General features: G+C 40.0%; 1 protein-coding gene across 4 annotated transcripts; it reads left to right on the top strand.

The window, feature by feature from the left end:
- Positions 1 to 4,488: 4,488 nt before the first annotated feature.
- adcyap1b (adenylate cyclase activating polypeptide 1b) lies at positions 4,489 to 28,731 on the top strand. 4 transcript variants are annotated; one of them, XM_072570389.1, is made up of 7 exons: positions 4,517 to 4,906; positions 5,142 to 5,249; positions 7,596 to 7,730; positions 8,162 to 8,269; positions 8,673 to 8,804; positions 9,234 to 9,354; positions 10,390 to 28,731. In XM_072570389.1, the coding sequence occupies exons 2-7, from the start codon at positions 5,149 to 5,151 to the stop codon at positions 10,396 to 10,398; spliced, it is 606 nt and encodes a 201-aa protein (XP_072426490.1). In that variant the 5' UTR covers positions 4,517 to 4,906; positions 5,142 to 5,148; the 3' UTR covers positions 10,399 to 28,731. The 4 variants fall into 4 exon arrangements, with proteins under 4 accessions (XP_072426488.1, XP_072426490.1, XP_072426491.1 ...); XM_072570387.1 differs by having other exon boundaries at positions 4,489 to 4,906; positions 9,234 to 28,731; XM_072570390.1 differs by lacking the exons at positions 9,234 to 9,354; positions 10,390 to 28,731 and having other exon boundaries at positions 4,575 to 4,906; positions 8,673 to 8,993.
- The last annotated feature ends 34,115 nt before the right edge of the window (positions 28,732 to 62,846 follow it).

The following is a 62,846-nucleotide window of genomic DNA, read 5'->3' as shown; positions in this document are numbered from 1 at the left end:
CACACACTCACGGTTCCGACCTAAAAGGCCTTGGGACAAACATCAGATATTCTATACTTAAAAGAATGATGTCTTGTTGAGCATCAGAGATATGTGCAGAAATAGAAGATGGTAACCAAGAAATTGAATTTCTACCCAACACAGATCAGTAAAGTTCTGAAGAAGAGTCATGGTGGACTTGAAATGTTAGTTCTGTACCTCTTTCCCTGTATTCTCTGTATTTGTTTCAGGTCAGTAAAGTGAATGGTTTGTGTCTCTGTTATCTCAACCTTCACACTTGGGCCTGATATTTTCTTTGGTGATTCAACCATTGTTTCTGGCTTTCAGCTACCCTAACCTTGTTGGGGTAGTGGTGAATAATATGTTTACATAGACTGCTATTGTTATGAGAGCTGAACTAAAATTCCCAAAACCACCCTTGATCAAGTATTTTATCATATCAGAAAAAGGTCAAGAATAACTACAGCACCTATTTCAGGACTGTTACGCACTTTAGTTATAATCTGTGGGTCTTTTATTAGAGCCAGAACCCCTCAAAACATTTCAAAAAGGTAGCCCAGACCCTAACATTTTTAGTTATTTTAAGCAGGTTTAAATGGATATTCCAGAAGTGATGCAGTTGGCCCAACCATTTGGTTTTAAACAAAACAGTATTTACTTGCACATGAACAAAAGAAAACTGGATTTAGAATAACATAACTATTTAAAAACCCAATTGACTCTATCACAAATTAATGCTGCTGTTCAAAATACTTGGAGCATCCCCATAAACACCCTCTTGGCAAAAATGGTAAAATCAAGCATAGGTTCTTACAGGAGAGATGTCAGAAAGAAAAAGGAATCAGCCTGGAGCTGTTTCTTTGACCAACAGCCTTACTACTTGCTAAAACCAAACCAAACTAAATCCTGAATTGGGACAGCAGGCCACTCCCCTTTCAGTATACAAATTTGTTTTAAATTTGAAAGCCCTTTGCCTGAGGCAGTATCTGTTAGCTATAAGCAAATTGGCCCTAAAACCCATACAACCTAGACACATTGGAATCCATGCATTTACGTCCCCTCTGAAAGAAAACCAAGGACAACTTAACTTCGTTAAAGGAACAGCATCATCAAATTACATACAGAATATGAAATGTAGCAATTCAAGAAGGCAGCTTACACCACCTACTGAAGGGAAAGTATAGACACGTAATAAATGCTGGCTCAGCCGCAACACTTAAAACCCACAAAAGGATAAAAAAACTTAAAACATTAAAGCCCTTGTCCTTGCTACAGAAGTTGATGCCAAACTAACCTTAGAAATTATTGCAGTTCACCATGAAATTTGTAAATTCAAACTTTGCTTTGAAAGAGTATGGGAACAAAAGCCTTGGAGTGAGGTTCATCTTGGGCGGGAAAACAAACTGAATGATCAGCAGATCATGGCCATGAAGTCAACTGAACGGAAGTCCAAGTAGCTGTAAACTGGTGTGTTGATTCATGATGATCCATTTTATGTTGCTACTGAAGATCAGTGAAGGGCAAATCTTTGCAGTGAAACCCAACTGAAACTACCCTCCCATCCTTACCCAATACATGAATAGTCACATACCAGTGATATTAGCTTGTAATGTCCTTTAGGTGTATCTCAGTATACCACACAAACAAATGAATCCCTATCAAAGAACACAAAGACCCTAATCAGTCAGATCATTCAGGCAGAGGCATTGAATCAGAATATGACAAAAACCAAGCCAGCCCATTCAACCCTGCACAATCATGTTCACTAACTCTCGAAACTGTGAGGTATGTCCCTCCTATTAGTCAACTAAGTTGTACATTGCCCTGCTCATAGAACCACCGCTTCATTACATTTGATGGTAGTACAATTGTCTTGATCCCCAACATCAACATCATGGGAGTCACCATTAATTCAAACATCAACTGGGACTGCAACTTCCTGGATAAACAGTTTAATTACCAAGACATATTATAGTCTAGATATTATGTGCAGAGTGGTTCCGTTCCTTATACCCCAAAGCCTTTTTCAGGCATTTGTCCCCTGTTTAATTAAGTGCAGCTGCGACAGCAATCAAGAAGCTCAATGAGGAAGCAGTCTACATGATTCGCATTTCAATCCAACCTGAACACCCTCCATCAGCGGCCTATGTAGATAACGCATCAACTTAAGGTGGTTTCTGCACGCACACTGCCAAATTGGTGATGTCGAAACCGAGGCAGATAACGGGCAGCCAGGAACTCCCTCCCTAACATCATCACAGGACAGTATCACCCCAGGGAAAGTAACAGTTCACTGAATGTGGACCATTACTAGTTGCTCAGGCAGTTGGAGATGGACGATAAACGCAGCCTTGCCACCAGCGGAATGAATAATCGAAAAAAAACTGCTACAGTACTAGAAACAAAAAAAAGTAAAACGCGCACAGGATTCTCATACACACGTCATCGTCCTTCAGAAACGAAGATTCTTTTCACCAAAATATCAAACAGTCAAAAAATCATACAAGAAATCCTTCTGTATAGTTCAACATATAAACAGAATAGGATGATGCATGATACCATATCTAGAAATGAATTTTACTGGAGACAAGTTGTGCTTTGTTATTTCAGTAAGAATGACTAATACGTCAGTACAAACCCATAAATACACGAGGCGATTCATAGACTTTTTCTTTGGACACACGGGGGAGCTCTGATCACGTCTTTTAATTTTTGAGATCCCTGGACGTGGGGGTGCGAACACTGTAGCAAATTTAAAACTAATCATCTCGTAATTGCTTTAGGGATGTGTACAGGAAATGCTAAATGATCATTCGTTGCCCCTCAAGACGCTGACAACGTACAGTAAATGTGCAAAAGGATTTATGAGAATCCTGACGTGCAGTTTGTGACTAAACCGTGCAATGTTGTATGTTGTAGATCGGCATGGGTTTGTTCATTCGGTTACATGACAGCGAACACAAGAGCACGTGCTTGACTTTTTAACTTGATTTTTGGTTGAAAAAGGGAAAACGAATGTGCTGGTTAAAATTACCTATCGGGTCCCGTGTGGGCGTCATGTTCCATTTATGGAGGCAGTATACAAAACATCTACACTTTAGCTCATTTATTATACATAAAATCAAGTTGCTGGTCTAAAGAAGTTGAAGAAATGTGAACACCTTCTGTGCCTGGTTTCAGTCATGTTGTGATTACTTTTTGTTCTTCCTCTATGCATTGGCAACATGAGATCAGTTGATACAAAGAACCAAACTGAATGACATCGCCTCCATCAGATTCTCATAAATGCAAGGTCAAATCACTAAAAGCATGTTTTATTTTAAAAGTGGTTTTCCTGGCGATCTGAAATAAATTAAAAAGCGACCTGTGGTTGAGGAAGTAACACTACAGCCGTGAGAGGTTGCCTTCAGAGAACTCTCCCGCAATGTACTTTGTGTGAAAAGTCAGCTTGGAAGAATAAAGAGCAGCATTTGTAAGGCTCCTGGTGATATGCACTTAGTCTGGAGGAATCTGGATCTGGAGGGCTGCTTTCATGTAATTCTGTCATTCCCATTGAGAGGCAAGACTTTCAGATTTGCATACATTCTGTGGAAATAAGATTTCAGGGCTTTGAAAAAACTAACCCCTCTTAGTGCACTCAACGCAAAATAAAAAGAGCCGGGGTTGTGATAACCCTGGGATTTACTGTTGAAATATGAACTATTGCAGTGCCATTATCTGGGTCCAAAAAGCTTCAGCTTTTGTTGAAGCGCTACACAGTAGTTGAAAAGGAAAGAAAAAGACTTTAAAGGTGGGATTGCAAATGTTCACTATTAAATATTTGGGCACATGGAAAGGTTGTCATCTTTGAACTAAAATGCTTCGGATGTCATCGTCCTGCAAGAGGGACGGCATGCCAATGGTTTTGCCTTTGGATAGCACCGAGGTGCTTGCTCCATGACCGTGTTGAAACTAGTTAGGCGCTAAACGCTACCTAACACTTGGAGTGCACTAACGAACAAGACCAGTCTCACAGAGAGGGAAATGGTGAACTGCAATCGTTAGGATTAGGTCTTTTGCCCGTTGGAATCACAGAGATTTCGGGAATTGCAATCAGACTATGTTGACACTATTCGCCGTTTATACCCGTGGTTGCTGTATCATGGTGACATCTTCGATAGATTGCAACGGTGTCATCCCGGACAACCCGAGTATTCCAGTCAGGCAACTCATCGATACCAATCAATACATGCACTTCATATTTCCAAAACTAACTCCCTATCCCCCCCCCCCCCCCGCCCCAACAAATTGCAGTTGAAGTCTATACTGCGTTATGTTTGCACCAAACGCTCTATTATCTGTTTCCCTTTACTTAGTTCGAGAGTGTTGAGTTATTGCCTTTGTTGAGCCGGGAATGCTAAAAAAAAGTAGTTTGAGAAACCCTGGCACAATAAGCAGCACAATCGAATGTTTAATTTGGTCTTAGTGTTGATGAGTGAGCTCTGTCTTTGGCCAGATAAACGATGAGAAAGAAAGATGTTATATTCCGGGAGGAATATCGCAAGCTGATGACGTCTGTTGGTGATACATGGTCTTAACGTGACTTGCACCGACTCTGTAAAGAAGGCAAGCAGTCTGATTCATGAATAAAAATCCGAGTGCAACTGTACAACAAACAATAGTTCATAAAAAAAGGCGAAGATGTAGACAAATGTTTACAAAGACATCTGTTGCTATGTGTATTTCAAATAGTGTTTGCAAAGATTTCTGATAATTGCATATATATATAATAGCGCGGAACGGTGAAAGGTTGAACAGCACTAGCATCTCAGCGACGCCTCAGTGAATTGCCGTGAGCAAGAATTTGATCAGATTCAGAACTAAACCTGGTCCAGATCGTGCACAACATTCAACCAACCTGCAAAAGGTAAGTGACAGCAAAGTTAGCCTTTGTGTAATCTGACTGCAAGGCGCTTTTGTTTTTAGTTAGCACAGGCTACTAGATCTAGAGACAAGCTGCATTTGTTTGGTAATGATATCTAATTTTCCAACTTTTTTATTTCCCTAATGCCAAGTTGAGACGCTCCTCCTGTTCATTCATTTAAAGAATCAAACGTGCATTTTGCTTTTTAGTTCTAAACTTTCGCAAATTCACTTTACAGATTAAGAATGCCTAACAAAGCGACGCTAGCATTTATGGTTGTGTATGGGATCATAATGCATTGCAATGTCTACGGTTCACCGACTGGAGTGAAGTATCCCGAATTCAGGTAGGGGTTTGACATTCTGTCATTCGCTGGAACGGACTTTGCCTTGCCCGCCTTTCTGATTTGGATCGTCTCTTTGTGACTTCGCTTTGTTTGATTTGCACTGTGTTTGTCTGCCGTCTGTGCGTTGCTCCTAACTGTTGAAGTGACTGCTTCCAGTGGCTTGGTCAGCCATCCATGTGGACACTCCTGACTTGTTGACACACCGGCATGTCCGGGAAGTCGATCCCGGGCGCCCCGCTCCGGCGATACCGCTCGATTCTGATCTCGCTCTTGTCTGGCGCAGCGTGGGATAGAGGAAGGGATGTGAGTGAAAGCGATGAGCAGAGACACAGGGAGAGAGAGAGAGTGTGATACTCCTAATTAGAAGGACAGAGAGCTTTAGTGCAGAGGAGCAGGGAAACGAACCAGAAACAAAATAGAAAGAGGAGAGAGGCGGAAACGTGGACAAGGAGATGTGAACGAGTCAGTCAGGGGCAGAGGGCCACATTCTTTCTTATTGTTTCTAAACCAACGTGTGAGGAAATCGAAGCAAAACCCTGGCAGCTGTTGGGTATTTTTTTTTGCCTTTCCACCCCCACCCCCAGAACAACGTTTTTTATAGCGGGTTTGTAATTCGTCTCCGAGTGGTGACAGAGACTAATACCAGCCTATCAGTCAAGTCATAACAAGGTATCGGGTCTCGGATACTATGGATGGCTTGTTTATTTAAGGGGGGAGGGGGGTGGGGGGCTGAAAGCCTAGAGCAGGCGTGGCGTCTCTTCGCTGTGATTAATGAGAGGTAAAAGAGAACGGTTAGCACTGACAGCAGACAGACAGAGTATTTTTTTCTCTCCCCGTGGCTACAGGAAGTGGAGTTATGTGGACGCCTGCTTGTTGGGACGGAGTTTAGAGTTTGTTTTTTATTTAAAAAATAGGTTTTTCTAGACAGAGCCGAATGGAAGTCCCCCGGAGAGTCGGTGTAAAAGCGCGTCAATTAGTGTCGCGGGGTGAGGAGGAGGAGGAAGGGGAGCCGGTGGGAAATGTTGCATAAGACCAGGAGCGGTTATTAGATGCAGACTTTAGAAAGCTAGGTTTTATAACCGACCCAGTCCAGGCCGAAATCTTTTTGTTTTTTAAAAGACGACTGTTTGAGGTCCTGCGTTTTTTGTTCTGACGTTTTGGAAGTTTACATTCTTTTTAGTAATTGTAATTATTTTATTGATCTTTGAAATGTATCAGAATCTAGAGCAAAGAATGTTGCCTGTCTGACAGAAAAGTTGCGTTTGCGTGATGATGGTAAATGACAACACGTTTGGTGCGTTGGCTCAGAAGGATACTTTAGCAAACCCTCCCAGAGCGGTTTGCACACTTCCAGGAAACGGGGCGGGACTGTGATAACTCATCCCGAAAGCTAAACAGTTGTTCTTGTAATCATCTGGGAGTTTAATGTAGTTATGGCTACTGGAATGCACATTCAATTGCTAAAATGTCGAACTTTCATCGCGTGGATGGTTGTGCGGATTGTGAAGGTAACTGGGATGATGGAAATGTTTGACTATTCTGAGCACTGTGGCCAGAGCGTCAGGAACAACTTGTCATTTGGCATTCTGTAATTTCACTCCTAGGAGGTGATTTTGTCCCTAACATCAAGGATAGTTCGTTATCTGAGCAGCAAACTTCCAGGGTTAGATGCTTGAACTGAACGTGGCAGTGAGGGGATTATCAAATGGCCATAACCATCACAGGCAGTGTGAAGTTGTTCATTTATTTTCTGAGCATTCTTTCCGCGGGGTTAAAATGCAGAGCCATAGTGATTTGACAGAGCTCTTTGTTAACCGGTTAAAGTGTTGAAATCAACCCCCCCCCACCCCAAAACCACCACCATCAATAAGACACCCGGTGTTATCCCCGGTCGGGGGGAGGAAGGGTGGTAGGGGGAGTCAACATTTTGAACTTTCATTTCAGCTCATCAGAGAAGCCGCCCAATGGCTTGGTATATGGTCAATTATTCAGGAACCATAGTCATCACGAACTCCCGTGAGAATAGGGCGATAGTGTACAATCCCAGAAAGATTCCTGTAGCGTCCCGGGATTTCCATTAGCAGGGCTATGAATTACTTATAGCAATGAAGAGCATCAAAACAAGTTGAACATCACTTGCGAATTAGCTCACGTCTGGCGTTGGTCTCGGTAGACTCTTCCATCGATGTCTCATCTCAATACTAAACAGAGCTCATCTAGGGCTATGGGAACGAAGTAAATCACAGGCTGAGAACAAAAGGGAACAAATACAGCAGCCGCTTCGCTCTTAGTTCATCATTTTATCAACTGGTGCGGACAGAATTTAATCTTTTCGTTCGTCTCCAGGGTTGAAGATGAAGCGTATGATGAAGAGGGAAACTCGCTACCGGACCTGACTTATCAAACTGATCGAAATGGCATCCGAATTCCTTCATCGGTCATTGACGATGTAAACACGTTATACTATCCACCGGAGAAAAGGTGATTTTTCTGTTGCTGTTGCTAAAATAACCCGCAGTCCTTGCCGGAACCGACAGCCATGTGCCGAATCTTTTGTATAGTTACTTCTCAAATGTTCCCTTTAGAAACAGGAGACTTTTTAATCCTCCTGAATTATTGAAGAACCTCGGAACGAGTAAAACACAACAGGGTAGCACAGACCGTGGGGTTATTTAAAACAGTGTAAATTTATGTTAATCAATTCAGTAATTACGATGCTACACCCGATGTCAAGAAGCAATATCAAGTAATTTAAAAATCTGTAATTTCTGTCAGTATTCAGTGAATAGAATGGAAATGCAGACTTTAGATGACATTATCAGCGAATCCTAAATCTTATTTTGACCAAATAATTTATTGGATGCAGTCAGGGATCACTGATTTCTTTTGTACATGGTCTTTGTGTATCACAGAACAGAAAGACACGCTGATGCGATACTTCATAAACGCCTAAGGGAATTGTTGGCACAGGAAATAACAAAAGAATTCGTTCACTCCCTCCTCCGTAAAAAGCGCGATGGGTAAGCTTTTAGTAGTTGTCCATAAAAACCTCGGTGTCCCAGTGAAGCATTGGATTCTTGTCTCAGACTTGATGCGTCGTCACGTCTATCTCGTTAATAATTTCCTTGGCCTCACTCTCCATTGTATCCTATAATCTGGTAAAACCGTATTGGATGGTCCTTGGGGAGTGGGACTGTTTACATTAGTTCAAGGACATAGCGTTCGTGAATGTAACCGGCCTTTGTGTGTTTTTGTAAACTGTCCAAAGTTATTAGCGCCTTTGAAAATGAAGTAACTATAAAGCATCATGTGTGCAATTCAAGGCGTCAGTTTAATCTAGTAGGCTGCGTTGTAATCTAGAAAGAGCTGTACGCATTGTTTGCCAAACGGTCTTGGAGTGTTGATTCTATTTTTTGTCTGCAGTGGCACCAGTGTTGAGAAGGATACAGAGCCCCTGTCAAAGCGGCATTCCGATGGCATCTTTACCGACAGCTACAGCCGTTACAGGAAACAGATGGCTGTCAAGAAATATCTGGCAGCCGTCCTGGGGAAAAGGTATAAACAAAGGGTTAAAAATAAAGGACGCCGAGTATTCTATTTGTAGCAATGAGTGAGCACCCACCGTACGTATACAGCCCTATCCAAGATTCGTTTCAAACGACTGAATAATCATCGCTCCTCTGTTATTTAAACATGTATTTATGTATGAAGTAAAGCCATTAAAAACGAATATTTTGATAAAAATATTGTTTTTTGTAAAACACTATAGGACGCACAGGTCTACTTTGTGGACGATTCATTTTTGGGTTATATATTACAGAGCAATTCATATAAAGTGTGCACAAGAACAATATCCGTGTGAGTGGTTGGTTTTATATGAAATACGTAGCTATAATCGGTGTAGGTATGTTGGGATATTGTTTCTGTTTGTGTGTACTGATTTCAAACTAAAATTAAAAGGTTAGTGTTTTTCATCCACAACAGCCCGGAAGATATTAATATTGACCACATTATCGACGACATAGGCATTGATGCTCTGCTTAGGCTGCTGGAAGGGGATTATGATATTGGTTTGGGAGAATTGCTGCAGCAGATCTCCTTGTCGGTGAGTTCCAGTATAGGCCGCTTTCACAAAAGACAAAATGCAAGTGGTGCCCGCATTACTAAACAACTTCTTAGTATTTACAATCGATTGCAAACTCACATGCCGTGTCTGGTCAGCAGCTTTAAAACAGCAGCGTTCAGTCTGGCACCAAGCTGCAGGTGTTGGGGTGGCGGGGGGTGGAATACGGGTTGCCTGCTATGCCGTGATGGATGACTCTGTTAAATGCTGGTTCTGCCGTTTGCTAATGATTGCAGACAGAAGAACATGCAAATCAGCAGTACACGAGCGCAAGAACCACATCTTAACACCCACATCATGCCCCGCAGACAAGTCCGAAAACTCCAAATGGATATAGATTTGGTTCTTAAAAGTTCCCAATCAATGGCATTGCAGTTGCAAGTGCCATGAACCACCTCCAAGGGAAACCAGTGAGACTTCCTGGGCAGTCTGACTGGGCAGCTTTGGTGCAAGACTGTGGCATCGTTAAAAAAAAAATGCTGCTTCCTTTAAAATGTTTAAACCCATGTGATCTGGCAATAAGGAAGGCGAGGGATCATTTTTATTCGAATGACATGACAAACCAATGGCGAACTGCTGACTGACCACGTTAAAATCGGTGATGAAAAAGGACAGAGTCTGGCTCTGCCCAATTACTAGGTTCAATGTAACGATATTGCGAGACGCGAGGTTTCATTTTAAAGTGACTGAACCAGGCATGTGAGTTTCTAACGTTCAAACCACATCTTGGCAAAACGCGAAACGGATTCCCCTTTGTAGAAAGGAACATAGTGCATTATTTCAAACTTGAAATAACTCGCAAACGCCCCGGCCCTGGAAGTCATTGCTTACTAACAAACGTGGTCGAGGACTTTAACGACGCGGTTTAATTTATCTGTAGAATTAAGAAAGAAACCAAACTAAACCCACGAAAGGCGTAAATTTTCAGGCATTTGGGGAAAATAGTCGTAGCTCATGGGCGTTTGGATCTCAGCCTGTCTGAACTCAATCTTATTTTAATTTTGCATTCTCCTCCAGGCAAATTGACCCAGGATGCAGCTTGCAGCTTTGGTGCCTTGATTCGTCATTTAAATCAACATGAATTACAGAGGGTTTCTTTTCTTTCCTTGTTTTATTTTTTAAAAAGCGGCCCTACATTGCTGCAACACATCAGCTTACATTTGAGCCTTTTTACAGCTCGCGGATCTCGTGCGGTCTGTCTTTGCAAGTTGTGAAGTTGGTGATTTGTGTATTGCGCTCAGTTGTGGCGTGCAGCCTTGTGCTCACATTCCTATTCTAGACGTTCTCATCAAACGCTGTGTTTCGTTAATGTACGCGTCACCAAGAGAGCTTGTGTAAACCATAGGGACACCAGATGCCTTACTAAACTTTACAAACTACAGACATTTGATCGATCTTGATTAACTTGATTAAACAGTAACAGAAACTGCAATTCTGGACATCTTTTCATTTGAGCAGTGGAGTAAATGAAGGAATCTAAACAAAATGAGGCAAGGTAGCTAGCTCTACTTCAGTCAGGAATTGATCGCTAATGTCAATCCAAACACTTTGTAAAGTCGACATCAATACACTTTTATACATATAATCTCGTCTAATCTTTGCATGCGCTGCAAGCAGATGTGGTCTGCTCAAACGAACGCGTCTAAACTATATTAATTCAAACTCATTCACATTCTGAGGGACCGAAATAAAAACATAAACATTTCAAATAAAAGTATACATATATATACTTTCATATATTTCATGGACGGCAAGATATCATGATCACGACATGAGGGCATCCTGGTGTACACAGAAGTCAATCGGAAGTTAAAACATCACGAAAATTACCTTCCAACTAACCAGAAAGTCCCACGTTACATAGCGAGTGACTACATCAGATAATTGTGATTGGTTTCAAATTAACCCGCCCGCACGGCCAGCCCTCACCTTCAACTCTCACTCTGACACGTGGCAACACCATGGGAAGCAATAGGCATGTGAGGTCATACAACAGGAAACGGGAGGCTTTGCTGGGTTTTACACTGACCATTTGCACCTCCCACCTTCCTCAACGACACCTTAATCAGAGGTCAAATACTGCGGTGGTCATTCTTTGTTAAGGTGCACCAGTTCCCAAGACAGTTTAAGTCAAGTTCAATGTTCCCCCAAAACTCTTCCCGGTTCAAGACAGCGAATGGGCTAGCCACAGATTTCTCCACATCTAATATATAACAGTACCTGTTAAAACATTAAGATCCGTCTGAAATTTAACCAAATAGACTCTCACTCATTTAATAATACCTACTGGTGCCTATAGTCTCAACACTAACCAAAGTATGAGTAAGGAAAATCCGTTCAATCGATGCAACCCTTGTATTGCGACCCTTCAAGCTAAGCTGCAGAATTCAATCTTCTGCTCTGTAACATTCCACCATTACAATATTGAACATTAATTTCTTCCACATCTTAATTGAGGCACAAGGAGGCGAGAAATGATTTCCATGGTATAAATAGGAAAAAGACTGCGGAAAATACTCATGTGGAATAGATTAAAACAAACTCAGACCAAACTACAATGTTGGCAAAGAACATTTGCCTCCTCACCCCTCCTCCAAAACCCGAACCAACCTTTAATTAATGTTAACATTTAACTGGCGTTTGAGAGCAAGGTTTTGGGGCTTTGTTCAATATCGAGGTATAACCTTCCTGCTTTCCTGGGTGAAACAAGCTGCATAGCTCTGGTCTCCCAGCTCCAACTCAGTAAGACTGGTCTCATAACACTGGGACCAGACTTTAGTCAAGGTGTGGAGTAAATTGCAACTGATGGACCCCAGGCACATTCCTTGCTGTGCTTTTTATTTTAATTAATGAGGTCTAAGTTTTTTGCATATGCAAAATATCTCCAGGTTGATTTTTAATTATATCAGTTCTGTCAGAACATGATAATGATTTCAGCATAAATTTAATAAAATGCCCAAGTTGAACATGCTTGTCCCCTGAGTGGACATTGATGAGGTCTAATATGATGCTCAAGTGCCATAAGTTGTTGTTCTAGAGGTGACTTTCCATGTTGAATGTGTGTAGGGATCATAACGGAATCTGATTGGCATCATTCTATCACTATCACATTGATGTGCAGTGAAAAATACCTTGATAAAGCATAAGTGTAATAGAAGATTGGTGAGGCCTCTTCTGAAATACTGTTTACATTTATGGTTGTCCTGTTACAGGAAAGATATTATTAAGCTGGAGAGGGCTCAGAGAAGACTTACCAGGATACTGTTGGGAATGAAGGGTTTTTGTTTGAAAGAGAGGCTGGATAGGCTGGGGCACTTTTCTCTGGACTGTAGGAGATTGAGGGGTGACCATATAGAGGCTTATAAAATCATAAGGGGTATAAAAAAGGTGAATGGCGGGTATCTTTTCCCTAGATTTGGGGACTTCAAGACTGGGGGGCATATTTTTAAGCAGAGAGGAGAAATAAAAAAGACATGGGCAACTTTTTTACACAGTGGTTCGTATGTGGAATGAACATTCAGAGGAAGTGCTGGATACAGGTCCAGTTAGAACATTTAAAAGACATTTAGATATGTACATGAATAAGAAATGTTTGTATGGAGGTGTGCCACAAGCAGGCAGGTGGGCTAGTTTTGTTTCAGATTATGTTCGGTATGGACTGGTTGGACCAAAGGGTCAGTTTCCGTGCTATATGACTCTATGACTCTAGGGGGCATAGCTCTAAATTAAGGGGTGGTAGGTATAAGACAGATGTTAGGGGTAGATTCTTTACTCAGCGAGTCGTGGGTTCATGGAATGCCCTGCCAGTAGCAGTGGTGGACCCTCCCTCTTTATGGGCATTTAAACGGGCATTGGATAGGCATATGGAGGATAGTGGGCTAGTGTAGGTTAGGTGGTCTTGGATCGGCACAACATTGAGGGCCAAAGGGCCTGTACTGCGCTGTATTTTTTTCTATGTTTCTATGACCCTGTCGCATTAACAAACTTTTGAACAATGGTGTAGAGAAAGAACAGATGAATTTAGCAAATTATGTTAGTTTTCAAAAAGCCAGCAAGATAGGCTGAATATCCTTTCCATTGCTGTATGATTGGCACTTAAGAAGTGGAAGTAGTCAATTCAGTCCCTTGAGCCTGTTTTGCTAATGGTTTAATGATAAACAAAAGCATAAAAAGAATGATCAGAATGTGATTCAAACTGCAAGTTCAGCAGGAAACCACAAACATTTCTGTCAATACTGCACACAAATTCACTGAAAAAAGTGGTTTTCTTCTAACTTAAAATTTGCCACAAATTTTACCTTTTAACTTCAGCTTAAATCACTGAAAACATTGATATTCATCTCAGGACAGAACCTATTCATGTTCGTCAGTGCTAGTGTTAGTTTCTGTGATACTCTGTTAAGTGACAGAGGATCTGTGGACACATTAAATTGACTTGTAATTGATCCAGATTAGCATTTCTGCATTGATGCATATCCAGAATTCCTTCACATAAACATAAAATCAGTATTAGTAAGACAGCACATTATATAAAAGTTTCCAGGTGAGTTTGGGTAAATGATATTATCACCATATTTGTAAACCATTTTTTTAATGGAGGAAAAGCTGGCAGGATGTGCTTTGTTCCAACTTTAAGGATATTTAATAATATTTAAAATGTTTTTCTTATGGTAGCAATTTCCTAAGTTGACTATGACAATTTCAACTGTGACTTGACAATGATGGTTTCAAGCCCAGATTATGCTGGGATTCTATCGGTAACGAGTGTACCTGCCTTAATAATCTTTAAATGATCTCCTCCCTTTAGGTATATAAAATGGGCTGAGAAAATGTCAGATTATTGGTCTGACTGCTGAGTTATGTTATTGTTCTTTCATTGATGCAATTCATTTTGAAAGTGTAACAATGCAGAAAATGATAATTTTCAAAATAATTAGCAAATTGTCTCCATTGACAACCCAGTTGCAATAAGAATAACTGCAGAACTTGAAGCCTTTAGAAAGAGAAACAGGAATTGCTGGAAAAACTCAATAGGTCTGGCAATATCTGTGGAGAGAAAGCAGAATTAAGGAAGCAGAGTCCATTCTGAAGAAGGGTCACTGGACCAAAAACATTAACTATGGTATCCAGTTCTGATCTCCCTGCTATAGGAAAGATGTTGTTAAACTTGAAAAGGTTCAGAAAAGCCAGGGTTGGAGGGTTTGAGCTATAGGGAGAGGCTGAATAGGCTGGGGGTGTTTTCCATGGAGTGTCAGTAGCTGAGGGATGACTTTATAGAGGTTTATAAAATCATGAGGGGAATGGATAGAGTAAATAGACAAGGTCCTTTCCCTGGAGTGGGGGAGAGATTTAGGGTGAGAGGGGAAAAATTTAAAATGGACCTAAGGGGAAACATTTTCACGTAAAGCACGATGCGTATATGGAACGAGTTGCCAGAGGAAGTGATGGAGGCTGTTACAATTATGACATTAAAAGACATCTGGATGGGCATGTGAATTGGAGAGAAATGGGCCAAGTGCTTGCAAATGGGCCTAGATTAGGTTAGGATGTCTGGTCGGCATGGACGAGTTGGACTGAAGGATCTGTTTCCATGCTGTACATCTCAATGATTCTATGACACCATGCTTTCTCTCCACAGATGCTGCCAGTCCTGCTGAGCTTTTCCAGCAATTTGTGTCTTTGCTTCTGATTTTCAGCATTCACAGTTCTTTGTTTTTGAAAATTCTATATATGCAGATCATCCTTTTCTTCAACATATTCTTTCCCATTGTAAAACCATTACCTTCCCATATTAGAATTATAATAAATACCTGGTTTGTTGAAAATCATAAATTATATGAAAAATGTCGAAACAATTTCATCAGAATTCAATTTTTGTTCTCTTTGCCATTCTGTTGTCGATATTTGACTGCAAGAGTTCATTACTAGCATTTTACATGCCTTAATAATGTTTGAAAAAGTAAAATTAATTCTAATATTTTGTTATTTTAAACAACTGTATACTCTAAAAAGGCAGAACTTGGAAAGTGTAACAATCCTTCAAGGATTAGGGAAAGTAGAAAACAGTTGATGGACAGTAAAAGATAGGTTTAAGGGTTTGAAATATCCACAAAGACAGAACTAGATACACAGCAGGGAAAGAAAAAAAAAGAGAAGCAAAAAGTTAAGAAAAATGGTTGAAAACATATTTCTTAATATCTGACATGCTCAAAATAGGATCATAAAGAATAAATATGAAATCGAACATTGCTGAAACCAATCATGTTTTGTCGAAGGTTTTCATCTTGCACTCATCAAGAATTATACCAAAGTAAAGGGAAAAACAGCATTTTTACTATCATACTGTATGAGAAGAGAGTATTCATTGGTTAGCAAACAGATTGTTTAGTACAGACACTACCACTGAGAACATACCAGATAATGATGGTTGATGGTTAACTGCTAAGCTGTACCTTTCAGTTGATCAGGCAAGTAGTGGTCTTTGTGAAACCTCTATTTTCAAAAAATATAAACAGTTGAAAATCATTATTATTGACTTATGATACCATTCTTTCCTTCTACATTTTGAAATATTTTTGTCTCAACAGTGAGTCCAGATGATGGTATGTAAAATGGTGATATAAAAAGTCCCGAAAATATTGAAAATCTGAGTTAAAAACAGAAAAAGTGTTGAAATGCACAGTAGGTCAGGTAGCATCTGGTAAGTTAACATTTTGAGTCTGATTGCTGTGTGCATTTCCAACATTTAATTATTTATTTTATATCTGGTAGTATTTTATAACATTCTTACCAATGTGAATGAACTGAGAAGTCATTGATTGACTTTAATCACATTTGATAACATAATAGTTAGGTAAATGTTTGAACAGTAGAAGCTGAAAGAAATTATGAATTAAATTTAAATGATCAGAAAATAAAATATGCTGGATCATGTTCCTTAAAAGTCTATTTAGAAGGCCATTTTGTTTACAGTAATAGAGTGTAGATTTAAAAATTCATGGAACTTTGTCAAAACTTGTTGATGTCCTCAAATTGAAGTTATGGAAAATAGTGTTGAAGAATGCAAAAAGATCACAGATGATCATAGATAAACAAGTACATCAGGAAACAATTTACCTGATGCAGATTATGTTTTTGAGCTGTAACTGCAGTAACTGACCAGCCTTTGCAGCATGAATACCCACAGTGGGATGAAGCCATTCAGTGGGCACTAATTGTCCAATTAAGGATCTCAATTGGTATCAGAATGAGAACACCATCCATGTGAAGGTGATGGGGTTTCCACCTTCCATCCTGAGTAATTGCCCTCCACCTTCAAATCCACCTCAAGGGAGGGCAATAACTTTTACCCAGCAACTGTAAACTTGTCAGATAAAATGGCTAGTGTGTATACGATTGTATTCTACATTTCAGTGCATGTAAACCGTTGTTGTGACATAGTTATGGAATTTCCCATTATTTACCAGTTCAGATCAGTGTTATTGCTAATGTGATTAATTCCTCCAGAGGTACAGTGCAGTACAGATTCATAGAATGTCATCAAGGTTCCGGTGGTTAGATCATGAGTAAAAAGCAGAAAAACAAAGCTTATATTCCCCAGAATATAAAAAAAAGATTGTGATTTTTGGGTATGAAGTGTAGAATAATGTAGATAGAGAGAAACATTAACTGTTGATGTCGGCAGGCCATTCAGGAGAGAAGTTAGGAAAAACATCTTCATACAAGAGGTAGTAGAAATGTGGAACTCTTACCTCCCCACAAAAAGTAAAGGATGAATGATCAATTAATAATTTTAATTCTGAACCCAATATATTTTTCTAACCAAGGGTATTAAGGATGTGGAAGCAAGAGAGTTAAGTCATGAGGATACATATCAGCCACAAACCTCATTGTATGGCGCAATGGACTATGTCTGTTCCTATCTTCCTAGTTTAGTATAATTGATGATGCTCCTCTGCTCAGTGTTTAAACAAGGTTATTCAAGAAAATAATAAAGAAAGAAAAATTAATATACTAAGATAAACAACTCTCTTTGACTTTGATGATTTGAGCAACGTATAATTTGGACTTATCCACATATTTTTCTTTTTGTTGTCAACATGATATAAACACTTATGGAATCATAAAAGTCTTTAATGCAGTATAATAGGTCATCACTTATTCAAAACATTCTTTGCTAATAGCATTAGTAACAAGAAAGTATGCCACCACTAACAAGTCTGAATAGGCACTTTTCAGTGATTATGTTGAAAAACCTTTTGGCTGGTCGCGGTTGACCTGTACTATACTCTTAAAACAGAATCTTAAAACAGCTCTTTGCCAAGCTTCACTTATGTATATGCAATTTAAACATAAACTAGACTCTAAATGCATGCACATTTGGCATCTACTTGGCATCTATAAATCTCTTGACTGTAATATTTGAGGCTTATGTTATTATTGTGCTGTTACCAATAAATTACAAACAAGAATAGTTTTCACTATTAAAGATCTACCATTGTATAGTTTTCAATTAGATATAAACTTCAAGTATGAATTTTCTAAGGGTTTGGGCTATATGCCACAATGAAAGATCTGTCTTGTTATTGCAGGTTTGTGATTTCTAGATGGTGGTAAGCAATATTTTCTTCCATCCCAGAAATAAGGCAATGGCATGGTTAAAAATATTCTTCAATTTTGCTAAATATAATAATGATCTACGTAGAGCATTGTGAAATTTTCATAAAGGTGTAAATTTTTTTTAACCAGCATTGGCAAAACTAAATTGAGTTTCCCACATTAACAGTTTTCTATCAAGATATAAATAGCTTGGAACATCACTGAATTGCTGAGAAAGTTTGAATTAAATTCAGGACTAATTTGGAACAGCAGGATCCCACAAGTTAAGATATGCAGTAGGAATTTTTTTTATTGCAAAGATCACTGGAGCTGGCTAAGGGTGAGGGGTATCTGATTTGAAAATTTCCATGTGGCTACCAACAAGTTTTATAGAACTGCTTTTTCTTTTTATAACTTGAAAAAGAACAATGTCCAGGTTTTTGCTAAATGTTTTCATTGATAACAATAGGCAACATTCTAATCAATAAGCTTTTACAGATTTGCAACTCATGAAAGTTGAAACGCAAGGCTAAAATAGTGTTGATCCATTCTAAATCAATAGCCGACTAATATTAATTCAGATCCCTCACACTTCCCAGCTCTGGAACATCCAAAGGTAAATTTCCTTAAAGGTATCATTACTATTCTTAACAAACAAAAATATTTGAAGATTTATATAGGGAGACACAAAAACAATTTATGACTATTAATCATAGCACTTTTTGTCAATTTGATTTCCTAAATGTGGTGTTAATGGAAAAGTTCTCTCTTTAACAGTAGTTTTTGTTGATTTATTAACCAGAGTACCTAAAGTTTACAGTGCAGTACATCATCATTTGAGTTGCTTCAGGCTTCAATAATGATATCCAACTATAATTGATATCTAAATTACAATTTTAATGCTTCTGCTTTTTCTAAATATATACATACAATGAAGAATGCATCAGCCGAAGCAAACAGCTATCATGAATTCCAGTGTTAAATGTTTTGTTTAGAAGCTGTGCTATCAAGAAATATAACTAGACAGCTCATCAGTGTGAACAATAATCGTAATTAGTTGATGCCAGATGTTATATTTTGTACTATTACTCTACATCTTAAGATTCATAAGTTACATTGCTACAGCAATTGTGGACAAAGTGTTACTGATGGCCACATTTTACATGTAGAGTGTTTCACTATCAATATTGATGGCTAGTGTATTTTGCTGAACAGCAAAAATGATTGAGTCTTTAGCGTTTTTAGTGCTTGTAATAAGCTTGAATGACATAACATTATTTAATACAACAATCATTTTTAGCTAGTGGTATATAAAGAACCATGAAACTACTGCCTTTACAATGTTACAGCTAAGTGATTCTCAGCCACAGTCATTACTCAATAAGCTAGCTGCATATTGTTACAGTGTAAGTATGTGCATAGTTAAAAGAAACACAATAGAACAAATACTGTTTGAAGAATTTTCTCTAATAGGTAATTTATGCAATTACTTTTGCATCTCTAGGAAGCAGATATACATATGACGGCAGAAATGGCAGGATAACTCAGGTGTCATTTTCACAGTGCAACTTTCTAGCTTGCTACTACATGAAGATTGAGATTAGCTCTTGGGGCCAGTCTTGACCTGATGGGACTTCACACAGTCAGGACATACTTTGAAGTAGAATTAAGTTTAATCGGTTCCTGAGGCAACTCAGTAGACCACAAGGAAAATTTGTAAATTAACTGATAGTAGAAAGCCAAATTCTTGCCCATTGGCTACTAATATTATAATTTACATGTCATTAGGAAGTGATTATGTGGCACAAGTGTGACTGCCAGCAGTATAATTAAAGTCTCTTGTTGTAATGTCAAGGGACCATGTATGCACAGTATTTTTACCTTTTTAATGTTAAAATCTTGACCCATAGGTCATCAAACTGATACAAAATATGCAATAATGCACTTTGAAATTGGAGCTATGATTTAACACTGTTGTGTTTATAAATAGCAGTTGGATTTTATAATTCAATCTCAAATGTGATTGAATGAGATGTTTACATATGATTCATTACAATTTAGAATAGTGTTATTGCAAAGAGTCTGCTGCATCTGACGTTTCAGGTTGGTATTATTCTGAAAGGTTTAGTTGAATCAGTAGGAAAACATATTTACAGGTTTATTCAAAATTGTGTTGACATAAGAAATACTGCTCATTCATCAAGTATGTCTTAACTCTGTACAACTGAATGGTAATAATGTAGACTTTAAATAAATAGAAAATCCGTAAAATTAATTTTGAATTATTGCTCTTCCATGTGCACAATTAGATTGATATGCTACTTAATACTGAAAAAAAGCTTATTGATTTGTATATAAATCCCTGTTAGAATACTAATCAATCCAAAATGCCAAATTTTAATTTATTGACCAAATCAAATTCAACTCTATGTGCACTGGCTACTAAAAAATACGCAACCTCTACCTTTTCACCTGTCGTTATTCTCTTGTCATTCACTATTTAAGTTTTGTCATAAATAAAACTTAAAACATACGTATGTGTTCTGTGTACATGCTTGATCTCCTACTCTGTTCCTTCTTTCAACCTTCTTCACTCTAGTCTGTCTGCTTTTAATGTGGTTTTCACTTTACATTCACCAATTTCCATTAATTTGCAAAGTTCATACGGCTACTTTTATGTTTTCATGGAAACCCTGTGGCAGAATTAGAACATTTGTTAGAAATTAAATAATTTTGGCCCTTACCCCCACTGTTCTGATTTATGTACGAAACAAGTAACATTTCCCACAGAATTAACTATTGCTGTAATATTCAAATATGATCAATCATATTATTGTCTATGTTCTATGTATGTTAAGGTGATATGAAATAATGTGGGCCTTTTCTGATACATCCTATGTACTTTAATTAATAGCAGCTTAATGGAACTTGAATTGTAAACTCAGAATTCTGACCACCAGCAAATGTGAAGTGATGAAATAACATCTACATATTCTATTAAGTCACCTTTTTGATAATTCAGAACTTGAAACATGACTTTCATCTTTCAAATAAGAAGTTAAACTAAAGCTTCATCTTAACTTTCAGTTGGATGTAAAATATTCCTTGGTACAACATGGTAAAGAGTTGTATATTTTTCCTGGTGTTCTACCTAATGATTATGCCATCTGAAACCTCTAAAACTAATTATTTGGTCACTTATGCTATTTGTCACTTGTGGGAGACTGCTGTGTTCAAAGTGGCTGGCACATTTTTTTATATTTCAACAATGACTACATTTCACAATGTCCTCAATTCAGCTGTTAGAGTCTCAGAATGTTTCACACCAAAGGTAACTGGAAAAGTTGGGAAATTTCAGTGTGCTGCAATTCATGATTATTACTATAACTAGCTGACTAATCTGATAGTGATTATGGACAGTGAGTATAAAATGGAGAATGATTGATTGCTGAATGCCTGTTGCTAAACTGCAATATGATCAAAGGGATTGAATGATACAATAATCTACAAACGTAGAAAGCCCAACGAGTGTTTTATTGGTTTAAGCACACTTCTCAGGTATTATACATTGTTTCATCTTTTTAACCCACTTCAATTTCTGTCATGAAATACTTACAGAGATATAATAGAGAGTTCTGTTGCTTATCAGGAATGTGTATTGAAATATTGCATACTTCCCAGTGCCTGATATTATTCTACTCATCTTAATGAATGGAAAATTTCAGACTGCAGGCCTCAATTTCCTATGTTCAGGGAACATCCAAGTGGAAAAATCTCCTCATTTTGCGAGACATAAGTGACAATAATGCTAAGTGGTGAGAAAGAAATATTTTGTTCTATGTGAAACCGTGTGCTGGATGATAAATTCACCAAGGCAAATTACCCAGCTGGGAGCTGTGGTTGAAAGCTGTGAATGTCAGTTGGCCTATGACGCTGCAGTGGTGAATTTCTCACTTCAACTCCCTGCAAACCTGACTCTCCACTCAGAGTGCTGTACTGGTGAGTTTACCTTTGTACTTTACAAAGCTATAATGACCCTATTTATTATTTGAATGCGACAGTGTCATGCAAGTAATAAAAAAAAGAAGGCAATGAAAAAAGCAAAGCTGAAGCAGCCGATTTAACAATCAGAGCCTTGGGTTACATCCTTGGGTTAAGCCGTAACCTTACTGGGGTGGATTTGATCAACATCCTGCTGGGGTGCAAGATCATTAAATATAAATCAAAGACCAATGTGCTATTTAGTTGATTAGAGTCTGTGTTTATTTGTGAGGGGTTTAAAAGCAAGCTCAGATCCAACTGTAAAGATTGTTTCCTATCAGATTACAATTCCTGTTACTGTAATCTAGATCACTAAAGTTTGCAAACATTCTTATATCTGTACCATTCAGTTTATGAAACTGGCCTGAAATGTCTTTTCTACATCTGTGAGGTGAAGGATGCTAATTAACATAAAGTTTGGGAAGTAGTGGAGAATTAGAAGCCCAAGAAGGAGCTCATTGGCAGAATGAGACATTGCAATATTTCATGAGTGATTGTTATGCTTTAGTTTTCATAATTACATTTGGAATCAAAAAAAGGTGACAGATAATGATAGGGATAATGAAGACATAGTGTCGGAATGGAGAAGGGAGAATATCCAGAGGAAAATTCAGTAAAGCTAATTTTGGTTTGACTTGCTACGTAAATCACAAAATGGAGGTCCCATCAACCTTTGCAAGTATTGTTAATTTTTTTTATTGCTTTCTTACATTTGGGTGGCTTGAGGAAAGAAAAGACAAAAAATGAAAAGATGAAGTGAAAAGTTTATGAAAAATGAAATGAAAATATGGTGAGGGATTAACAGCAATGGAGATATGAATGGAGGAGTGCAAATGGTAAAGAGAGGTTGTGTAAATCTGTGGATCAGAAGGAAACACACATGGTTGGAGAGACAGATTTTGGAGTAGATCAAAATGGGGAAATAGTTTGTATTTTATGATTAGACGAGGTATAGCAACATACAACAGTGATAAAAGTTATGGGACAGACCCAAGGCCATGGACAGTTGCTTACATCTTCTTAGTAAATTCCATTTTAACCACTGATATTGAATTTTTGATAATACAAATTCTGAAAGTTTGCATTTTGTGAGAGGAACGGGTTATAGGAGATATGACATTAGACTATGTATTAGCACAATAAGAAGTATCAGGAAAACAACTGCAATGTTTTTTAAAATCTATATTGTGCAAGGACACAGAAGGATGTTACAAGTTTTTCAGACAATTGCAGGACTTCAGTGAGTATTAATTATTGGAAACACAGTCAGGAATAGATAAATTTAAATGACTAAGAAAGCAGTAACGCAGTTTTTGCAAAATGATGGAATTTATTTGAACTATGAAGTCATGTTAATCACCTTAGGTTTGCTTACTACCTTAAAGATACTGATAGATTCAAGCTTTTGTTATTAAAGTCCTTGAGTTGTTCAAAACTACATTTTTAAAAAAATAAAGAGCTGTGATATAAGTGTAGTAAGTATCAAATGTTTATTGATCAATAACCAGAATTTATTTTGTTATGCTTTAATGTTTGAATATTATAATTAATTTAAGTTTGAAAATATTAGTCAAAGGCAAAAAAAGCAAATATATGATATAGCGTTGCATGATTGATGCTAGACTATTAATATGATATCATTTTGTATCAGGATGTGAACTGTTGCTTATTTGGTAGCATTCTTGCCTGAGTCATAGGGTTGTAGGTTAAAATCTCACTCCTGGATTTGAACATAAAAGTCAAGGCTTACGCTCCAGTGCAATACTGAGGGAATTGTGCACTGTTGAAAGTACTGCTTTCAGATTAGATACTAGACTGAGGTTCTGTCTGTAATCACAAGTAGGCATATGGATAGAGGAAGAATGTATGTGTTTTCCATGGTGGCTTGGTCAATACTCTAATAGGAGTAGAAGGGTAAATGCAGCAAGGATGTTCCTATGACTGGGGAGTCCAGGACCAGGGGTCACAGTCCAGCGATACATAGTAGGCCATTTTGGACTGAGATAAGGAGAATTTTTTTCACCCAGAGAGTAGTGAACCTGTAGAATTTTCTGCCTTAGTAAGTGGTTAAGGCCAAAACATTGAATGTTTTCAGAAGGAATTAGTTATTGTTTTTAGCGCTAAAGGGTCAAAGAACAGGGGGAGAAAGTAGGAACAGGGAATGCAGTTGGATGACCATATTCAATTGTGGAGCAGGCTCAAAAGGTTCAATGGCTGACCCATGCCTCTTATTTTCTATGTTTATTTACTTTTTCCTCAATCAACTCCACAAATTTAGATTGCTGGTCAATAACAGATTACCATTTGTAGGCACTTGCTTTTCTTGGAACTGTGCACAATGACTGCCGAGTTTCCAGCATTACAACAGTGTCAATGTTTCAAACGTACTTCATGGTTTGGAATGCACTATGTTCATAAAAGGTGCTATATAAATGTGAGATATTATTCTGTTTAATTTAAAAACTGTCTATTCTCAACAAAGTGGAATTAAGTTCAAACATTTTTGTAAGACTAAGCAGTGTGCTCAGCTGAGAACACTGCAGTTTCACAAAACATGTGATTTCTTTCAATTTTTCATGAAGGGCCATTATTAATTATAGCAATGAAATTAAACAGAGGAATATTAGAAATCACTAATTATAAAAATACTCTCCTTCATAGTACTTGTTCAAGAGTCCAAGTAGAAAAAAAATAGAACAGTTTTCTGGGTTCATCATGGATTATAACATACATTTGACTTACTTGTGTTTCTAACTGCACTGCTCCCCTTCAAAAATCTACAATTTTTGTACCTGTCACATGTATATGGTTATGTGTTACCGTTATCATTCTTGCCCTTTCTTCTATAATATTTCTTCAGTGTTTGTTGCAGGACTGTGAAAAAATAATGCTTAAACAAACATTGCAAGTTTCGTAAAATAAATTACCAGGCAGTTTTAGAGGCAGTCCATTTCTGGAAATAAAATCATAGTAGGCGTTGCTGATACTTTTCAAATGAAGAATACAGAATAGGCATCTTCAGTCTAATGGCCCAGAATGATTCGGTATGCATTTTTCAACATATTAAATTGCAGGTGATGTGTTTAACTTAGTCATTAAGTTTCTAGGTTCAATTGATATTCACAACTTTGTAGTTTTGCTGGAGCTCCACTAATTCATCCACAGAAGCAGGAAAGTCTTTTATCCTGTTTGAGAAATAGAGGCAGAAACATTTTGATGTAAACAAGCATATTACGTATGCTAGAATTAAGAGTTCATTGTGGATTGATTCTATATAACCATATCCCACTCTTGGAATTGTCCCCAACTGTGTTACTCAAGAATTTAGGGGTTGTGCTAAAATTAAATGCTCCACTGTAATGCTAATGGATGCTGTTGGAGAGGCCACTGTTTGGATGAAGTAGTAAACTGATGAGCCATCTGTCCTGAAACAGTTTGCTGGCACTTTTAAAAAATAAAGCAGGAAAGTTCTTCCAAATGACCTGGTGAAAACTTATCTCTCAACTATCTCTCTACAAAAAGAGATTATCTGGACATTATCATATTGTCATTTTATGGACTTTGCATTGTGCAAGTTCCTTGCATGAGGAATAAATATTGATATAGACTCAGGCTGTTTCTGAAATGTAAAAAGGGTTGCCCTGTTTCCTACATTACAGCTGTGAGTGTGCTTCCAAAGTACTTTATTGGCTGTAGAATGCATTGGGACATCATTAGACCTTGAAAAGAATATAAATGCAAGGCTTCCTTTATCCATTGAATCTTCAAAACATAACACCTATACCTATTAGTTAGGTTTCACAATTTGACTATGGAAGTGATAACCTTATTTCTAATGCACTACAGTTCTCAATGGCAGTTTAGATGTTTTTATCACAGAGTACATGTTTTTAACATGTTTTAATTTTAAAACCAACATATATTGTTTTGGCATTTTCTGATATTACCATATTTATGTACATCATAATTGTTAATTATGTAATGAATAGACAATTATGAGTAATCTCTAGCTATAGATATTCACTATAACTATTACTTCCAGGAAAATAGAGTAGAATTGTCTTGATTAATTCTGTATGTTGCATTGTAAAGCTTTAACTTCACTAACCATAATTCATCCAAGTTACACTCTGACAGTTTATACAATCCATCTGAATATATTGCAACAGATATTTCTATCTTGCAATCATTTGTACACCAATTATTACTGAAATAACATGTTCAGTTTTCAATAGAGGGTGATTAAAATAAACCAAACTATTTGGTCTAAGTTACAATAGAAATGGATGGAGCATCAGGGAAGCAACTGGAGCATGCATTTGTGCAAAATATTGTTTGCATCTGTTGGCACTTTAATTGCCCATTAAATAGCATGTGTATGAAAGTAATTATTATAAATTTAACATCATGATCCTTCTTTAACAACATTTCAGTTTCCAAGAGAAAAGAAAACCCTAAAATTTGAACTTAAAATATGTTGATCTGTAATAAATTAATTTTAAAAGAATTTCAGTAAGTTATGTTTATTAAACAAGTATTTTGTGATGGACCAGTTATAAACATTGTAGTAACTCCTGAACAAATCTTCTATGGAACCTTACCACAGTGTTCCTTAAAACAAAAACTAATATTATAGTGCCTTGTGCTACCAAATATGTATAACATTTTATAGATATTGTACTGTAATATTTAGAACTCATGCCAAAGAGAGGGTTCTACAAGAGCTATAGCTTCATTTAGTCAAGAGATGTAAAATACTGAAAGTGAAGCTATTAATTTTATGAAAGGAGGGAATGGCAGAAACTGATTTGAAGTTACCCTGTGGTTAAATTTTCTCAGAAGATTGATTTTGACATCCAAGTTCAGCCCACTTTTTACATAAGACAAGGTATGATGAGTTGAACTGGAAATTTGTACATTAACTGAGTTAACTAAGTAGGAATTGAACTTACAAGGTACTGTAAGTAGTTCAAAGGTAATGATACCTTGAAAATGTTTAGTGCTTCCCCAAAAGGTAGATGATAGGAATAGAGATAGAGAAAACAGTTGCCTGTACATAAACAATATTCATGGACCATGTATGGTTGCAGGTCAGTAAGAATGTCGGTCAGTTTGCCTTAACTATACACAAATCAAATGTCAGAAGACTGGCCTTTGCTTTTATTGCCATGCTATACCTCACATCACACTTCCTTATTAGAGCCTATTAGAGCCAAGCTATGGTGTGCTAAAATAATCTTTTGTGAGCTGAGCTGGGACTATCAAAACCGGTATACCCATCATGACATATTTGGATCTGGGATTCCTCAAAGGTGAAGGATGGTAAATGGAAATAAAGCTTCAACATTATCTTCAAATAAGACAATCGTATTGGATGGTGCCTTTTATATTCAATTGTATTTTTACATTATGTAATATGTAGATAAAACAGTTGAGTATAAAATTATTAGTTTTGCCTTTTTTTGTAATTGGTTATAGAACTACTGCCCAATATAAGGCTAAATTGCACAAAACAGCTGAACTATCAGCTGGAGAAGGTTTTAAGTTTGCAGGAATTAAAACTTGAGAGGAAGCCTATTTTACAATATCCCTGGCAAAACACCTCACAAATGTGTATTGAAATTAATGTTCATTAAGCTGGTGAAGCAATTACTTTTGCTTGATGGCATGAATGAGCAAAGCTTAGTATTCAGATCTAAATGCACAGGAGGTTTTATGCCAATTTGTGGAATTGCACTCATTGAATTGTTGAATTCATGATGAAAGGCATGGAAAAGGGGAATATAATCATAAATTGCCAAAAACACGAAACATTTGCCAGACATATATTTACAAGGCTTTGTATGACATAATGTAATTATTTTAATGCTGAATTGATTAAATAGATTGGATGTATTCCAGTAATAAAATGGCTTGTATGAATGGACTGTGTAGCCAATGGGCTAAATGGTCATTTTTCATTATACGCTTTCTTATGTTACGATGATGTAGGATGATCCATTTGGTACAATACCTTCCTGTAGTTCACTCATTTTTGAATGTTCAACTGTTTAAAATGTAATTTTTATCAAGGCAAACTCTATGCTAGAAACTAGTTTCATAAGCAAAATAAGGCAGATTTATTGGGCTGCATGTCATATAAAAACAATTTGCATGCTTAGTGCTCACACAACCATATCTAATGGCATTGCCTGGAGGAGTTGTACTCTGAGGTATTAAATAGTGAATTTAATACAATATGTTGCTTCTCACAAACAATCTGTTACAAATTGATTCTATGCTATACCAAGCAAAGAATCATTACAATCCTGTTTTGTTCTTTTCCCTAATTCTTGGGATGTAAATTGAAGCAGTTGCGTTTCACTTTGACAAAGTAAATGATCTATGATAGCAATCCCCTTGCCATGTCTGCATCACATCAATGTCTTAAGGAAGTTAACTCGATAATTCCTAAAATATTAAATTTGGATAAATTCATAAAAACTGATATGCAAATCTCCTAAGTTAAGGTATTTGATGCATGAGAAATATTTCAAATGCATATAGATCTATATATAATTTCTTTGAAATGGGACCTGTTTATGCTTTATTGTTGCATTATTTGCTGTTTGAAATGCTCAATCTGTCTGTGACAACATTAAAGATGCTTTATCTTCAATTTATTTAGTTATTTATAACAATGGGTTTTTGCTATATGCAGTCTTACAATTTGTATTCCAACACCAGTTCTGTCTTTATTAAAAAAATCTTATTTTTTAAACTATTTTCCACCTGCTTTCCAAATCACAATGTTCAATGGATTTGCAACACACAATGCCCAATAGCTGATATTTAACTTGTGGAAACTTGATTGAAGTAATGAAATTTATCCAAAAGCTCCCTGAATAGCATTGGCTGCTAAAAGTCCTTTTCACATTTGTCTTCCTGTAAAGAGTCACGAATGAACATAAATTAATAGTATCCATTTGAAGTGGCAACAAAATCAGCATAATATGTGTCAATGCATTAAATAAAGACGAAGCAATGAATTAAAAGATCTGTATTCAAGGCACAACAGCCATAGTAAAACTAGAATGGTTTCAACTAATGCAAAATTTCCAGTCTGTAATATCTCACTATTATAGGCTATGCTAGATCATGACAGATAGCCTAGACCTTTAATTGTGTGAGAAATGAACGAAAATACTCCAGCAACACAAATAGGAGGCATAGATACAGATACACATTTGCAATTCATCTGTGTGTAATAATCATTAAGCTTTGCAAGTTTATGAAAATATTTCTGAGTTGTTTGTAGAATTTGGCAATACATTCAGTGTTGCACATCATGTATAATTAGGTAGGATTTGGAAATATTTTTGCTGGTTTCCAGCATTGAACCTCCGAGCACTATTTGAATATTCCATATTCATAGATCATAGAATCACTACAGTGTGGAAACAGGCCATTTGGCCCATCAATTCCTCACTGACCCTCTGAAGAGTAACCCATCCAGACCCATTCCCCTATCCTATTATTCTACATTTACCTCTGCCTAATGCACCTAACCTACATATCCCTGAACACTATGGACAATTTAGCATGGCCAAATCATCTAACCTGCACATCTTTGTATTGTGGGAGGAAACCAGAGCAAACCCATGCAGACATGTGAAGAATGTGCAAACTCCATACAGTCACCCGAAGTTGGATTTGAGCTTAGGTCCATCTTACTGTGAGGCAGCAGTGCTAACCACTGAGCCACCATGCACCACCCCCCCCCCCCCCCCCACCACCATCTGCACTGAAGCTTGACAAAGCCTTGGAATTAATAATTGATAATTAATATAACACAAAATTAATTTAACAGTAACCCAACAAATATGCATGACCAAAGTACCAATTTTCCTCATTCCATTTTATCACACTAAGAGCAGATGGACAAAAATGTTGAAGGAAACATCTTTAAATATATGTGAATCGATTACTGTGTAATAAATCCAACAATGCTTGCTAAATTTAGGTTAAGCATTACAGTAAATTATTGGAAGGTTCGTATTGAATTCAACAAAAATCATTCTTAAAATTATGTGGAAAAGGAAGAAACGTGGAGTTGAGGGTTATCAGATGGACCATGATCTCATTGAATGGTAATGCTGACCTGATGGGCTGAATAGCCTACTTCTGCACTCATGGTCTTAAAACGACTGAATCAGACAAAACAACAACTGAAGGCCTTGTTTCCAACAGGTATTCTTGCCATGAATGACAGATTGTTAAGTGCATATTTAAGTAGAAAACTACAAACGTAGTTAGCTTAACATCTGTCATAGCAAGAGTGTGAGAAATTCTTATCAAAGATGTTATCACAAGACACTTAGAAAAATTCAACAAAAAACAGATAGCATCAACATGGCTTGTGAAAGGAAAATCACATTTAACCAATTTATTGAAGATCTTTGAAGATGTAATGTATGCTATGAATAAAAGGAAATGTACTGAATTTAGACTCCCAGAGGTATTTGATAAGCTTGTCACATCAAATATTATTGTGGAAACTAAATACTCCAGAGTATTTAGGGTAACATATTGGTATGATAGAAGTTTGGCTAACTAGCAGGCAATATGATGTAGAGTTGCCAGCATTGGACTAGGATGGACAAAGGTAAAAAGATACGACACCAGGTTTAGTCCAACAGGTTTACTTGGAAGTACAAGCTTTCGGAGCGCTGCTCCTTCATCAGGTAGCTAGTGAAATTCTGTGAAGTTAACATTGAGTTGAAATCCTGACATCTCCCTTTTCTGGATCTCTGCTTGCTGGATTTTTAAAAACAATCGTTCATTGGGTGTATGTGTGGTTGGTGAGTCTGACATTTATTCCATATCTCGAAAAGGCTTTGACAGGTGGTGGGGAGTTGCTACTTTGAACCACTGCAGTCCATCTTCTGTAGGTACACACACAGCACTGTTATGGAGGAAGTTCCAGGATTTTGACTTATGATACTGAAAGATTAGTGACATTGTTCCAAGTCAACATGGTGCATTGCTTGGATGTGCAGGTGGTGATGTTCCTATTTGGCTAGTATACTTGCCCTTCTAAGTGGTAGAAGTTATAGGTTTGAAAGGTGGAGTCAAAAGCACATTGGAAAATTAAAGACAATCTATTGCATACATGATTAAAATAATTAGAAAATCATTTAAGATTTCTTTCGATCTGCATTTCTGAATTTTGTTTGCAACATGGGGATCAATTTTGGGACCCATCAATAACTAGGCAGTAACAGTGTAGGAAGAGCTTGTCCAGCAAAAGGGAAAGCTTTGCTCAGTTATGTTTAGGAGCTCCAGTCATGGTCATTGAGAGCCTGCTGTTCAAACCACTTCCCTAAGAGAGTGTGATCACTGCTTGACGGGTGATTGCCTTGTTGTCAAGGATTTCACCAGACCAGTACAGCACTTAACCTTCAGCTAGATCTCTCTAATGCCAGCCTTCAACATGGCATGGGAATAGGCGCTACCTTCCACTCTGTTAAGGATCCAGACCTAAAGCAGCAGCAGCAGCAGACACACCAACAGCATCACCAGATGCCTTCTCCTTTGCATGATGTTTCTCCACAGGGAGGAACACTGAGCTACAGTTGGTAGGAGGTGAGATCCCTGACACAGGGAGTCTGTCAGCAGAGGATCAGCTTTCTCAGCATATCTGAAAAGCAGTGCTCTGGAAGGTTCAGACTTTCACAACAGATCACTGTTGACATTTGCGACCTCCTGGAGCAGAATCTCTTAAAACAGTGGAACAGGTAAATGAGGATTTTGAATGGCTTGTCACCATGGGGCCAAGTAACCTCTACTTCACGTAATCTTCCTGGGATGATTGAATTTGGAGGGTCTCTTCCCCTCACCAAGTTGTGAGTTTTTCTTTCTGATAAGAAAGAAAGCAGAGAGGTGAAAGTGCTTGTTAGGGATTCTAAGGTAGGATGGAAGGACAATATTTAAGGAGGGTGATTGTGTTAGCATGGCTACAAGAGGAGTACAACAGATTGACTGAGACTGTGACTGTGACTGTGAGTGTTAGCTCCTAACACCAAACTGACCTGAAAATGTTCCCACGATTCCAACAGGGTCTAATTGCATAAGTGTCTGTCACAGAGTCACAAAAAAATGAGGGACTGGCTAGACATGTGTTAAGTGACTATATGTTTGTCTGTGTGCTACCATACAAGTTGCTGTGGGCAGGCAGGCAAAACAATGCAGATGCTGGAAATCTGAAATAACAACAGAAGATGCTAGAAATACTCAGCAAGTCAAGCAACATCAGAGAAACAAAACACTTTTGGGAACTGGAGCCTTTCAAGTCAGTTCCACCATTCAATGAGGTCATGGATAGCAACCTCACTCTATCTTTCTGTCTTTGCTACACATTCTGTTAGCTAACAAATAATATTAATCTCAGATTTAAATTAACAATGGACTAACATCAATTGTTGTTGATGAACGAGAATTCTAAACTTGTACCATCCTTTGTGTGCAGAAGTGTTTCTTAATTTCCTTGCCTAAAATTTTGATTTTATTTTTTATTTATGACCCTGAGCTGACGCTCTTCAACTAGTAGAAATAACTTCTGCCTATCAGCCACTCCATCAAGTTGCTTTGCTATATTCTGGACATCTAGAAATACATTTCAGCATTGTTTTTGTCTCTGTTTGAGATGTTTTAATGATCTATTTTATCAGTACTGCCAAGTTTTTTCACTTTCACTTTTTCCAGCATTTCAGTATTTAGAAAGTAAATGTCCTATCATTTTAAATTCATACATTCTCACATTTGCATGCATTAAATACATTTGCGCCAGTACAAACAAATCACTTAGTCAATCAATACCTTTTGGTAATTTTGTGCGCCAAACAAATCACTTAGTCAATCAATACCTTTTGGTAATTTTCACTGCTCATATATGACCTCTCCCCTCCTCTCCCAAACCCCCACATTCGGAAATCAGAACAGAGATTGGGTGACCACCTTAGAATACCTGCATTCAGTGTGCGAGTGTGATGCTGAGCTTAATTCTCCACACCCCACTTCCACTCTGATGAGTCTGTCCTTGCTTCCTAAACCATCCTAAGGAAGATCGGTGCAAAATGGAGGAATAGCACCAACTCTTTCAGTCAAGACTGAAAATTGAATTCACCAATTTTGAGTCATAACAACTATCCCTATTTAACTTTGTTGGTAACTTCTGGTAATGATTGCGATCCCGCCTAGATTCATATCTAGTTTTCTTAATTGTAGTATAAAATCATCTTTCTTGCATCATCATCTCTTTTATCATTTAATCTGTCTTGTCTTCCACCCTATTATAGGTATTCCATCTTATCTTCCTACCTATGTGTTAGCCTAAAGCGTGTTACATTCCTCACTGATTCATGATCCTGAAACTTTGGACAGAATCTTCCAGACTGAGTCTGTGCTGGAAAGTCAGGGCTATGTTTGGGCTGGATGCCAATTTACTAATGAGTGGGTATAGCAGTGCTTCTTCAATTCAGCTCAGCATGAATATCCCACATATGAGTTGCCCAACTAATTAAAGAACATGGGTGCAATGATGCACCTATTCCATTAAAGGAAGGATATCTAATTAAAGTTACCATTATGGGATGGTAGAATTCACGAGCACTTGGATTTTTGAAACTGCAGTAGTGAAGAGGAGCCGTGGGACTGCTGCCTTACCTGTCCTCCACAACACCATTCTGTGGAGCTATCTTAGTTGTTCTCATGTCATGTTGAAAACTGGGTAAATGAAAGCTGAAGGTAAATGAATCAATGGACAGGCAAAGACATCACTCTCTTACGGAAATCCTTTAAAAAGCAGCCTCTCAACAAACTTGTTTGGGGCTCTGTATTGTAACTGACTGAAGCCTTCTCAACCGGTCAGTTACACCGAGTCTAATCTCATCTAGCACTTGACAAGTGAATTTATGGAGGCATAGACTCCTCATGGAGGTTTCATGCTATTAGGAAATATACATTGTTGAAAAGGCTTTTAAATATATTTCAGTCACTTGAAGTGTTTTTCAGTCAGCCCCATGAGGGTTCCTGCAGGACTTGGATCTCATCCTGGGAAAAGATGGAAGAGGGCCATGTTGTGTCATGATCCCAAGATAATTTCTGAAGACTGTTGGGGCTTGCATACACCTGTATCCATCTAAGAAAATTCAACCCAAAATTTGCTTTGGTTAGTCTTTTAACAGACAGCATGGAAATTAATATTCAAATATAGCATTTATTCTTGATCACTATAAAATAATTATCACATTACTGGCAAACTCACAAATAGCAGATTTTCCACCCCACAGTGTTAGTCAATCGATGCATGAATAGAACTGTTGAATGTTATGAAACAGGTTACTTCAAACTGAAAAGACTCATTCTCAATCTAGTACTAGTTATGCCGAATGTGTTTTGCCTTTATCACATAGTTTAAAGTTAAGGTGAACAACCTCACACCTGATAATACTTCTCAACCTATCGCCAGTGGATGCAACACTGATTGCCATTGTGTTGTCATCTGCTGTTTGAATAGATCACAGAATGAATGCCTGCAGGGATTTATTGATTCATATACACTAAATAAATGATGAGTGGGATAATGACTCCAATTCCATTAGGAACAGCAGATTATCGGCATTGCACTCACACTGATTTATACATTGTAGTGCTTTGTGTGACTTGAGGACAAGTGATAGTCCAGTATTGGTGGACAGGGAATATTTCTTAGCTGATGAAATTTGATAAGCCCTGATAATGCATCATATGTACATTACACTACGATACGAGCACAATAATCCACAAGGTATCAATGTGCCTTCTGGTTGATTTCAAGATGATGGTGGCACTGGGTTGGAGGGCTGGTGGTTGGTGCAAAATAAAGTTAATTAAAGTAGATTCTCTCTTGTGTTTGTCTTTGCTATCTAAAAATGGGAAAGCATCAGTTTGAAAGCTCTCAGAGCACTGCAAAGATGGTCTGGGGTAGGGTGGAGAGGTGACTTTTGATGCTTGGGGAATAGAATCTAATCAATATAACCAGACTTCAAATAGAAGTCATTTCTGGAAAGTTAATTTGATTAAAGATAAATGAGTACACTGCACTTTTATGGATCAAAGCATACATTAAATCTGAAAATAAAGTCACTGCAACTTAGCTTTGTACTTTGCAAATACTGATATGTGTGTCAAACATTTCAGTTTGAGAGACCCTACCTGACATGTAGGGTTTAAATTTCCTGTCCCTGTGATGACAGATATGAAGGTGGGAATTGCTAGTAAGCAGGGAGGTTTCACATTCCATTCCTGTCACCCGGGATTTATTCCAAAAAATGGATGGAAACCCAATTTGGCTGCTTGCACCATGGAGGTGGTCAACCAATTAACATATGAACACATAAATAAGAGCTAAAGTAAACCATTCAACCCTTGAGTCTGTTCAGGCTTTCAATATGATCATCTATTTGTGTTTCAAATTCTGTACTGTCATCTATCTCCAATAACTTTGATTCCCTTGACCAACAGGAATCAATCTCCCTTGGCCTTAAAAATATTAATGGCCCCACCCCTGACGCAGAGAGTTCCAATGTTACACAATCCTCTGAGAGAAAACAAAAGGTCTTCATCTCTGTCTGAAAGGCCACCCTTAATTTTAAAAGTTTCCCGAGAGGAAGAGGAAGAGGAAACATCCTTTCCATTTCCCATCTTGTCAAAACCATTCAGGATCCTATACTCTTCAACCAGGTCATCCCTCACGCTTCTGAACTCCAGTGGAAACAAACCCAGTCTGTCCAACCTGTCCCTAAATGACACCCCCAACATTCTAGGTATCAATCTCATAAAGCTCCTTGAATTAATTTAGCCTTTCCTTAATAAGGAGCTGAATACTGCATTGAATATTCAAGATGTCAGCACTAAAGTTTGGTATAACTGAAGGAAACAATTTTTACTTTCATGTTCAATTCCTTTGCAATAAATATTAGCATCTGCATTAGCCTTCTTAATTACACCTGTGCCTGCAAACTAACTTTGTGGTTGATATACCAGAGCAAACAATGCAGTGGAGAGGTTTCCCTTCATTGCAAGGGACCTATAACTTCACCCTTAATAATATTAGGGTACCTCCATGTTGAGGTGTTTTTACCGTCCCTGACCTGTGTCAGGAGCACTGTTTAACCATTCTGCATAAGACGTCCTATCCATTCCAGCTATTAGCATGGTAAATCTTCTTTGAATTGTTTCCAATGCATTTACATTCTTCCTTATAAAGCAGATCAATACTATAACACAGCACTTGGTTGTGATCTCACGTGTTATTAATTCATAGATTTAGAGCCATAGAGTCAGACAGTCGTAGAGATGTACAGTATGGAAACAGACCTTTTAGTCCAACTGGTCCATGCCGATCATTTATCCTAAATGAATCTAGCCCCATTTGCCAGCATTTGGCTCATATCCCTCCAAACCCTTCTTATTTATATACCCATCCAGATGCCTTTTAAATATTATAATTGTACCATTCTTCATCACTTCCACTGACAGTTCACTCCAAACACACAATACCTTCTGCATGAAAAGATCACGTCTTAAATCCCTTTTAAATCTTTCCCTTCTTACCTTAAGCACTTTCCCTGGAGAAAAGACCTTGATTATTCACCCCATCCATGCCCCTCATGATTTTATAAACCTCTATGAGGTAACCCCTCAGCCTCCAGTGCTCCAGAGAAAATAGCCGCAGCCTTTTCAGCTTCTCCCTTTAGCTAAAACCGTCCAACCCTGGCAACATTCTTGTAAATCCTTTCTGAACACTTTCAAGTTTAACAACATCTTTCCTATAGCAAGGTGATCAGAACTGGATACAATATTCCAACAGTGGCCTAACCAAACTCCTGTACAACTGCAACATGACCTCCCAACTCTTATACACAATGCACTGACCAGTAAAGACAAGTGTGCCAAATGCTTTCTTCACTACCCTGCTTCAGGCTCACTGCCTTTATTCCTGATGAAGGGCTTTTGCCCGAAACGTCGATTTCGCTGCTCGTTGGATGCTGCCTGAACTGCTGTGCTCTTCCAGCACCACTAATCCAGTATTTTGCCTTCTTCACTACCCTGTCTACCGGTGATTGCACTTTCAAGGAAATATGAACCTGCACTTCAAGGTCTCTTTGTTCAGTAACACTGTCCAGGACCCCACCATTAAGTGTAGAATTCCTGCCTTGACTTGCCCTACCAAAATGTAGCTGATGAATAACACTGAACAATACAGCGATAGTGTTGGAAATTGCTATTGAGGTAATTGATCAACCATGATCTAATTGAATGGTGGAGCAGGTTCATTAGGCTAAATTATGAATGCCTATTCTGGTTTTCTTACCTTTTTATGTTGCAATCAAAGCCTATGTGGGATTAAATATTTATTGACCAAATCATTATTGTCTAAAACTTCAGGTTTCCAGATTGTTGGAGACTGGTCCTGTGAAGGAAGATAAGCAGCAGGATCCTGTCGAAGACCCTTCAAACATAAGCACATGGAACAAGATTAGACCATTTGGCCCCTGAGTATTCTAAACCAATCATTAATATTACAACTGATCTGACAATAACCTCAGATCAGATTCCCACCGAACCCTCAATACATTTCACTACCTGGCTACCCATCATTGCCTTAAAAATATCCAATGACTCTGCTTCCAACAACTTTTCAACAACAGAGTTCCAAGGTCATTCTTTCTGAGAGAGAGAGAAAAAAAAATCACTTCATCTCTGTTTTAAAGAGTCATTCCTTAGTTTTAACCAGTGGCTCCTAGTTTTAGATTCTCCCAAAAGAAGAGATGTCCTCTCCACATCTAATCTCTCAAGAGCTCTTAGGACCTTTCCTGTTTCAATCAAATCGCCTCTCACACTTCTAAACTCCAGTGGATACAATCCGAGACTGTTCAAAACTTCCTCATAAGATAATCTGCCCAGTCTAGCTATGGTCATGGTAAATCTTCTCTGAATTGCTCCTGACTCATTCACATCCTTCCTAATGTTCTACACAGCAATTTAGTTGTGATCCCACCTCTGCTCTGTATAACTGAAACATAAACTCCAAACTTTTACATTGAATTCCCCTCCCAACAAATGACAATAATTCATTAGTTTTCCCAATTACTTCCTGTTCCTGCATGCTAGCCTACATGATTAGATCACCTAGATATCTCTGTATGATTAGATTAGATTTGATTCCCTACAGTGTGGAAACAGGCCTTTCGGCCCAACAAGACCACACCGACCCTCTGAAGAGTAACCCACCCAGACCCATTTCCCTCTGACTAATGCACCTAACACTATGGACAATTTAGCACGGCCATTTCATCTGGCCTACACATCTTTGAATTGTAGGAGGAAACCCATGCAGACACAGGGAAAACATGCAAACTCCACACAGACAGTCACCCGAAGCCGGAATCAAACCTGGGTATCTGGCACTGTGAGGCATCAGTGCTAACCACTGAGCCACCATGCATCTTTGAGCTCTACAATCTTTCTCCCTTGAGTTTATTTTCATTCTTCCTGCCAAGATATGCAGTTAAAGATTTGCCCACATTATAGTCTGTTTGCTCGATCTTTGCCCTTTCACTTACCTACATATAATCCATTTGTAATACTCTCCTGTATTTTTCGCAACTTATTTTTCTATCTGTCTTTGTGTCATCAGCAAATTTAGCAACTGTACCTTCTGTTCTGTCATCCAAGTAATTTATATAAAGCGAAAAAAGTTGCGATTCAGCAAATTATTCCAACGATAAATACACATAACATTTTGCCAACCTGAAAAAGACCCAGTTAAATCAAGTTTCTGCTTCTTGTTAGCCCCAGCTTCTGATCTATCCAAATATGTTACACTTACATCATGAGTTTTTATTTTCCACCATTATATCTGTGGCACCTTATCAAATGCCTTATGGAAATGTTAGTACTGTGCATCCATTGGCTCCCTTAATTCAGAACTTTTTTCCTTCATCAATGATGCCCAGGAATCCATTGTTGGTTGTCAGAAAAAAAATCTGGTTCACTAATGCCCTTTGAAGAAGGAAACTGTCATCCTACTTGGTTTGACCTACATGTGATTCCAGACCCACAGTATTGTGGTCAATTCTTAACTGCCCTCTGGGCTATTATGGATGGACAATAAATGCTGGCCTAGCCAGTAACACCCTAATGAATATAGAACAGTCAACGCAGGCAAGTGGGACTAGTTCAGTTTGGCAAACTTAGTTGGCATGGATGAGTTGGACTGGAGGTTTTGGTTCTGTGCTGTATGACTGTATGATTATCCATTTTGAAATATTTGCCATGCTTTGGTATTGGTAACTGCCAACAAAAGGTGCAGTCCCAGAGTGATGCATCTTTGCAAATGGTGGGATGAGAGTAAAAACTACTATTTTAGAAATTATGCCATTTGTGCCTAAATAATACCTGCCTATGTTTAGTGTAGAAATGAAAGGTAGCTGTGTTTAAGGTGAATTTAAGAACCAACAAAAGGCAACCAAAGCAATAATAAAGAGTGAGAAAATAAACTTTGAAGGTAAACTTGTCAATAACATCAAGATGGACAACAAGAGTTTCTTTAAATATATAAAAAAGAAGAGAGAAGCCAATGTAAATGTCAGCCCATAGGTAACATATCTGGGGAAATAATAATAAAGAACCAGGAAATGGGAGAGGTGTTTGATAATACTTTGCATCAGTTTTCACAGCAGAAAATAGTAATAGAATTCCAAAATTACTAAATAAGCTCGGGGCAAAAGGAGGAGATGAAAGAAATACAATAAATATCACTAGAGAAAAGTGTCAGGGAGACTAACAGAGCTAAAGAACAATACCTCCCTTGTACCTGAAGGGATGCATTAAAAAAGCTAGCATTCAAGTTCAGCAGGTAAAAGGGAAGGCAATTAGAATGTGGGCCTTTATTTCAAAGGGAATGGAATATAAAAGAAGGGAAGTTTTGCTAAAACTCTGCAAGGTACTAGTCAGACTATAGCTGGAATACTGCGTCTGGTTTGGGTTCCTAACCTAAGGATAGATATTGGAGGTAGTCCAGAGAAAGGTAGCCCAATCATCTGATGAAGGAGCAATGCTCTGAAAGCTAGTGCTTCCAATTAAACCTGTTGGACTATAACCTGGTGTGTGATTTTTAACTTTGCAGTTCAGAGAAGGTTCACTAGACTGATCTTAGACGTGGAGGGACTGTCTTATGAGGAGCGTTTGAGTAGACTGAACATGTGCTCACTGAAATATAGAAGATTGAGAGGTGACCTTATTGAAACATACAAGATTCTTAGTGAACTTGACAGGTAGATTCAGGTTATTCCCTCTTGTGGGAGATTCTGGAACCAGACAACATAATCTCAAAAAGGTGTGCATATTTAAGATAGAGATGAGGAGGAATTTCTTCTTTCAGAGGGTAGTGAATCTATGGAATGTTTTATTGGAGAAGGCTGTTGAGGCTGGGTTGTTTTGTATATTCAAGACTGGTATAGACAGATTTCAAATCAGAGGGACTCAGGGGTTATGGGGAAAAGGCAGGAAAAGTGGAGTTGATGATTGTCAAGTAGAGGTGGAGCAGACTGATGAAGGGCTTTTGCCCGAAACGTCGATTTTGCTGCTCGTTGGATGCTGCCTGAACTGCTGTGCTCTTCCAGCACCACTAATCCAGAATTTGGTTTCCAGCATCTGCAGTTATTGTTTTTACCTCATCTGCTCCTACACCTTATGGTTTTATTGAGGTTAATTTTCACAAACTTTATTGGGTGATTACAGAAAACATTCTGTATGCTGCCTTTCAGTAGTGCAAGGGAACTCTTTCTCAGTCATCAGTTTCTATATATACTCTGGTATTACGCAGATCTACAGTCTTGAGTCCTCTGTCTCTAAGTTGTCTGACTGCTCGCACAGTGTGCAGTATTGGATAAGCAAAAATTTCTGCCAGCTGAATATTAGAAAGAAAAATTCCATTCACCTCAGCTGCTGCACACATTCTGTTCCCTCATCAATTATTCCATCCCTCTCCCCAGCATTTAAGGTGAAAGCAGAATGTTTAGAGTTTTAGTGTCATATTTTATCCCAAGATATGTTTCCTATCATGCATTCACACCATCACTAAATCTGCCTATTTGCATGTTTGCAATTGTCCAATTTCAGCCTTCTTTTAGGTTATCTGGTCCTGAAGCATCATCTATGTCTTTTGTGTCCTTGAGACTTGATTATCCCACCCACCAGAAACTTGGAGTCATTCAAAAACCAGATGCCCTCCTAATTCACACCATTTCCCACTCTCCCATTCCTACGTGTTTCACAAATTTACATTGGGCTCCAGTTCAGCAACTCCTCAATTTTAAAATTCTCATCATTGTTATTAAATCACTCCTTTGCCCTATCCTCTCATTTCCTGTTCAGCTGTCAAACTCTCCTGCCAATGCAGCTTAGTTGTCAATTCCCAATTTAAATCTCTCCGCCACTGATAGCCATTCCCTCAGTTGACTGGACTCCAAGTTCTCAAATTCTCTCCCTATATATTTCTTGTCTGTCTTAAGACTCCTTAAAACCATTGTAAAAGGTAATGGTTTGAAGAAGTTTATGTTCATGTTACATTGACACACAATCTGTGGATGGAGACAAGGAGTTCCACTCTGGCTTTTAGAGGGACCAATGTAAGTATACTAGTTCCCAAGGCTACAGTAATTATAGCTGACAAACTATAGTTGTACTTACTGCTGAAATGCAACAAATCTTCGTGTCGTCTAAGTAGAGTGCCTCTTCTGTTGATATTCAACAGTGGTGTCTCAGTTACAATGAATCAATAGATAGGCCAATGATAAAGCAAAGACAACTGAGGATTGGTGACTGCAAACTATGTTAGACAACCCTTATCCTACTGCACACTGTAGAGATGGCAAGTACCATATCTTCGAGGAGTGGTCATTTAGGAAAATACCACAAAATTTTTCCAATTTGACCGAAGTTTTGGTCTTCTAGTTCACTATCTCTGTATGTGGCTCAGTGCCAAATTTTGTTCCATGATCCACTTTAAGACATTTTATTTCACTCAAGTTATTCTAGAAATGTAACCTGTTTGCTCTACCACACAGACTTTACCATGTGGTTCACTATAGGAATTTGCAAATAACTTTGGCACAACAGGACTTAGAGGAGGAAACATTTCCAGAATTGCTGGATAAAGCTACACCAAAGGATTAAATTAAGAATGATAAATTATCCTTCCACCAGAATTTACCTCTCATGTTAAGCAGCTGATGCCTTGAAAATTTGTTCATTTCCAGAAATTTCTACTTCTCTTTTCAGATTACCAGCATTTGTATTTGCAACATTTTGAAATATTTCATTGTATTTCCTATTGTAAACTCCTTTGTCGAAATGTTCAATCAGGCCTTAAAAATGCAAGATGACTGAGACTCACAATTACACTGTACCGAATAAGAATTTTATTTTCAGGATTGTGTTTTGCGGCTTATTTCCATGATCAAGTTTTTGACCATTTCCTCTTATATCACCCAGTGTCAAATGTTGCTGCATAATACTCTTATGAGGAGCCTTGTCATGTTTTGTTACATTAAAGTCTTGTAATAAGTTTTTGAATGGCTGCACAGTTGTGCATTGGTAGTAATTCACATAATCTCATGGAAGTTACACTGAACAAAGCCCCACAGACTAATCAGTGCATTAAAAGTAGCTTTGATTTAAAACCAGTGTGCTAAAAGCAAACTAATTTTGCAATGTTTAAAGGCACACACTTGCACGGAAAAGTATTTGGGAAAATGTTTGTGGATTAGCAGATACCATTTTTGGTTTCATCATATCACATGGAAGCAATAAAATGATGCATTGGAACCATATCACAGTTCTTTCATGATCGTTGGATCAAAATCTTGGAACTTCCTTCTTAACATTGCAGTAGATATACCCCTAACAATGGACAGCAGTAGTTCAATAAGGTGACTCATCATCACTATCCCAAGGGCAGGTAGTGATCAGCAATTAACACTGGCTTTGAGATGCAAGAGTGAATTAAAAAAAGCCATTTACCCATAATACTAATGCTGGTTCCTGGAAAGAGTTATTCATTCAAACTCATTCATCTGTTATTTTGTCACAGCTTCACTATTTCTGTTTCAAATAATTATCCACATCTATTTTAATGCTAGCATTGATTCTGCTTCCATCACTGTTTCTCAAACAGTGTTTCTTTCTCAACAGCAAGAAGAGGTTATGCATCAGCAAACATCTAATCTATTGGGACAACTTCTAAATTCAAGAATGATTGAAAAATTGTGATCAGAGCCTTGAGGTGGATTCGTTCTGATATATTAATATTCTAGGATATATAAGATAGTTACTTAATTGCTCTATTTGTTTCTGTTCCATATTTCCAGTTCCATCACTGCACTCCTCTGGCAAAAGTTTAACTTCATTCTCCATTAAAAAATGTAATTTTTCATTTGTAATCAGGTCTTTTATTTTCTTTAAGCACTGTTCTACTCTTATGCTTTTGTTTAAAAATATATTTCACTTTTACTTTCAAGTTACTAAGTTTGACTTTTCCAATACCTCCTGTCACCTTTTCTGTTGTTTTTTTTTGCCCACTTGTATATTTTCACTACTCAGCTGGGTGACTTAGTAATGTCTTAGAAATTGTCAAAGGAAGCTTTACTTAGATTTATCTGCCATAACTTGCACTCAATCATGGAGCCAGCCTTGCTTTCTTTGTTGAACAGAAACAGTGGAGTTATTTCAAGATAAGTCATTAGCATAAGCAATATATTTGAAGGAAAATAAACAGTTACATCTGCTCAGATTCACATAGATTCATATGTTATTATAGTGATGGGAAACATTACAATACTCTACGTGTTTTTCTAAAAACAAATTTCCATAAATTAAATACCAATAACAGTTTCCAAATTATTTAGCTCTTGAATGAAAATGGGTTTCCTTTTGGTTAAAAATTGAGTGCCCATTGCTTCTGTTCTTTAGTAATGGATGAATCTGCTGAATTTCTGATTTCTCATTCACTTGAGCATGCTATAATATCAAGGCATGTATGAGCATTTTCTTATTCATTCATTCGATGAGGGCAAAACTGGCTGAGCCAGATTTATTACTCATCCCTACCTGCCCTTGAGAAGTTGGGGATGCATTGCCTACTTGGACTACTGCAGTCCATGTGCTGTAGTTAGACCTATAATGCTATTAAGGAAAAGATCTCTAGGATTTTGGCCCAGCGACAATGAATTAATGCCAAATGTTTCCAAGGCAGAGTGCTGAGTGGCTTGGAGTGGAACTTACACGTGCTGATGGTGCTTCCATGTCCTTCTAGATTGATGTGGTCATGGGTATGGAAAGTGGCGTCTAAAGAACTTTGGTGAATTTCTGCAGTGCATCTTGTGAATGTTGCACACTACTGCTACTGAGTGTTGGTAGTCGACAGGGTAGATCTTTATGGATGTGGTGTCAATCAAGTCATTGTTTTGTCAAGGATGCTTTCAAGTTTCTTGAGTGTTGTTGGATCTGCTATCACCCAAGCAAATAGAGAGCATTCCATCAGACTCTTGGCTTGTGCCTTGTAGATGGTGGGCAAGCTTGAGAGAGTCAGGAGTTGAACTACTGCAGCATTCTTAGCTTATGAACTGCTTTTATTGCCATTGTATTTATTTGGCTATCCCAGTTCACTTTCTGGTCAGTTGTAATCTTCAGATTGTTGATATTTCCCTGGTGGGAGGGGGAGGGGGGTGCGGATCCTCTTATTGGAGATAGTCATTGCTTGGCATTTTTGTGGTGTGAATATTTCTTACCACTTCTCAGCCCAAGCTTGAATATTTTCCAGGCCTCAGTGCTTTTGGATATGAACTACTTTTGAACCTGAAGAGTTGTGAATGATGCCGAATACTGTGTAAGCATCAGTGAACATCCCCATTTCTGACTTTATGATGGATGGAAGGCCATTGATGAAGCAGCTGAAGGTGGTTGGGCCTAGGACACTATCCCGTGGAACTCCTACAGAGATATTTTGGAGCTAAGGTGACTGATTTCCAACAACCATACTCATCTTCCTGTGTGCTAGGTTTGTTTCCAACCATTGGAGAGCTTTCTCACGATTCCTTTGATTCAAATTTTGCTATGACATACTAAGTCAAATGTAACCATAATGTCAAGGATAGTCACACTCATCTTACCCTTGAAATTTAGTTCTTTTGTCCATGCCTAAACCAAGGTTGTAATGAGGTCAGCTGAGTGGCCCTGGCAGAACACAAACTGGGCATCATTGAGCAGATTATTGCTAAGCAAGTGCTACGTGATAACACTGTTGATGATACCCTCCATCACTTTATGGACGATGACAGTAGACTGATGGGGAAGTAATTGGTTGGGCTGAATTTACCCTGCTTTTTGTGTACTGGACATACCTGGGCAAATTCTCACATGCTTAGGTGGATGCCAATGATATAGCTATACGGGAACAGTTTAACTAGGGGTAAGGAAATGTTTGGAGAACATGACTACAGTATTGATGCCAGAATGTTTTCAGGGCCCATAATCTTGTCAGCATCCATACATTTAGCTGTTTCTTAATTTAACTTGGAGTGAACTGAATTGGTTGAAGACTGGCATCAGTTATCAAGGCGTATTTAAGACTGAGATGAGGAGAAGCTTCTTTGTTATAAAAAGGTTGTGAATATTTGGAAGTCCCTCCCTCAGAATATTATGGATTCTCTATCATTGAATACATTTAGGGCTGAGATAGACCGATGTTTGGTTTCTCAGGAAGCCAAGGGATACCAGGTCCAGGCAGGCAAGTAATCTATTGAACCTTGGGGAGAAAATTGGCTGCTCATCAAAGTTGCTCAGTTTGATCTCCTCTTTCCATTACCACATTATGTGTAATGTGCAAATGGATTAATAATGGAACCCTTCAACATCAGTGGGATCAGAGTTACGTCCTGGCATCAACACTCTTACGCATATTCTTCTCTTTGATTCTGTCATCCACCTACATACCAGAACTGACAGGAAGCTTTACAGCCTTGCCCACCTGAGATCCAAGGCAAAATTAGGCCAAGTCATAGAGTCGTAGAGCTGTACAGCATGAGAAATAAGCCCATCGGTCCAACTCGTCCATGCCAACCAGACATACTAAATCAAACTAGACCCATTTGCCAGCATTTGAACCATATCCCTACAAATCCTTCCTATTCGTATACCTTTTAAATGTTGTAATTGTATCAGCCTCCACCATTTCCTCTGGCAGCTCATTCTTTACACGCACCACCCTCTGCATGGAGGTCCCTTTTAAATCTTTCCGCCCTCACGTCAAACCTATGTCCTCTAGTTTTAGACTCCCCATTCTGGGGAAAAGACTTTGGCTATTCACCCTATCCATGCCCCTCATGATTTTTATAAAACTCTGTAGGTCACCCCTTCAGCCTCTGATGCTCTAGGGAAAAAAATCCAACCTATTCAGCCCCTCCCTGTAGTCCTGCAGTCCTGGCAACATTCTTGTAATTTTTTTCTGCACTTTTCCAGTTTAATAACATCCTTCCTATAGCAGGCTGACCAGAATTGTATGCAGTACTCCAAACGTGGCCTCACTAATGTCTAATGATGTCCCAGCACCTATGCTCAATGCTCTGTCCAAAGAAGACAAGCATCTCAGACACCTTCTCCACCATCTTGTGACGCTACTCCAAGAAACTATGTACCTGCATTGCTAGGTGTCTTTGTTCGGGGACACTCCCCAGGGCCCTACCATTAACTGTATAAGTCCTCTCCTGGTTTGTCTCACCAAAATGCAACACCTCACATTTATCTGAATTAAACTCCAGCTGCCACTTTTCAGCCAATTGTCCCATATCATCAAAATTTTGTTGTACTCTTAGATGACTTTTTCACTGACAACCATACCATCAATTTTGTTGCCATCCGCAAGCTTACTAACCATGCTTCCTATGTTCTCATACAAATAATTTACATAAATGACAAAAAGCAGTGGACCCAGCACCAATCTCCGTGGCACACCCCTGGTCACAGGCCTCCAGTCTGAATGACAAGCCTTTACCATCACCCTCTGTCTTCTACCATCAAGTCAATTTTGTATCCAACCGACTAGCTCTCCCTGGATCCCATGTGAATACCGTTATTGACCAATCTACCATGTGGAACCTTGTCGAAGGCCTTGATAAAGTCCAAAGAGACAAATCTGCCCCTTTGCCTTTATCTATCGCCTTTGTCACCTCTTCAAAAAACTCAAGCAAGTTAATGAGACACAATTTTCTGCACACGAAGCCACACTGGCTATTGTGAATCAGTCCTTGGCCTTTCCAAATACACATAAATCTGATCCCACTAAATCCCCTCAAACATCCTACCCACCACTGACATCAGGCTTACTAGTCTGTAGTTCCCTGGCTTTTCCTTAGACCCTTTCTTGAATAGTGGCAGAACATTGGCCACTTTCCAGTCTTCTAGCACCTCAATCTGAGACTGTCAGTGATACAAGTATCTCTGCTAGGGGCCCAGCAATCTCTTCCTTAGTTTCCCAAAAAATCCTGGAAGGGTGACATGGTGGCTCAGTGGGTAACACTGCTGCCTCAAAGTATCAGAGACCTGGGTTCGATTATAGCCTTGGGATCTGCCTGTGTGTTGTTTGCACATTCTCCCTGTGTCTTTGTGGGTTTCTTCCCACAATCCAAAAATGTGCAGATTAGATGAATTGGCCATACTAAATTGCCCATAGTGTTCAGGGATGTGTAAGCTAGGTGGATTAGTCAGGGGTAAATGCAGGATAATAGTGTAGGGGTCTGGGTTGGTTACTCATCAGAGGGTTGGTGTGGACTTGTTGAGCTGAAGGGCCTGTTTCCACACTGTAGGGAATCTAATTCTCTAACACCTGATCAGGTCCCAGGAATATATATATACCTTTATTTGTTTTAAGACATCCAACATCTCCTCTTCTATAATATGGATTCTTTTTAAGACATCACTATTTATTTCCTCAAATTCCCATCCTTCCATATCCTCCTCCACAGTAAATACTGACACAAAATATTAGGTTAGTGTCTCACCATCTCCTGTTCCACATATAGATGTCTTTGTTGATCTTTAAAATACCTTAAGTTCTCCCTAGTTACTCTTTTGCTCTTAATGTACTTATACTTGCATTCTTCTTCACCTTATTTGCCAGAGCTATTTCATGCACCCTTTTTGTCCTCCTGATACCCCTCCTGATACTTATATTCCTCCAGCGACTCACTTGATCCCAACTATCTTGTTGTTGCATTGCTAGAGCTTTACCAGACTATAGGGGCTTCTGTCTTATTAGAGAGAAGCAACTGGTGGTGATTTAACCTGAGGGTCACCAGACCTCAGGCGAGAGAAGAGATTGAGAAGGACAGTCCTTCATGGTCACCTCAAACTGGGGATGGGAATTGAACCCACTCCATACAGAGCATCACACTGCTTTGTGACCCAACAATCTAGCCAACTGAGCTAAACTGATTTCCCCCAGCTGTCCATACCTGACATATGCCTCCTGTTTTTTGACCAGAGCCTCAGTATCTTTAGTCATCTAGCATTCCCTGCACCTACCAGCCTTGCCTTTCGCACTAACGGGAACATACTGTATCTAAACTCTTGTTATCTAACTTTTGATAGCCTCATATTTGCCAGTCAATCCTTTACCTCCCCCAATCAACTTTTGAAAGTTCCTGTCTCATGCTGTCGAAATTGGCTTTACTCCAATTAAGAACTTGAACTTTTAGATCAAGTCTATCCTTTTCCATAAACTAACAGAATTATGATCACTGGCTCCAGAGTGCTCCCCCACTCCCTTCCTCAGTCACTTGCCTTGCCCTATTTCCGAACAGAAGGTTGAGTATCCCTAGTAGGTACATCCACATATCGAATAAGAAAATTTTCTTGAACACATGATTTGGACACTTAACAAATTCTTCCCCATCCAAGCCCTTAACACATGCCAGGCCCAGTCTATATTTGGAAAGATAAAATCCCCTACAATTACAAACCTATTATTCTTACAGTTATCTGAGATCTCCTTACATATTTGATCCTCAATCTCCTGCTGACTATTGGGGGCAACCTATAATACAATCCCAATAAGGTGATTATCCCTTTCTTCTTTCTCAGTTCCATCCATACAGCTCCTCTGGACAATATTCCAGGACTATCTTCTCTAAGTACAGCTGTCATGTTATCCCTAATCGAAAACAACACTCACCCCCTTCCCTTGCCTCCCTTTCTATCCTTTCCAGAGCATCAATAGCCCAGAACATTACGCTGCCAAAGGTAAAGTAGCAAAGTGATTAGCACTGCTGCCTCACAATACCAGGGATATAGGTTCAATTCTAGCCTCGGGACTATAACCTGGTGTTGTACGATGTTTATCTGTGTGTGTGTGTGTGTGTGTGTGTGTGTGTGTTTATGCGAGACTGCATAGTGCAGTGAGGTCACCTGTATTGTGACATGAACCCAAGGCCCTGGTTGAGGCAGGGGTACTGAACTTACACCTCCAGGTGCTCTGCTTTCCTTCTACAGTCCGAAGATGTGCAGGTTGGGTGGATTAATCATGCTAAGTTGTCCCAGAGTATAGGGGTTAGGTGGAAATGTAGGTTGATATGGTAAGGGTGTGAGTGTGGGTGGGTTGCTCTTTGGAGGATTGGTGTGAACTTGATGGACTGAATGGCCTGCTTCCGCACTGTGATTAAAGTGAGAATGATTATCAGCTGCCTTACCTGTTCGGCCGCTTGCACTGAAATAAGTGCAGTTTAATTCATCAGTTTTACCTTGATCTCTGCTATGCTCTTGCCTGGTGTGTCTGCTTAACTTGTACCAGCCTCAGCATCTTCTCTTTTCATGCCACTGTTTTGGAGTCGCTGCCACTGTATCTCCCCCTCCCCAATATTGGTGCTAGTTCTAGCAAATCCCCCTGCCAGAATACTGGTCCCCCCTTTCGCTCAGGTGCAACCCATCCCTCTTATACAGGTCACTTCTATCACAGAAGAGATCTCAATGATACCCTATCCCTTGCACCAGCTCCTCAGCCACACCTTGATCTGCCCTATCCTCCTATTCCTCCTCTCAACTAGCACATGGCACCAGGAGTAATCTAGCCATTACTGTGTTTGAGGTCCTGCTTATTAACCTTCTGCCTGAGTTCCTAAGTTCTCTCTGCAGAACCTCATTTCTTTCTCTCACTATATTGTTGGTACCAAACTGCACAATGACCACTGACTTGTTGCTCATGCTCCCCTTTGAGAATATGCTGTAACTGCTCTGAAACTTCCTTTACCCTAGTACTAGGAAGGCAACACAACACCCTGATGTCTTTTTTCCAGCTGCAGAAGCATCTGTCTGTGCCTCTGACTACAGAGTCCCTTATTACAATTGATCGCTTGCAACCTGACATACCCCTCTTGACATTAGAGTCAGTCTGGTACCAGAGACCTAGCTGTCAGTGCCATTTACCCCGAAGAGGCCATAACCCTCACAGTATCCAATGTGTTACATTTAGCTACAGGTGACTCCTGCACTACATATCTACCTGTCCTGGCAGTCACCCACCTACCCGTTTCCATCCTACTGAAACTACCATCACTCTCCCGAACTCCTCTGTATACTCCTTATTGCCTCGAACTGCTGCTCCAACCAATCCATACAACCAAACACACTTTCTGCAGACATAGTTTCCAGGGACAGTCAAGAGCCTTTCTTGAATAGTGGCACAACATTAGTCACCCTCCAGTCTTTTAGCATCTCACCCATGGCAGTCAATGATATAAATATTGCAGCAAGGGGCCCAAAAATCTCTTTCTAGCTTCCCACAAAGTTCTGGAATATACGTGATCAGGTCCCAGCAATTTAGCCTCTTCTGTGGTTCTGAATTGATGACCTTGTCCTACCAAGAGACACCAAGGATGCGCCTGAGACATTGAAGATTGAAAGTATTCTGGTCTTTCTCCTGCCTAGTGTATATTGCTCAGGCTTCAACATTGTAACACATACTGGATTAGTGGTGCTGGAAGAGCACAGCAGTTCAGGCAGCATCCAACGAGCAGCGAAATCGAAGTTTCAGGGAAAAGCCCTTCATCAGGAATAAAGGCAGTGAGCCTGAAGCATGGAGAGATAAGCTAGAGGAGGGTGGGGGTGGGGAGAGAGTAGCATAGAGTACAATGGGTGAGTGGGACAGGGGATGAAGGTGATAGGTCAAGGAGGAGAGGGTGGAGTGGATAGTTGGAAAAGGAGATAGGCAGGTTCGGCAAGTCCGGACAAGTCAAGGAGACAGTGCTGAGCTGGAAGTTTGAAACTAGGATGAGGTGGGGGAAGGGGAAATGAGGAAGCTGTTGAAGTCCACATTGATGCCCTGGGGTTGAAGTGTTCCGAGGCGGAAGATGAGGCGTTCTTCCTCCAGGCGTCTGGTGGTGAGGGAGCGGCTGTGAAGGAGGCCCAAGACCTCCATGTCCTCGGCAGAGTGGGAGGGGGAGGTGAAATGTTGGGCCACGGGGCGGTTTAGTTGATTGGTGCGGGTGTCTCGGAGATGTTCCCTAAAGCGCTCTGCTAGGAGGCACCCAGTCTCCCCAGTGTAGAGGAGACCACATCGGGAGCAACGGATACAATAAATGATATTATTGGATGTGCAGGTAAAACTTTGATGGATGTGGAAGGCTCCTTTAGGGCCTTGGATAGAGGTGAGGGAGAAGGTGTGGGCGCAGGTTTTACAGTTCCTGCGGTGGCAGGGGAAAGTGCCAGAATGGGAGGGTGGGTCGTAGGGGGGTCTGGGCCTGACCAGGTAGTCGCGGAGGGAACGGTCTTTGCGGAAGGTGGAAAGGGGTGGGGAAGGAAATATATCCCTGGTGGTGGGGTCCTTTTGGAGGTGGCGGAAATGTCGGCGGATGATTTGGTTTATGCGAAGGTTTGTAGGGTGGAAGGTGAGCACCAGGTGTGTTCTGTCCTTGTTACGGTTGGAGGGGTGGGGTTTGAGGGCAGAGGTGCGGGATGTGGACGAGATGCGTTGGAGGGCATCTTTAACCACGTGGGAAGGGAAATTGTGGTCTCTAAAGAAGGAGGCCATCTGGTGTGTTCTATGGTGGAACTGGTCCTCCTGGGAGCAGATACGGTGGAGGCGGAGAAATTGGGAATACGGGATGGCATTTTTGCAAGAGATAGGGTGGGAAGAGGTGTAATCCAGGTAGCTGTGGGAGTCAGTGGGTTTGTAAAAAAACGTCAGTGTCAAGTCGGTCGTCACTAATGGAGATGGAGAGGTCCAGGAAGGGGAGCGAGGTGTCAGAGATAGTCCAGGTAAATTTAAGGTCAGGGTGGAATGTGTTGGTGAAGTTGATGAATTGCTCAACCTCCTCGCGGGAGCACGAGGTGGCGCCAATGCAGTCATCAATGTAGCGGAGGAAGAGGTGGGGAGTGGTGCCGGTGTAATTATGTAAGATCAACTGTTCTACGTAGCAAACAAAGAGACAGGCATAGCTGGGGCCCATACGTGTGCCCATGGCTATGCCTTTGGTCTGGAGGAAGTGGGAGGATTCAAAGGTGAAATTGTTAAGGGTGAGGACCAGTTCGGCCAAAGGAATAAGAGTGTCAGTGGAAGGGTACTGTTGGGGACGTCTGGAGAGGAAAAAACGGAGGGCTTGGAGGCCCTGGTCATGGCGGATGGAGGTGTAGAGGGATTGGATATCCATGGTGAAGATGAGGCGTTGGGGGCCGGGGAAACGGAAGTCTTGGAGGAGGTGGAGGGTGTGGGTGGTGTCACGAACGTATGTGGGGAGTTTCTGGACTAGGGGGGATAGGACAGTGTCGAGGTAGGTAGAGATGAGTTCAGTGGGGCAGGAGCATGCTGAGACAATGGGTCAGCCAGGGTGGTCAGGCTTGTGGATCTTGGGAAGGAGGTAGAACCGGGCAGTGTGGGGTTCCCAGACTATGAGGTTGGAAGCTGTGGATGGGAGATCTCCTGAGGTGATGAGGTTCTGTATGGTCTGGGAGATGATGGTTTGGTGATGGGGGGTGGGGTCAAGGTCGAGGGGGCAGTAGGAAGAGGTGTCCTCGGGTTGGCGTTTGGCTTCAGCGGTATAGAGGTCAGTGCGCCAGACTACCACTGCGCCCCCTTTATCCGCTGGCTTAATGGTGAGGTTGGGATTGGAGCAGAGGGATTGGAGGGCTGCGCGTTGTGAGGGTGAGAGGTTGGAGTGGGGGAGGGCGGTCGACAGGTTGAGGCGGTTAATGTCCCGGCAGCAGTTTGAAATGAAGAGGTCGAGGGCAGGTAATTGGCCCGCGCGGGGTGTCCAGGTGGATGCAGTGTGTTGGAGGTGGGCGAAGGGGTCCTCGGAAGGTGGGCGGGAGTCCTGATTGTGAAAGTAAGCTCGGAGGCGGAGGCGACGGAAGAATTGTTCGATGTCACGGCGTGTATTAAATTCATTGATGCGTGAACAGAGGGGGATGAAGGTGAGTCCTTTGCTGAGGACTGATCGTTCGTCCTCAGTGAGGGGGAGGTCTGGGGGGATGGTGAGAACTCAGCAGGGCCGGGAGCTGGGATCTGGTGCGGGTGTGGAGCTGGGAGTGGGGTCGGAGCCAGTACCTGGAGTGGGTGTGATGGTGGGGGGAATAGGGGTGGAGGCATGAGCCCCTCCTAGCAGAGCGCTTTAGGGAACATCTCCGAGACACTCGCACCAATCAACCAAACCGCCCCGTGGCCCAACATTTCAACTCCCCCTCCCACTCTGCCGAGGACATGGAGGTCCTGGGCCTCCTTCACGGCCGCTCCCTCACCACCAGACGCCTGGAGGAAGAACGCCTTATCTTCCGCCTCGGAACACTTCAACCCCAGGGCATCAATGTGGACTTCAACAGCTTCCTCATTTCCCCTTCCCCCACCTCATCCTAGTTTCAAACTTCCAGCTCAGCACTGTCTCCTTGACTTGTCCGGACTTGCCGAACCTGCCTATCTCCTTTTCCAACTATCCACTCCACCCTCTCCTCCTTGACCTATCACCTTCATCCCCTGTCCCACTCACCCATTGTACTCTATGCTACTCTCTCCCCACCCCTACCCTCCTCTAGCTTATCTCTCCATGCTTCAGGCTCACTGCTTTTATTCCTGATGAAGGGCTTTTGCCCGAAACGTCAATTTCGCTGCTCGTTGGATGCTGCCTGAACTGCTGTGCTCTTCCAGTACCACTAATCCAGTATTTGCTTTCCAGCATCTGCAGTCATTGTTTTTACCTCATTATAACACATGTACTAAAGAGCCAGGCTTGCAGTTTGTTGTTCCTACATCAGGCTACTGTTGTTTCACACTCGCTGCTCCCTAATCTCTGACATCCGACAGGAAGAGCACACCACTCCACTGAATGCCATCTCTATCCCTTTAACAATCTGTAGACCCAGAATTACCTAACCAAGGTCCCACATACTTCGCCTTCATCAGAAAGTTGCTCTATGGTTAAGAAGCTTTAATCACCTTTCATACAGAGGAATACATCCAGCAACAAATGGACAGAATCCCTCATGCATGTAAAGAGTTTGTTTTCACAATCAACATCAGGAAGACAAATATCTTCGGAATAGCACCGTACTGCCATCTATCAGAACTGACAATGTGACACTGGAGGTTGATGATAGCTTCACATATCTAAGCTCCACAGTCATAGCAATGTGTCACCTGACATTAAAATGAATACATGGATTGAAAAGTTGCAGCTATACTGTCCAATCTGAGTAAGAGAGTGTGAAACAACAGCAGCCTGACCTAGAAGAGGGACTTGTCTTCAATAAAAAAAGTGTATTTAAGGCAACATGTTTACCTCCATCAGGACCTCATGTTAGGACCTCATCAGGACCACCTGATTCTCCGATCAATGATTGTATGACATCATCTGAATGGATAGAGCTAATTCATCTTTAACATTAATGGAATCATTCCTTAACACAACATATCTCCCAGGTTTTTCCCACAGTGTTTACAATTAGACATTCATGTAGTGTAATACTTTTACATCTACCTCGACTCCATCTCGCACCATGTGTCTGACTTCACAAATGCAGGTGGTATGGAGTTTGCAGAATTCTTTCAGGATGCATTCTTTTCTGACTTGGAATAGTATCAACTAAGTGTCTATTTTTCCAGAAATACTCAAAATTTCTGCTGCCAAGTGATGATTTAAAAGAATGATGTTAATTGTGGTTTACTCTGCGAGATATTTGGGTTAAAACACAAACCTTTCTGATGTAACTAAAATATATGTATACCATATTAGTAGACAAATGCAAAACGTGTCAACCACGTCCTGAATTTCAAATTAACAGAGAAAACACGATTTGGAGGTGCCGGTGTTGGACTGGAGTATACGAAGTTAAAAATCATTCAACAGATTTATTTAGAAGCACTAGCTTTTGGAGCGCTGCTCCTTCATCAGGTGATGTGGAGAATGAGATCATAAGACACAGAATTTATCGCGGAAGTTTACAGTGTGATGCAATTGAAATGATATATTGAAAAAGACCTGGATTGTTTGTTAAGTCTCTCATCTTTTAGAATGACCAAGTTGGTTTTAATTCTTTCATATGTAAATCCCAGAACTTTTTTTAATGTTACATTCGCAAGTGAACTTTAACAATAGGTGCCATGTCAGCTCGGTTAATGCATTAAAGATGTGAGGTGTCCTGTTTGAGGCTGTCTGTACTCCAATGTTCAGACTGATTCTATTTCTAAAAAAAAGGAATTTACAGAATCTTACATGGATTCATGCAGTTTTTGAGCAAAATAAAATGTAATTCTGCAAGTACAAATTCACCCCACAAACTTATATGTGTGTGCGTCCATGTGGATCATGATTTGGAGATGCTGGTGTTTATAGCATCTCCCCGGTTACCCAATGATACCGCCATCCCTCACACCCCTCCACATATGCATTGCATATATGGTGCTCAGTGGTTATCCCCAGTGCACCAGAGACACCAGTTCAATTCTACCCTTGGACGACTGGGGAATTACACATTCTCCCTGTGAATGGACATCGCACAACAATCACCAGCCAGGAGTGTTCCACCTGATGAAGGAACAGTGCTCCGAAAGCTAGTGCTTCCAATTAAACCTGTTGGACTATAACCTGGTGTTGTGCGATGTTTATCCGTGTCTGTGTGTGTGTGTGTGTGTGTGTTTATGAGAGACTACATAGTGCAGTGAGGTCACGTGTATTGTGACATGAACCCAAGGCCCTGGTTGAGGCAGGGGTACTGAACTTGGCTGAAAGTGAGGACTGCAGATGCTGGAGATCAGAACCGAAAATGTGTTGCTGGAAAAGTGTAGCAGGTCAGGCAGCATCCAAGGAACAGGAGAATCGACGTTTCAGGCATGAGCCCTTCTTCAGGATTCCTGAAATGTCGATTCTCCTGCTCCTTGGATGCTGCCTGACCTGCTGTGCTTTTACTGAACTTGGCTATCAGCCTCTGTTCGACCACTTTGCTTTGTTGCTTGTCCCAAAGTCCGCCTTGGAGGATGGTCAGCTGAAGGTCCGAAGCTGAATGTCCCTGACCACTGAAGCGTTCCCCGACTGAGAGGGAACTCTCCTGGCTGGTGATTGTTATGCGGTGTCCATTCACGGGGAAAATGTGCAATTCCCTGGACAGTCGCCCACGGGTAGAATCGAACTTGTGTCTCTGGTGCAGTGAGTATAGCAGATTGATGGATTTATCGGAATCTGAGGAAGTTCAAAGCTGATGTGGTTAATGAAGAATGCTATCAAGAAGGGAATATGTACATTTGGAGGTTTACCAGTGGTAAGAGGCTGAGCCTGAGATTAGCTGCATGTGGAGAGAATGTTGCTTCCTTCCATTGTCCTGTAAATAACAAGTGTCCAATGGAGCTTGCACCACACATGGAATGGACATGGCAAGTCTTTCATTTTATGAGGGAGGGAGCTGTAATCTTGAGTGGTGTGAGGCCCATCAAAGGGCAAAGGCATTACACAGGCACACATCCAGTACAACTGAGTAAGTGCTATATGCTGTGTGAGCCTTAGCCATTACCATACAATGAAAGACAATTTTTTTGACCTTTGAGGTAGCTTCCCTGTTCCTAAAGCCACCACATATTGTAGGAACTTCTCATTTCACAATTTGGGCTTTAAACCCTCATGTTGCACTGAGGTTGTGCCTATACAGGGATTCACTCACACAGCTGATGATGGAAGTAAAGATATCTTCACAAATGTAATAAAGCATTTCAATCAAGTGTCACCCATTCCATCTCTGTGCCGTCAGAACCTTTACTTTCATTCCCTTCCACTTGGTGTAGTCCCGTGGTCCACAGCTGGATGGAGGGAGCCTGTTGGCCTTGGAGTTTTGGTCAGGGACTTTTTGTGTCTGGAGGGCTCAGAAGCAGGTTCACCCTCCTCAGCTTGAAGCCTCACAAGGAAGAGGGTAGCAGGTGGAAGGTGCAGTCACTTCAGGATTGTATTGAGAGGAGACTTCTAGGGGGCACTATGTGGTTTCTCCTATGGCTTTGTGCCTCCTAGCACCACCCTGTATCCTTATGTCCTAGAACTAGCTCAAGATTCCAGATCCCTCTTTTGCCTTGCTGGTCGTGCAGCGCACAAATGTACACAAATGGCTAGAGTGATCGAGGGCAGGTCTGTGTGGCATACTCTGAGGGGGCTGAACCTGCTCACCATGGCAGTTGCCGACCCGTCCACTGAGGCAGCCAGGGGCTGCAGGATCCCAATGTGTTGCTGCATTCCTGCAGTCTGTGGTGTCAGATGCCCACTGTTCCATATGGACCTGTCTGCAGCTCCTGTGCCTGTTCGCATTTCACTGAAGTCAGGAATGGTGGACACAATGTAGTCCTCTCCTGTCTGGGGCTGAGATGGTATCTGGGCTCGATAGTTCTTCGAATGCCAAAGACCTGGGCAGTTCTACCTTAGCCAGCAGCAGAGGCCAGTGGCAGTGATGTGTTCACCAGCTCCTGACTCTAATCTAGTTTTCATTCCCACCAAGGTGTCAGTATCCGAGCTGGTAGCAGGGGTGGGATGCCATTGTAGGAGGCAGCCTTGCCGATGCATCCTTTGAGTGTGTGTTTGCTTCCTCAGGGGTTTGACCTCAGACTAGGAGACAGGAAAAAAGAATGCATTGTGCACAAGGCATAGAGGTTTTCCTATCTTAAGATACGTTTGGGAGAGTCGAATATCAACGACCAAAGCTTCTTACTTGATTGCAAGGACATGGATAGTTTAGCACCTCCACGGGTCCTAATCTTTGCCTGTGAAGCACAGGAACCTCTTCTTAGGAGCTGAATATCAGGTGCTCCAGGATCCGTCTTAAGTCTCTCAGTTCTACTTTCTCCTGGAATGAGAGAGAGGAAGGATTGACTAAGATTAAGTTGTTTGACACAGTTGTTGGGTGGGGTAAAGAGTGATGAGGTGGCCCAAGTGATTGTGTAGGCAATGCAGAGGTCATGCAGGATTAGTAAAGTGGAAGAGGAGGGGACGTTGGTCTGATTAAGAGTAGGTGAGGGAAAATGCTCCACGCATAGAGCATGGGATGTGATTGGAGTTGGGTGCATAAGCAGATATAGAGAAGGGGGGAGGGCAGCAGAGAGAAAATAGTGGCATTTCCACAGATGTAGCAGAGAAGGTGGTTGACCTTCTTCTTTCAATGCAGTTTTGCCATAGCATTGTGAACACACTGACCCAGACAGCAACCTCAGGCCACAGACTGCCTAGGTTTGTGTGTCATGGCCTAGTCTGTTGCTGCTGAGTGAAGAGGACACTCTTGCACTACTCTATCCAGCAGGAGCTTCTGCCCATAAAGCAGACCATCAATTTACCTTATGTGACATCTCAGGGGTGACTCACAAGAATTGCGCAGGGCAACTCCGCGCAACTCTGCACAACTGCATTTAAATTCTGGTACTGGCACAAGGAATCCCAGCAGTGGTGAGTGCACCCGTTAATGGTATGTGGAGAATAGGGCACCATGGGGCATGGTTTATGAGATGAGTTTCTAACAATTGTGAGAAAAACTGCTCAAGACTTTCTGCAGAGAAACCCTCTCCAAAGTTTGTCAAAAATTACCCTTACTTGATTTCAAGTTAGATTCGTTCATCTGCCTTTAAATAAGTCACTTTATTCTTCACAAAAACTGGAGTATATGATTTTCACTTTTGCTCATAGAATGTGAGCTTTGCTGATTAGGCCGGGACTAATTGTCCGTGTTTGCTTGCCCTTAAGGGGGTGCTGAGCTGCCTTGAACTGCTGCAGTCGCTTGGGAGAAATTTTCCTCTCACTTCTCATGCAAATTCGGGAAATGATTCATCCCACAGTCAGCTGTTTGCAATTGCAAAACAGGATCCATTTACTTGATGTGTTTATAAACCGACTTCTGTTAAATTGATGTAATTCAAACAATTTTAAAGATGGATGTGCAGTCAATTTCAATTTCTGCCCTTACATTTGTCATACAAAACAAATATCAATGTACTATATATTTTATCCCATTTATCAACAGATCACCATGTTACTTTGGTATGCTATTTTGTCCATCAAGTGTTTTTGCTTATATAATATTTAATTTCAATCTCAGTGTAACAATCTTTTTGAAAATAATTTTTGTTTATACGTTGATACATTGTCATTTGCAATCAGAACATACTTTGGATGGTAGTTGCCTTGCTTGTAGGTTTGATTTTCCTTATTCGATTATATTGTTATAATAAACGTAGTTATTCAGAAGACTTATGTTGGAAATATTCCTTAGTCTTATTCATGATGGGGAAAACATTCAATTTAACATACAGTGTGTTCGGGGAAAAGACAAATAATGGAAAATATTGATGGACATTAACAGCAATTAGTTCATATCGACAATCTTCTATGAAAAGTCTTGAAGTGAGAGCTATAGTTAGTCTTAAAGGGTCCTACGGGAAAGCACCAGCCAACAAATTTACACCCTCGTTCCACTGAAGATGTGATGTAGAAGATTTTAAAATTCTTTCATAAGGTGTGAAATTGGCTGGCTGGGCCAGCATTTGTTGAGTGACCCTATTTGCACTCGACAAGGTGCGAGTGAGCTTTGTTCTTCAACCACTGCAATCCACTGGTGTGAGAATATCCACAATGTTGTTAGGAAGAAATTTCCAGGATTTTCAGTAAGTGACAGCAAAGAAATTGTGATATATTTCCATTATGTGGAGATGCCAGTGTTGGACTGGGATGAACAAAGTTAAAAATCACGCAACAACAAGTTATAGTCCAACAGGTTTATTTGAAAATACAAGCTTTCAGAGCACAGCTCCTTTGTCAGGTAGCTAGTGGCGCAGAACCATAGGACACAGAATTTATATTAAAAGATCAAAGTGTTATATAACTGATGCCATATATTGAATAAATCTAGATTGCTGTTAAGTCTTTAATAACTTAGAATGGGGATGTAGGTTTCGATTGATTAATATGTAATCCCAGAATTTCATTCAAGTCACCATGCCACGACAACTTAAGGTTTTATCAGTATATTAAAAAATAGACTTACATGTGTGCTTGAGTATGACAGAGTATATGCCTGTAAGAGGGTATGCTTGTGCATGTGTGAGCATGTGCACAAGAGAGTGTCTGTGTAAGTGTGTGAATCTGATTGTGTGTAAGAGTGTGTGTGCATGTGTGCCATTGTGTGAGCCTATGTGTGAGAGTGTATAATGTAATGGGGTCACCTATAGTGTGACATGAACCCACGATCGTGGTTGAGGCTGTCCTCATGGATACCGAGCTTGGCTAGCAGCCTTTGCTCGGAATTCTGTGTTGCTGCATATCCCTAAGTCCACTTTGGAGGACAGTCACTTGAAGATCCGAGGCCAAATGTCCTTGACTGCTGAAATGCTCCCCCACTGGGAGGGAACATTCCTGTCTGGCAATTGTTGCCAAGTCAGGATGAGTTTGTGGCTTGGAGGGGAACGTGCAGGTAGTGGTGTTCCCATGTCTTACCCTTTTCAGTGACAGAGGCCACTTGTTTAGAAGGTGCTGTCAAAGGAAGCTTTGTTGAGTGAATGCGTGTATTTACTAAATGGTGCCAATTGCTGCCACTGTGGTGGGAATGCATGTTGAATTTGGTGGATAGAGTGCCATAAATTGGTTTGTTCTTTCCTGGATGGTTTCAAGCTTCTTGAAGTTTTTGGAACTGCACTCACCCAGGAAAGTTGAGAATGTTTCATCACACTTCTGGCTTGTGATTTTCATATGGTGGACATGTTTGGGGAGGCCAGGAGGTGAGTTACTTGCTGTGGAATTATTAGCCTCTTACTTCTAAAGAACTATCAGAAGACAAACTTTAATTTGATACAATCAAAGACTTTCACCTAGAAAGCTTAATTTAAGTATTTAATTCAGTGCAAATTGCTTCAGTGAAATGAGCAGTCACTGGTTTCACACTTTGATATTGCAATTATTTTGCTCTTCCTCTATTAGTTGTTCAAATACTTGTCATTGCTAAGCATAAAGCAATGGTGTATACACTCAGACTATTAATATTCTGAGGTCAATTGCAGCATCTTAAATTCTGTCAGTAACTGAAATCAGATTCTGTGAAACAGACCATGGAAAGATGCTTGTTTCTCTGCCTCAGCTATTCACTGGATTCACCAGCTGAGACATCGGAGGAACATTTTTGCAGATCATACCCTGCTTTGACAATTTGGGCCTGCACTGGCACTCCCCAAAGAAACTTGTCCAGCATACACACTGGCAATGCTAACCCATGTCAATGTCTGACAGATTGTAATGATGGGCCCTTCTCCCTGTGTCAATCACAACATGCTGTCAACCTGAAAGAAGGCATACCAGCATAGCTAACAGTTAGTGTAACATGATTGGCTATGCTTACCAAGATGCCAGTAACCAACTTGCAGATTATGGCAAACCTATCTGAGAAAGATATGAGAAACTGTCTTCTTAGGGTCTGGGTGCATAGATATTGCTCAACTGCAGCTCAGTGTAGAACAATGAGCATTAGGGTGATCGGAAACAAACTTGCTGTGAGTGAATAGAGTTTTGGATGACTTATTTTATAGAGAGTGGAATGTTGTAAACCAGTCAGAATGAATTGGACTGGTTTAATTCAGTGGTAACAAAGGCCTTGGTGCATTTCAGCAACTCTTTTCCTCTCTCTAATTGTTGTCTAATCTTTAAAACCAGTTGGGTTTGTAGCCTAGACTTGAGAATACTTCTGTAAACAAACGTAGGCCTGAGAATTGATTGCTGTTTATACTTAATGTTCAGGAAGATGAAAGCCATTTAGAACTGATTACAGCTGAAGATGTTAATTGATCCATGTTAACTCCATTAATTCTTTCTGGATATGGTTCCCAGCATTCCCTCCCAACTCCATTTTGATTTAGTCTCCCTCCCCCTTCCTCATCTTTGATGCTTTGCTTTGCTCTTAACAGGCATTGCATGTAAATTATTCAGTTGAAAACTGGTGATTTACTGGTGGTAGTTAATAGATGAAAAAGAATGACAGGTGATTTGTTATTGGGAAAAAGCTGTTTGGCTGTGTGTGATAACGTTTCACATATAAAGAAAGAAAAACGGTGGTTCCCAGCACTTCTTGCACACCATTTGCAATTGTCAGGAAGAGTTCTTCATGTATGAGTCACGTGGTCTTAGTTTAGTTGAGTGGTAACAAAACCATTGATGTGGGTTTTAGCAGCTCTTTTCCACTAATTATTGACTGATCTTTAAAATGGGTTTGAGGGT

This window comes from Chiloscyllium punctatum, chromosome 5, assembly GCF_047496795.1.
Source record: "Chiloscyllium punctatum isolate Juve2018m chromosome 5, sChiPun1.3, whole genome shotgun sequence".
Classification (NCBI taxonomy): Eukaryota; Metazoa; Chordata; class Chondrichthyes; order Orectolobiformes; family Hemiscylliidae; genus Chiloscyllium; species Chiloscyllium punctatum.
The sequence above is the reverse complement of the archived record's forward strand: the minus strand, read 5'-3'. Positions and strand labels throughout refer to the sequence as shown.

What these genes read in the sequence shown, in the direction of transcription:
- adcyap1b (XM_072570387.1), top strand. Translation starts at nt 5,149, where the DNA reads ATGCCTAACAAAGCGACGCTAGCATTTATGGTTGTGTATGGGATCATA. An exon ending in GTGAAGTATCCCGAATTCAG is followed by an intron (nt 5,250 to 7,595) that starts GTAGGGGTTTGA and finishes GTTCGTCTCCAG; the next exon opens with GGTTGAAGATGAAGCGTATG. An exon ending in GCAGCCGTCCTGGGGAAAAG is followed by an intron (nt 8,805 to 9,233) that starts GTATAAACAAAG and finishes CATCCACAACAG; the next exon opens with CCCGGAAGATATTAATATTG.